This window comes from Oryzias latipes, chromosome 19 (assembly GCF_053564925.1).
Source record: "Oryzias latipes strain Hd-rR chromosome 19, Olatipes_Hd-rR_3.1".
NCBI classification, from domain to species: Eukaryota; Metazoa; Chordata; class Actinopteri; order Beloniformes; family Adrianichthyidae; genus Oryzias; species Oryzias latipes.
Genome location: NC_136255.1, coordinates 28,146,570 through 28,218,658, shown reverse-complemented (window position 1 = coordinate 28,218,658; position 72,089 = coordinate 28,146,570). Strand labels below are relative to the sequence as shown.

General features: G+C 49.3%; 1 protein-coding gene and 2 long non-coding RNA genes across 15 annotated transcripts in view; 1 reads left to right on the top strand and 2 right to left on the bottom strand.

The window, feature by feature from the left end:
- Positions 1–1,055, bottom strand: part of LOC144988002 (uncharacterized) — a 1,206-nt gene extending 151 nt beyond the window's left edge. The window contains exons 1-2 of the long non-coding RNA XR_013651698.1: positions 953–1,055; positions 1–508 (exon numbers count right to left, since the gene is read on the bottom strand). The exon at positions 1–508 is cut by the window's left edge and continues 151 nt beyond it. This is a non-coding gene — a long non-coding RNA (uncharacterized LOC144988002). The remainder of the gene's footprint in view (positions 509–952) is intronic.
- Positions 1,056–14,668: 13,613 nt separating this feature from the next.
- Positions 14,669–61,307, top strand: LOC144988063 (uncharacterized). Of its 13 annotated transcripts, XR_013651823.1 has the most exons (8): positions 14,669–16,823; positions 17,444–17,508; positions 17,617–17,648; positions 17,724–18,192; positions 18,364–18,559; positions 18,684–18,844; positions 60,521–60,691; positions 60,884–61,307. It is a non-coding gene; the product is annotated as an uncharacterized LOC144988063 (long non-coding RNA). The 13 variants fall into 13 exon arrangements; XR_013651821.1 differs by having other exon boundaries at positions 17,617–18,192; XR_013651822.1 differs by having other exon boundaries at positions 14,669–17,508.
- LOC144988062 (transmembrane protein 100) lies at positions 21,078–28,408 on the bottom strand. Its single transcript, XM_078938156.1, has 2 exons — positions 23,194–28,408; positions 21,078–23,106 (listed from the first exon to the last, which is right to left on the bottom strand). Exon 2 carries the CDS (start codon positions 23,021–23,023, stop codon positions 22,574–22,576), a length of 450 nt encoding a protein of 149 aa, XP_078794282.1. The 5' UTR covers positions 23,024–23,106; positions 23,194–28,408; the 3' UTR covers positions 21,078–22,573.
- Positions 61,308–72,089: the final 10,782 nt, after the last annotated feature.

The following is a 72,089-nucleotide window of genomic DNA, read 5'->3' as shown; positions in this document are numbered from 1 at the left end:
TAGTGTCACTCCTTACTGAATGGATTAGGAAGCAGAAGTGTACTTAGTAACTAATAGTTACTCCTGTCAAACCTGGGTAAGTATGGAGGAGCTTATCGTTTAACTGATGATGGTTTGATGAACATCTACAGGTAATGATGTGTGGTGGGGGCTTCTCAGGGGTGGGGGGCATCCCCTGAGTTCATTCTGCTCTGATCTGCTTCATCCTTTCAGGTTCTTCAGTTTGCTTGATCCTCTTCCGCTCATTCCCGCCCTTTTCTATGAGCGTTAGTTCAATCCCCCGTTGGGGTCGTGTCAGAGCTGTTTGGAGACCCCCCCTCCCATCGCCGTGGACTCTGGGAGAAGGTCAGAGTTCCTGGGAAATGATGAGTGAAGGTGGCGTGCTGATTGGTTGAAGCGGTGCGTTGAGCAGATCAAAGGGAGAAACGAGGCTCATTAAGCAGGAGGCTGCAGATTAATGGGGCAGTTTTCACGGCTCAGTGAGCGCATCCGTGCACGGCGCCCACGTCTGCATACATGAACATAAACATGCATGTTACCGGTTATCATGCATCCATAGCTCATCTGTATATTCTGTCTTTTTACTTAAGCAAAACAACTTGTTTTGCATTTTTTCATCATCATCATCATCATCATCATCATCATCATCATCACTTCCACATTCAAAGTGTTACAAGGAGCTTAGTTGAAGCATAAGACAGTCCGCCACCAGATGGCGCTGTTCTGTGTGGTTTCAAAGCCCTGAATGGTTCATTTTTCCGGCACAATTACATGAACCCCAAGGGAAGCTTCATGGGGCTTCAATTACCATCCCTAAATGAAAGAAACAAACAAAGCCCTCAAATAAAGACTACCAAGGTCCAAGCCCAAACTGAAATAACAAAACTAAAACAAAAAAAAAAAAAAAGACTGCTGAGGACCACGAGGGGGTAAAAAAGAGAAACAAACCAACCAACTCAAAACCACTGCTCCTGAGCCTCCTGCTCTGCTCTCTCTGCATGTCTCTCTGGTTGAAGCCTCCTCTGACCTAAACACCTGGCAGGTGCTGATCAAGATCATTGGCTTCACCTGCCAGGTGAGCAGAATGTCAGGGGATGCAGCAGCAGCAGCAGCAGCAAAGACATAACAGCGGCGGTGTTCTGCAGCGGAGCTGCCATCATTGAGTGTTCGTGGGTGAATGCTTTGGGCGCCGTGGGTCTTCTGAGGCCGTAGAGCGGTACAGACGTGTTCACATTTCCATTTAACTCAAGTGATGAAAGCGCCTGCAGATCAACCAGAAGCTGTCAGAGATCAGGAACGGACCTGCAGACGGACAGCAGGTACCGCTGCCAGCATCAGCGAGGCCTTCTGGGGGCAGGTCTGCAGCTATGTGGGGACACCTGCATACCTGCCCTTCATCCTGGGTGGGGTCAGGGGGGTCGCTGGGGCTTCTACCAGCAGTATTTGAGCAGAAGCAGGTACAGCTGAACAATCAAGCTCCATTTTCTTCATTTAAGCCCAACCTTGTTCCAACATCCAGTCCTCTGGAAGGGACTGAAGGTGTCATCCATGTACAGTGTGAAGAAAAGTGTCCTGGTGGTAAAGCGTCCAACCTGAAACCAGGAGAGTAGGGTTCAAATCCAAACTGTAGTCAGTCTCCATAACTGAACTGGTGAGCTGACAAAGACTTAAAGAAAACAGCAATGCGTGAGTGTGAGGTAGAGCCCTGCGCGGGACTATTTTCTTCATCCCGCTCCCGCCCGCTGAATTTTTGACCAATCCTGCCCGCTCCCGCAACGTATGCGTTACACTCCCGCCCGCTCCCGCAATATGTATGTCCACTCCCGCCCGCACCCGCAAAACTCATAGAATTTAGTCCCGCACAGTAATAGAGATGCATTGATTTTGTATCGTCTCCCGTCCCGCAGGAAAAAAACACGTATTTGTATTGATATTATTACTAAAGAGATTCATGTCCCTCCTCCAGCCTCCTCTTTTCATGCATTCCTCTTTTGTGTAATGTGCAACTTAATTATTAAATATATTTTCACAAATCCTGTTCGGTTAAAAGTGTGCGTGTGTGCGCGCGCAGACAGACGGCCTGAAGCGCGCTCTTAGTAAGAGGCGGGGCGGGGCGCACCCCCAACATCAGGTTAGATGACAGAGGCCATTGGGTGTCTCTACCTGGTGCCTTCACGGAGCTTCAGTACCTAAGAATCCAACAGCCGCACAGCCTAACGTAGTCCGCTAATATATATTCATGAGATATTCATGGCAGCACTGATCCCGCGGGGTTTATTTTTTGCCGCCCGCTCCCGCCCGCAGCACAATTCAAACCGCCCAATCCCGCGAGATTTGGGTTGGGTCCCGCGGGACCCGGCGGGACCCGATCCCAATGCAGCCCTCTAGTGTGAGGCTCATTCTGCCTCGGTTTTAGTTTCTTTACTTTTGTTTTTCTGGTTGTCTTCTGTTTCTTCATGTTTTGAGTTCACTTCCTGTTTTATTTTGTATGGTTTCCTGTGTTGTGTCGTGTTTTGGAGTTTTACTTTTGGTCCCCATCTGCCCTCATTGTTTCCACCTGTGTCTCGTCAGTCCTGTCTGTGCTGCTCCAGAGTTTGATTCCCCCTCAAGTCTGAGGTTTTCTAGCCTGCTCAGCAGTGGTTTAGATGTGTAGTTTTTGTTTAGTTTTCCTGGAACCGTCTGCCTCCTCCTCCTCTCTGCGCCTGGGTGCTTCCCTCATTCCCTCGTGACACCTTCATCCCAAACAACAGAGCGGCTGTTTTCCCTGATGCCCAGCGACCATCAGGGAGGTGACCCCCCCAGCGTTTCCAGCGCTGCAGATGAGGAGACTTTTTTCCAGCACTCGCTGTTCGTGCTGCAGATTCCTCTGGATGTCCTGACAGGATGATGGAGAAAAGCTCATTTAGCTCAATCATCATTCATCACAGGAAGGAAACACACTTAGCTGTGAATGAGAGCAAGCATGAAGAAGCACCTGGCAGAGACTCCAACTGCAGATCTCCATCTCATTTAGCCGTGATTGTCATCATGTCAGCGGGGGGGAGGTCCCGCCGGCGGCGTCAGGAGCCGGAACAGTGGCAGAGTTTTATTAAAAATGCAGAGTTCACACATCCTGGAGAAGTGTCAAGAGTGCAGCATGTTTTTGAATTCTGCTGCGGGTCACATGTGAAGAGGGACCCCCAGGCCAGGGGCACAGGACAGCCCCCGGCCCACCCCACCATCGACGTGACCCCCCTCCTCTATGTGTGTGTGCTAGTGTCCATACATTAAAAGGGGTGTGGTCAAAATTGGTGGAATGGGGCCAAACGGATGCCCCCGCCTGGCAACAGCGATCAGCAACACCGATCAGTGCGATCCAAGAGAGGAAGAGATCCGGGACTGAAGAGCTTTGAAACATGAGAACAGCTGATGAGACCTTCACTAATGAAGGTGGGGGGGTGGATTAGCTGGAAGGAGGCAGACCCAAACGTGGCGTGTTGGTTCGCTGGAATCACCTGGACGAGCCCCCCGTCATCGGGGAAAACTTCAAAGAGGGACCAGGGAGGTTTCTATTCTGTTGTGTTGTGTTCTGTTCTGTTGTGTTGTGTTGTGTTGTGTTGTGTTGTTGTGTTGTGTTCTCTTCTCTTCTCTTCTCTTCTCTTCTCTTCTCTTCTCTTCTCTTCTCTTCTCTTCTCTTCTCTTCTCTTCTCTTCTCTTCTCTTCTCTTCTCTTCTCTTCTCTTCTCTTCTCTTCTCCTGAATATTAACTGAAAGATGTTTTCAGCATGGAAGACAAACGAAGAGGGAGAAATGGATGAGGTGTTCTCTCTGTGAACGGACAGAACTCCAGGTAGTAAATATCACCTTGTAGAAAATCATGAAGTTAGAATCCTATTCTTTGTTGTTACTTAGATCTATCTATTTTCATAATTCCTGCATGGTATGGCTGTCTGGGATTCACACTAAACGTACATTAAAAAACATCGGCCAACAATGAAGCACGGTTGACTTAAGTGCCGTTGAGCTGCATGTCGTTGTTTATCCCCCCCCCAACATGGCGTCAGTCTTGGCGTACCCTGGACAGAGGTGGCAGGCTGGCGTAGCGTCTCTAGCCTCTATACCTCACTGGTAGGGCAGATTTTGCACATTTTGAACACCCCTCATTGTTGCACATTGCTGTCATTCTTCTCCGCTTCATGAACCGCCGTAACAACTGAATTTCCCCCATGTGGGATCAATAAAGAAGATCTCTGTCTCATCTGCTGCTGCTGGAGCGTTTCAAACGTGGGCCTGTTTCCACGGATGCATCCCTGATTCACAGAACCCGGCCTGGAGGGGGGTGCAGCCTCTCCTCTGCCGTGACCTTTCTCTTCCTCATCTGCTGTGATGGTGACAGCTCGCCAACGGGGGGTCAGCGGGGTCAAAGCCCCGCCATCTGGCGTCTGTGCTGCAAGTCGCACCTTCTCCCACACTGCGACCGAACACGAACACCTCCCGCTCCACAGACGGCACGCCACCAGCATGAGCATCAGAGGACTTCTCTGTCTGACAGGAAGGAGTCCCCCCCCCCCCGCTGGAACATCAGACTGCTGTAACGTCACAATGCTTCAGTCAGGACAGACGCCCACAGGCGGCGTTTCTTAGTCAGAGCGCCCTCAGGGATCACGAGAACGGTACATGTGACCCCCCAGGTCTGTGCTCACAGGTTTCCTCTCGCTTCTTCAGATGTGCAGCATGTTGGTGGGATGCCTTCTAAATGATGACCATGTCGCTTTTAGCTAAAATCTAGGACAAAGTTTCTGCAGAGCGGCATGAGTTCATCAGAAATTCCCCTCTGAGTTGTGGGCGGGGCTGTTTCCCATCATCCTTTTGTTACACTCTCTCCCGCTAGCTTACAGCCCTCACAAGCTAACGTTAGCGGTGCAACATAAACAGCAGCAACATCAGATCCATCCATCGGTCCAGTTCTGATCCAGATTCCAGCTCAGACCAGGAAAACAAAGACCTTCATGGATCCGTTGGTCTGCAGGTGGATGATCAGAAAAGGGGCGGAGCCAGGAGACTCCAATGGCATTTTTTCATCTACTCCTGATCCACAACAATTTGAATATAGAAATGCCGTTTTAATCATTATTTCTTTATAAATGCCCTCCATAATCAGAAAAATGCTGCAAGAAAACGTTAAAAACATCAAAACACCGTTTTCATCAGAGTGGGTTTTTATTCCACACAAATTTAGAATCACCACTGAAGCTGGAGAAAATCCACACATGAAGTAAAACATGCAAACTCCATGCAGGAAGGACCCATGCAGGTTCCCCCCTGTAGGTCACCAGCACCAGTGGTGGTGGCTGTGAACCCGGGCCAGGACGGATCCGGTGGGAAGGTTCTGTTTGTGATCCTCACGGTTGCTTTGTCTTTGGATTTCCAGCAGATCCTCTTCCTCATTAAACCCTCCGTGTTTACGTGGAACGCCACTCAAAAGCAAAGGATTGTGGTGGGCGGGGCCAAATAGTTTCATGGAAATGTCAGAAATGTCACAATAATCAGAATCAAATATGTCAGTGGTTCTTCAGGTTGCTGGTTCTTGGGGTTCCTGGTTCTCGGGGTTGCTGGTTCTCGGGGTTCCTGGTTCTTGAGGTTGGTGGTTCTTGGGGTTGCTGTTTCTTGGGGTTGCTGGTTCTTGGGGTTGGTGGTTCTTGGGGTTGCTGGTTCTTCAGGTTGCTGGTTCTTGGGGTTCCTGGTTCTCGGGGTTGCTGGTTCTTGGGGTTCCTGGTTCTCAGGGTTGCTGGTTCTTGAGGTTGGTGGTTCTTGGGGTTGCTGGTTCTTGAGGTTGGTGGTTCTTGGGGTTGCTGGTTCTTCAGGTTGCTGGTTCTTGGGGTTGGTGGTTCTTGGGGTTGCTGGTTCTTCAGGTTGCTGGTTCTTGGGGTTCCTGGTTCTCAGGGTTGCTAGTTCTTGGGGTTGCTGGTTCTTGGGGTTGCTGGTTCTTCAGGTTACTGGCTCTTGGGGTTGCTGGTTATTCAGGTTGCTGTTTCTTGGGGTTGCTGTTTCTTGGGGTTGCTGGTTCTTGAGGTTGGTGGTTCTTGGGGTTGCTGGTTCTTCAGGTTGCTGGTTCTTGGGGTTGGTGGTTCTTGGGGTTGCTGGTTCTTCAGGTTGCTGGTTCTTGGGGTTCCTGGTTCTCAGGGTTGCTAGTTCTTGGGGTTGCTGGTTCTTGGGGTTGCTGGTTCTTCAGGTTACTGGCTCTTGGGGTTGCTGGTTATTCAGGTTGCTGTTTCTTGGGGTTGCTGTTTCTTGGGGTTGTTGGTTCTTGGGGTTGCTGGTTCTTGGGATTGCTGTTTTTTAGGTTGCTGGTTCTTGGGGTTGTTGGTTTTTGAGGTTGCTGGTTCTTGGGGTTGTTGGTTCTTGGGGTTGCTGATTCTTGGGGTTGCTGGTTCTTGGGGTTGCTGGTTCTTGAGGTTGCTGGTTCTTGGGGTTGCTGTTCCTTGGGGTTGTTGGTTCTTGGATTTGCTGGTTCTTGGGATTGCTGTTTTTTTAGTTTGCTGGTTCTTGGGGTTGTTGGTTTTTGAGGTTGCTGGTTCTTGGGGTTGCGGGTTATTCAGGTTGCTGGTTCTTGGGATTGCTTGTTCTTGAGGTTGCTGGTTTTTCAGGTTGCTGTTTTTTTAGGTTGCTGGTTCTTGGGGTTGCTGATTCTTGGGGTTGCTGGTTCTTGAGGTTGCTGGTTTTTCAGGTTGCTGGTTCTTGAGGTTGCTGGTTCTTGAGGTTGCTGGTTCTTGGGGTTGCTGGTTCTTCAGGTTACTGGTTCTTCACGTTGCTGTTTCTTGGGGTTGCTGGTTATTCAGGTTGCTGTTTCTTGGGGTTGCTGGTTCTTGGGGTTGCTGGTTCTTCAGGTTACTGGTTCTTCACATTGCTGTTTCTTGGGGTTGCTGGTTATTCAGGTTGCTCTTGGGTTGCTGGTTCTGTTGAAGCGGCCTGATCTGGAGTTGACGTGAACCGATCGACTCCTTTCCTCCACAGCATCGTACGTGGAAGACGATCGTTCCAACATTTGTGTGCGGATGTGCATTTGCTCAGACTCATCCTATGTCGTTGATCCACATCAGAATCCAGAGTTCTGTGTCTGGATTCTATAGTTGAGTGAGAGGCAGGAAAGGAAGCGACTGACCATCATTAGAAGTGATGAAGGTCTTTGGGGGCTTCTCTGGGAGGAGGAAGCTGCTCTCTGAGCTGAACGTTCTCAAAAGTTCTCCAGTGATCTTTGATTTCGTGAAATTCCTGCTCAGTCTCTGCACCTCCATCTGCGTCACCTCATCCTTGGGGAGAAATGAGTCTCTCAGCAGTTGGAGTGAACCAGCTTCTGCAGCGGGAGTCAGACCCAACACGGTTCTCCGTGGTCTCAAGGACATGCTTTGGCGGCACAGAGAGCAGCTTCTGCTCCGAGCACATCGTCTTTATGGTTGTAAAGACTTCCCCAGATGGAAGCTGTCATCCACAGCTGTCCCACCTGCTGCCCTTGTGCTTTCAGGGTGGGAGGGGGCATTCTAATACAGTGGGTCTGCTCTGTCTGCATGCAAAGCAGCTTGATGATGCTTGAAACTCAGGAAGTGAGGAGAGTTGGCAGAAGGCAGGCGTTCATCATCATCATCATCATCATCATCATCCAGAGATGGAGGGCATGAGACTCATTATCCGCTTCCTTCCGGGTGTTCAGGCGCAGATGGATGGAGTGAGAAGAAAATATGCGGTTTTGGTTCTTTAAGAGGCTGCAGAGTTGAAAAAAAGCATCTAGCTGGAAGTTACATTATGGTGAACATTTGACAGCAATGAGCTTCAAAACCACAAAGACGTTTATTGCTTCTCCACCTGGAACGATCGTATAATCAAAGGTGAAAGGGACAACATCCAACGGGCTAAACCACAGACAGACACTACGGTACATCCAACGGGCTAAACCACAGACAGACACTACGGTACATCCAAGGGGCCTGAACCACAGACAGACACTATGGTACATCCAACGGCCTGAACCACAGACAGACACTATGGTACATCCAACGGGCTAAACCACAGGCAGACACTACGGTACATCCAACGGGCTAAACCACAGACAGACACTACGGTACATCCAACGGGCTAAACCACAGACAGACACTACGGTACATCCAAGGGGCCTGAACCACAGACAGACACTATGGTACATCCAAGGGGCCTGAACCACAGACAGACACTATGGTACATCCAACGGCCTGAACCACAGACAGACACTATGGTACATCCAACGGGCTAAACCACAGGCAGACACTACGGTACATCCAACGGGCTAAACCACAGACAGACACTACGGTACATCCAACGGGCTAAACCACAGACAGACACTACGGTACATCCAAGGGGCCTGAACCACAGACAGACACTATGGTACATCCAACGGCCTGAACCACAGACAGACACTATGGTACATCCAACGGGCTGAACCACAGACAGACACTACGGTACATCCAACGGGCCTGAACCACAGACAGACACTATGGTACATCCAACGGCCTGAACCACAGAAAGACACTACGGTACATCCAAGGGCCTGAACCACAGACAGACACTACGGTACATCCAAGGGCCTGAACCACAGACAGACACTACGGTACATCCAACGGCCTGAACCACAGACAGACACTACGGTACATCCAACGGCCTGAACCACAGACAGACACTATGGTACATCCAACGGCCTTAACCACAGGCAGACACTATGGTACATCCAACGGCCTGAACCACAGACAGACACTACGGTACATCCAACGGCCTGAACCACAGACAGACACTACGGTACATCCAACGGCCTGAACCACAGACAGACACTGTGGTACATCCAACGGCCTGAACCACAGACAGACACTGTGGTACATCCAACGGCCTGAACCACAGACAGACACTGTGGTACATCCAACGGCCTGAACCACAGGCAGACACTACGGTACATCCAACGGGCTAAACCACAGACAGACACTACGGTACATTCAACGGGCTAAACCACAGACAGACACAATAGTACATCCAACGGCCTGAACCACAGGCAGACACTACGGTACATCCAAGGGCCTGAACCACAGACAGACACTACGGTACATCCAACAGCCTGAACCACAGGCAGACACTACGGTACATCCAACGGCCTGAACCACAGACAGACACTACGGTACATCCAACTAGAGCCCTGCGCGGGACTATTTTCTTCATCCCGCTCCCGCCCGCGCCCGCTGAATTTTTGACCAATCCCGCCCGCTCCCGCAACGTATGCGTTACACTCCCGCCCGCTCCCGCAATATGTATGTCCACTCCCGCCCGCACCCGCAAAACTCATAGAATTTATTCCCGCACAGTAATAGAGATGCATTGATTTTGTATCGTCTCCCGTCCCGCAGGAAAAAAACACGTATTTGTATTGATATTATTACTAAAGAGATTCATGTCCCTCCTCCAGCCTCCTCTTTTCATGCATTCCTCTTTTGTGTAATGTGCAACTTAATTATTAAATATATTTTCACAAATCCTGTTCGGTTAAAAGTGTGCGTGTGTGCGCGCGCAGACAGACGGCCTGAAGCGCGCTCTTAGTAAGAGGCGGGGCGGGGCGCACCCCCAACATCAGGTTAGATGACAGAGGCCATTGGGTGTCTCTACCTGGTGCCTTCACGGAGCTTCAGTACCTAAGAATCCAACAGCCGCACAGCCTAACGTAGTCCGCTAATATATATTCATGAGATATTCATGGCAGCACTGATCCCGCGGGGTTTATTTTTTGCCGCCCGCTCCCGCCCGCAGCACAATTCAAACCGCCCAATCCCGCGAGATTTGGGTTGGGTCCCGCGGGACCCGGCGGGACCCGATCCCAATGCAGCCCTCTACATCCAACGGCCTGAACCACAGACAGACACTATGGTACATCCAACGGCCTGAACCACAGACAGACACTATGGTACATCCAACGGCCTGAACCACAGGCAGACACTACGGTACATCCAACGGGCTGAACCACAGACAGACACTACGGTACATCCAACGGGCTAAACCACAGACAGACACTATGGTACATCCAACGGCCTGAACCACAGACAGACACTACGGTACATTCAACGGGCTAAACCACAGACAGACACAATAGTACATCCAACGGCCTGAACCACAGGCAGACACTACGGTAGATCCAAGGGCCTGAACCACAGACAGACACTATGGTACATCCAACGGCCTGAACCACAGACAGACACTACGGTACATCCAAGGGCCTGAACCACAGGCAGACACTACGGTACATCCAATGGGCTGAACCACAGACAGACACTACGGTACATCCAACGGCCTGAACCACAGACAGACACTACGGTACATCCAACGGCCTGAACCACAGACAGACACTACGGTACATCCAACGGCCTGAACCACAGGCAGACACTACGGTACATCCAACGGGCTGAACCACAGACAGACACTACGGTACATCCAACGGGCTAAACCACAGACAGACACTATAGTACATCCAACGGCCTGAACCACAGGCAGACACTATGGTACATCCAAGGGCCTGAACCACAGACAGACACTATGGTACATCCAACGGGCTGAACCACAGACAGACACTACGGTACATCCAAGGGCCTGAACCACAGGCAGACACTACGGTACATCCAATGGGCTGAACCACAGACAGACACTACGTTACATCCAATGGGCTAAACCACAGACAGACACTATAGTACAGGGGTCGGGAACCTATGGCTCGCGAGCCATATATGGCTCTTTTGATGGTCACATGTGGCTCGCAGACAAATCTTTAATTATACTTTTTTTTTTCATTAGACCAGTCCTTCTCGGGCGCGATGCGATGCCAGAGGCGCGCAGTAGTAGCGGTGCTTGGAGAGAAAACTATCAGTTTACTATCATCTATTATTTCACAGAGTTTGTACCAGCCGGAAACCTGTGAATTGCCGTGCCTAAAACGGCGCGCTCCCGTCTCTGAGGAAGAGCGCGCAGTTGCGGGGGCGGGATGTGTGAGGAAGAAGGGGGGGGGGCAGCAGGTGAATCGCGCAGGGATGGTAAAAACGTAAACCCGCTGCCCGTCACTCACTGCGGCGTGTGAGTGTGTGTTTGGCTCCACGTCTGCATGTGATCAGTCTGTCTCACATCTAAAGAACATTCAGACCTACGATCACGTTAAAGTCTCAACGCCTGCATGAAGCAGAAACTCACCACGTATCAACCAGACTAGACCATCAGCAAAACTACCACGAATCATTTATTAGCAACAGCATAACGATGTTATTAAAAATAATCCACAGTATTATTGTACTTTAAAAGTGTTAAAATTACATCAAATGCACACATTCATTTGTATTTTTAGTTTTAAAAATATTGTCGCGGACTGAGTTTAACTTGGTTGTTGGGCCTCGTTAAAAGTTCTGGAGTTCATGGAACGCATCGATCCAGCAGTGATCTGATTGGCCCTCAGTTCTGTCGCTCAGCCTGTTGTTAGGGAGTTTGGACCAATGGGGTTCAGCTATGGGCCGAATAAGGGAAATGGGAGGACTGGAGCGGGAGCAGGGGAATATAAAGTTGGGAGAAGCGCTCTCGTCTCGTCTCGGCGGGCGAGAGGAGTTGCTGAATTAATTGTACAGCGTTTGTTAGGGGTCTGCAGTAACCAGAATAAAGAACCTTAAAAGAGGTTAAGTCTCCGTGCCTCAGTGTGGGTAAGGGACGCTACATTATTGTGGCTCTTTTAAAATTACATTTAAAAATATGTGGCGTTTATGGCTCTCTTGGCCAAAAAGGTTCCAGACCCCTGCTATAGTACATCCAAGGGCCTGAACCACAGGCAGACACTACGGTACATCCAACGGCCTGAACCACAGGCAGAAACTACGGTACATCCAAGGGCCTGAACCACAGGCAGACACTACGGTACATCCAACGGCCTGAACCACAGGCAGAAACTACGGTACATCCAACAGGCTGAACCACAGGCAGACACTACGGTACATCCAACGGGCTGAACCACAGGCAGACACTACGGTACATCCAATGGGCTGAACCACAGACAGACACTATAGTACATCCAACGGCCTGAACCACAGGCAGACACTACGGTACATCCAACAGGCTGAACCACAGACAGACACTACGGTACATCCAACGGGCTGAACCACAGACAGACACTACGGTACATCCAAGGGCCTGAACCACAGGCAGACACTACGGTACATCCAATGGGCTGAACCACAGACAGACACTACGGTACATCCAACGGGCTAAACCACAGACAGACACTATAGTACATCCAACGGCCTGAACCACAGGCAGACACTACGGTACATCCAACGGCCTGAACCACAGACAGACACTACGGTACATCCAACGGCCTGAACCACAGACAGACACTACGGTACATCCAACAGGATGAACCACAGACAGAAACTACGGTACATCCAAGGGCCTGAACCACAGACAGACACTACGGTACATCCAACGGGCTAAACCACAGACAGACACTATGGTACATCCAACGGCCTGAACCACAGACAGACACTATGGTACATCCAACGGCCTGAACCACAGGCAGACACTACGGTACATCCAACGGGATGAACCACAGACAGACACTACGGTACATCCAACGGGCTAAACCACAGGCAGACACTACGGTACATCCAACGGGCTGAACCACAGACAGACACTACGGTACATCCAACGGGCTGAACCACAGACAAACACTACAGTACATCCAACGGCCTGAACCCAGAGGCTGCTGCTTCAACCCACCAGCAGGGGGCAGTCTGTCAGGCTTTTTCATCCACTACGCAGCCAAACCAGAGGCGAGTCTACAGAAAGAGTCTCCAGATTGAGCCAACACTTCTGGAATTGATCAATATTTTACAACAACAGCCCATTATCTGTGGAGTTGAATTTGAACACAAATTGTGTGGGATTTTCATAAGGTCAACACTAACGTTGATTATTTGAACAGAATAAAAAGTGTAATACTACATTCTGGGTGAATACCTAAAATAGAAGTTCTGGTCCCATTTTCTGTATCACTGTGCTGGCTTCTTTAAAACCAACTTTATTTTCATCATCTGGATAGAAACAAGCGGTTAGAGGTGAACTTTCTTTCTGAACTGATAGTTTCTGTAACCATCGTGACAACCAGCATGGATATCGCTTTCCTTTGCAGCTGCAGTTGGTCCAGGCCGGCTGAGCCGGTCAAGCACGTTGTCACGTTACCGTGTGGTGTAAAGCAGCTTTAAAATGAAAGGAACAAAACACACAGAGTGGATGACCTGTCAGCATCAGCCTGAGGCTCCGGGGCCACTCGTCCTCCATTGTGGCCCTTTCCACTGAAGTTTAGCGTTTTACAAACAATTGGAGAATGTTGCACGTTGATCTGATATTCCTGCTTATATTTAGACTAAAATAAGGCTTTTAAAAACGTAAGGTAACATAAAAATGACACAATTCCTCCTTTGAAGTGTCATTTCAAATGTGGAATTACAAGAAACCTTTATTCCTGTGGAAATTCATTGTTGAATTTGAATTGTATTTGGTCATCTGTGTGCATGTGTGTGCCTGTACGTGTGTGTGTGTTTGACAACAGAGAAGTGTAAAACGCCAATCAGTTGTGGTTTTTCGGTTCCCGTCTGTCCTCCCACCGCCTGAACCTTCCGGCTCGGTTTGAGGACGTTGGGTTCATGACCTCCTCTGTCTCTTTGTCTGAAGGATCACTGTGAATGCTGGGAAAGGATTTACACACAGACGTCAGCAGATGTGGACCCGGCTCCACTTTCAGAGTGTTGACCTTCTGGGTTCAACCTGGGATCAGGTCTAGATCCTGGAGTCCAACCAGCAGCAGAACAAGAGAAGCTTTTTTATGTTAAGGAGCTGCTGTACAGAAGAAGCAGATGTTTGCAGAGCCTCCAGATGTTGTCACCTTCATGAGACCAAGCCAGACCACATGAGAGGGCGCTGGCTGTGCAGAGGTCACTGATGTCATCACACCTGCAGGAGCAGCTGCTGCAGGTAGAGGGGGGCCAGACCTCCTATGGGGTTTCCATCTACTGCCTCCTAAGCCCTCGAGCATCACCAGGGAGCAGCTGTGGGGGAAATATTCATCGTAGATATTGTCAATCTGGAACGCCGTTAGCGTAACAAGCTAGCAAACCTGGCGTTCCCCTGTTGTTCAGACGTCTTTGACCTGAATATTGTGAAAAGTTAATGTTGGCTCAAGCTGAACGAAACCATGTGGGCGGGGTTAACCAAACACCGCTGTTGCCAAGGAAGTCCAAAAGTTTACCTCTGCCGATTCTTCTAAAACTTACATAGACTTGTCCGTTACCCCCAGACCACCCAAAAATAAAATGGTTGCTATGGAGACAGAACCAAGAGAGAAGCCGCCAGTTTGTAAATTGTGTTTTTTTCATGAATGTGTTATGTGCAGCTCTGACCAAGCGGAGCGGGCAGAAGGGGGGCATGAGGGGCGTGTAGCAGCCCCGGGAGCCGGTGAGGGCGGGGTCAAAGGGGGGTTGTAAGGGCGGGTCACATGACGCCACTAACAGCTTTGATGAACTCAGTCAGGCTGTTCTATGCTTTGACACTTTGTGGAGTTTGTCCAGACCACCGATGTTCTGTTTGTGGTTCGCAGTCAATTGCCTCCCAGGCCTTTCCATGGAACTGCAGAAGGAAGAATGTTTTAAAGAGGATTCATCCTGACCCAGAACACAGAAACAGAAATGTTTTTCTTTGTGCTTTAGAAACAACAGTCTGGGCACAGGAGACCTTTAACCCTCTAAAAGCTGACCTCAGGCGTCTGCAAGCATCACCTGCTAATGCCGGTGGGTTTCCTGTGGCTCCATAAGAGCAGCAAAGCTTTTAGTGAGCATTTGACTGACCCAGTTCTGCTTTTTCTTCTCCATTTATCCCAAAAATATTGGAAAAGCTTGAAAAGGATCCCCAGCATCCGGGACTCAGATGAAGCAGCAGGACTTCACCTCATTTTTCATCTTCTTTCTTCCCTTCACAGCCTAAAACTTTGGATTTCAGGTTTGATTGTTTTTGCTGCTGAACTTTTGTCTGTTTTTAGTAAATCTAACATCATCATCATAAAGTGGAACTCCTGTGGGTTAAAGTCAGACTGTGGTTCCATGAAATCCACAGAAAGAAAAGACAATTTTCAGTCAAAGATGTTGTGCTTTGTTCTAAACCAGGAGAACATTTTGGACCATCGTGTGACTCACCTCTGCAGAGATTTGCTCATTTGAATTCTCTTCTGCTCTTGGGTAGAACTGGTGATGGGAACCAGGAAAAGGCCCGTTCACACCGGGACGAATTTCGCCGGCGATTTTCGCCGACTTTTAACACCTCGTGACTAAACAAAAGGCACCAATGTGAGTGTGCACACCGACGCGAAAAAACGCCACGCGTCAAAGCGTCACTTTTTAAAAAACGCCTCGGGTTCGTTTTTTTGGTTTGATGCGCTGCGTCGAAATGTATTTGACCAATGAGAATGGTGCTTTTGCACACGTGTCTGGAGCTTCTGAAGTTCCAGTAAAACACAACTTGGGGGCGCTCAAACACAAAACTGCCTTGCTGAGCACACATACCAGCGAAGAAGATAGACGCTGAGTAGCGTCTACACTGCCGTGAAGAAATAATGACGGACATTCTTAAATATCCCTGAACCAAGCACCAGTTGGAGCTACTGGTGCTTGAAATATTCATGTTTTCTTTGTTTGATTCTGACAAGCGCGTAAATACTTGCTCTCTTCTTCTGAGTGAAAAGCGACTTTAAGAAGCGTAAAGTTGCGCAGCGCCACCTTGTGTACAGGAGTATTTCTGTTTTACATTAAGCGCCATCTAATGTCAGGGAATGAAATTGCATGTTCGCTCGGCTCATCGTCAGCGAAAATCGCCTGGGTGTGAACACAAAAAACGTGGCGAAAAACGCCTGGCGAATATTCGTCCCGGTGTGTACGGGCCTGAAGATGTCCTTTTCCGGTGACCGAACGCCTGATTACAGCCGGGCTGACGTCCAATCAGAGCACAAAAGCACATGACGGCGATCAGAGAACGGCCATGTTTACAGGAAAATGAAAGCTTTGGGTTTCAGCTGCTGTTTCCGTGGAGCTGAAGCAGCTGGAGGTTGAACTCCGTCACAAATGTGGACGCAGCCAACTTTACGGGAGGATGAAGTGGCTTCCACGTCCGGTCCATGGTGACGCGCGTCTTCATGGAAAACATCCCAGCGAGCTTTCTCTGTCAGTGAAAGAATTCAGGATCATGACCTCATCCAAGTTACTGAACCTCATCGTTACAGTTTTTTACACTAAAGTTACATTTCAAATAATTTACAGAATTCTTCTCCAGTGAGCAGAAATACCTCAGCAGATCTACACAACGTGCAGTGATTTGTCAACTACACATTTTTCACACCTCAGGTACACAAAAGGATTGTGAGGTCACTGATAAAAATGTTTTTTTTTTTTTGGCCTTGTAAATATTATTTCAGTTATTTATGTAAATCCTACAATAGCTTGTTTCCATGCAGAGCATTACTTGGTGATTTTTGTAATCATGAATCCTCTGTTTTGGATTTAATCCTTCAATCCGAATAATCTTGACCAGACCAGTTCATTGGTTTCCAAGTACATGTGAATGAGTGACGTCAGTGATCATAACCAGTTGTGTTCTCCGTGTTCAGGGGCACAACGTCAAAGCCCCGCCCCTCATTTGAGCGGTCTTTCGTCAGACAGTCAGGTGCGCATGCTCCATATTTCAAATGTTGGCGGACTTTGTTGACTCACAAAGGTAAGTTTGAAGCGAAACGGACTTTGTACGTTCATGTTGGCTCACCTTCTTAAGTTAGATCTCACTTAAAGCAGCTGCTAGCTAGCTAATGATGTATTTCCCTGCTAGCTAGCCAAGTTCACGGGCTAGCTAACTTTGCTAGCTAGCTACACAACGAGCTAGCTTAGCTAACTCTGCTATCATCCACGTCCTGTTTTCTGCCCGGAAATGCCCCATTATACTTGTCCTGTTTTACCAAAGCAAACTGGTAAAGTTCAAGCTGGAAGGCGTGAATCACGATACTTGTTTAAAAAAAAGTCTTGCTGCCCGCCGCCATGTCACGTGTCTCCCCCCCCCCCCCCCCCCTCACCGTTTTAGCATGTTTATTCTGACCCTAGACTTGGGTTGAACATACATGACCGCGGTCCAGTTTGACATGTTTCCGTTTTTGCTGCCATAAAAGTATTTGGACAAAAACGTGTCGGTCTGTCTGCGGCACTCAGGGTCACGTCGACGTGACACCGAGCTGACAGGTGAAACGTCACGTTTGCGCGCAGAAGGCGGGGCTTATGGCAGTAACCTTTACTTAACCAGCAGGTTTTATTAAATGTACACTTATTAAAACAAAGTATAACTGTCAGAACCTGAGGAGCATCAGACTTTGAAAGCGCTATTTTGGACAACTACAGGACACCTGGCCATACAGGTAATATTATCTTCACATCATTTTTAAAAATGTTCATAAAATAAAGATCTATCTTCATCGTTGAGTTAGTAGAAATTTGGTGATAAACATAGATGAGCTTTTTTTCAGAGCATGACACATGTCTGCCAATCTGACACAAGGTGAGACCAAACTAATAATGATGTTTAACTTTTCACTAAATGCCTGTGGTTTGGTTTGGTTTGGTTTGGTTTCAGGCCCACATGACCTGGATGGACGTGGAGAAGAGCTGATCATAGACTGGGGGATCTAATGATCATCATGACCGTATTTAAATGATTGTCCAGCCTTATAACATGGATTTAACCTGGGATATTTCATTGAAGGTCAAATATTCTCTACAATTGGGATTTTTTTCTAAGGAGAAACCAGATGCAAATTTTTAACTGTTTTCTTAAATATATTTTACTGTCTTTATTTTTAAATGATTTATAGTCATTGATGAATTATTGTTATTTTAGGAGCTTAATGTGATTTAAGTTACAGCTTTTTTACTGATTTATTCTGTTTTTAGCCCCAGTGTTTTCCTCCCATCAGGACCGTTCTCACTGCAATAGTTCTGCTCTACCAACACAGTTTCTGTCCCATTGTCAGCTCCTGCCTGGGGGGCCATGTGCCGCTGTGTGCCCAGGCCAGGGTTGTGGTGTCGACCCCCCCCGTCTCAGGGTCAGCCCCTGTGAACCATCATGTTGTGTAACACAAAAGTGTCATGAATGTAGTTTAAATTGATTTCTCTAAATTGAGTTTACCTCTTTCTTTTTATTCTAACATTTTTCCCCAACTTTTTCTTTTTGTTGGAATCTATTTATTCTAATTGCATCTTATTTATTTTCTCAGGATGTCAGCTGAGAAGCAGTGGAGGAGGACTGCAGATTTCTCTGGTCCATCCCAATGTGACCCAGGACAACCAGGACCCTGCATGTGTGCGTCACTATGAGGAGACGGAGGTTCTGGAGGACAGACGCTTGTCTTCTACTCATGGTGTCATCTACACGGATGCTGTCAGATGAAGCTACCTTCATGAAATTGAAATGTACGTTTGAAGTATTTTTAAATTCTACACTGCTTTACTTTTGAGGTTGATTAACATTTAAAAATACTTTGTTTGGAAAAATGTTCCTAAATTTAAAGTTAATGTCACTCCAAATGTTTTTCAGTGTCGTTACAAAACCCTGAAATACCAACGATCACATCCTCCAGGTGAGGAAGCACTCGGGTGGAGGAAGAGTGAGAATGAGAGCACATGGAGGAGGAGGAGGCTCCAAAATCCACATCTGGAGAGGTGGAGGAAGGAAGTTCACCTGCAGCCAGTGGAACGGTGAGGTTACAGGGAGCAGAGGTGAAGAAGGTGGAGGAAGGTTCAGGTGTGACCACAGCAAAGGTGTAGCAGACCGGTGAGAGCAGCCATGTTGGTTCAGGGACTGATGCAGAGGAGGAGGCAGCAGAGATGAAGATGATGAGGTTCTGTTTGGGACCAGGAACGAATCCGTCAGAGGATCAGATCATGGAGGTTCTGGAGATCCATGCAGATGGAGACGTTAGAGGGGAGGAGCAGGGATGGTGGTGATGATGCTGAGGGTGGAGACACCAGCAAAGAGGAGGTTGATGGGTGTAGAGGAGGAGGACATGAGGGTGGAGGATGCAGAGGAGGGTTGGATGGATGATCTGCTGTAGCGCCCCCTACAGGAAGCTGCTGAATCTTCACATGCAGCATAAACTCTGCTGTGAAACCCGGTTCCCAAGCAGAACCGGAGATCATGTTTAGATTTCTATTTTCTCCAGCACAGCTGATAACTGGGTGGTGATGCTGAACACCACCCCCTCTCCATTCTCTCCTCCCAACCCGCCTGCGCCTCCCTCTGCCTACCTACCTCAGTTTTGACATCAGTTTGTTCTATTTTTAGCTGCGTTCAGGGGGGGGGGGGGGGGGGGGGGGTTGACAGAGTCCCTCACACGTGGGTGGATGAGGAGGAAGAGGCGGGAAAACGTGCTGGAATATTCATGTGAAACAGCTGGAGTGTCACCGGAAAGCCGCGGTTCTGGAGGACCGGTATCAGGAAGAGAGCAGCAGAGACTCCTTCAGTCACTGACATGAGGTCCGTCCAGCCTTCATCAGAAAAAAACAGCCGTCTCCTCCTCCTCACAGACGATCAACCAAATGGGAAGTTTTCCTGCTTTGATTGGGGACTGAAGGATCTCCGAATGTCAGAAACCTTCTGTTGCTGTGAGGTGAGGATCCCAAACTGTCAGAAGACGAGAGAAGTTTGCAAAGGAGAAACCAGAAGTACCGACACATTCAGCAGAAATCCAGCCATCATGAAGACATTCGGAAAGGAAAAACGGACGCGTCAGATTCAACAAGGCAAATAAAAACAAGAAATGTCATTCAGAAAAACCAAAACAATGTTTTTTTAGTTAAAGGAAATCTTCAATCGTTAATGTAAATGAGGTTCATCAGGAGGTTGGGATGTGGAGGAACAGCCCCTTTTCTCCGCATCAGAACCAGCTGGTGTGACGTTAAATGGTTGAAGTGTTGATGTCAGCGACATCTTTGGTGTTGAAGTCCATTGAGCCGCGTGTGAGCGTGCTGACCGTGTGCACGCCGTGAGGATCATTTGGAGGACGCTAACACCGATGCTAGCAGCACAAAGGCTGAACGGAAGCCGGAAACATCTTTCCTGTGTTGATCCCTTTCTAGGGTTCAGAGCTGAGGTTCCCCACAGTCATGGTTGCGTACAACAGGTCTTTCCAGAACCACGATCCCTGTCCGGCTGTGAAGCCAAACAACGTGGAGCCGGACGGCTCAAAAAGCCTCAGAATGTTTAATGCTTAGCTCGTTTTTCTTTCCTACGCTCACAAAGAGAAACAAACCATTATCTGGATCATGAGGTGACTTCAAATCCTTTCATTTTCTCAGAAATGAATAGTGCGTCTAATAGACAAATTCTGGTTCTGACCCGGAACAGATTTCCTGTGGAACACGGCGCTCAAAGATCTATCCAAATGTTTTTTCTATGACTTTCATGAACTGCAAAGCTGCAGCGCTTGATGGATTGTTGCATTGTGGGTACTGTAGTCAGGAGCTTGGCGGATTGATGCGTACTTGAACAGATCAGTGAGGATATTGTTTAGTATTTTAGAGAGTAGACAGTAGTTTTAGTAACTGCAGCGTTGTTCTCTCTGCAGAGAAAACATGAACGGTTCACTGCAAAAAACGTCCCATTGACCCCACAACAAGTCGCCTGCTTCATAGCGCCTCTCGGCATTCTGGGTAGTGGAGTCAAATTCTGACTGTTCTCCTGAAAACTTCAGCCATGTCAGCAGAAAGTCTGTGTTTGAGGTTAAAAATGAGATCAATAGTAGGAAGAGGCAAACAGTATGAGTTCTGGTCTGGTTCTGGTACCATCTTCTGAACCTCCTCTGGAGTGTTCCTGTCACTTTACCTGTAAATCATTGTGTGAACAACAGTTCTCCTCTGAGCCAGAACCAGGACTGTGACCCGCCTGGTAAAAAAGGAGGGACGTGTTGGTGAATAAAGAAAAACCATCAGCTGAGTTTCCAAAAGTCAACCTTTGGATTTATTCCAGCGCCTCAGGCACAGTGAACAATACAAACGTACAGTTTTACAAAGAAAAAAGCCTCTATCGAATGTTTGGCATCACTGGACCTGCATGCACACGGACATCCACAGACTCCACCCCACCGGGTCAGCCGCCCTGCTGGACTCCATCATCACCGGCACCAGCACAGCGGACAGGAACCCAGCTCTACACAGCAATGATAATGCAATGAGAATCAAAGGCACTCGAGAAACTATTCACCGGCTCAGCCGCTGGTTTCATTCTGCAACCAGGACACCAGAGGTTCTGCTGGATGATTCTGACGTCTGGTTCTTCCTTTGGAATCAGAGAATCCATACCTGCGAAAGCGAGAAGTCCTGAACATACCGAGAAGAAACACGATTACACTCTGTACAGGGACTATAGAAGACGCTCCTAGAGCTGTGGCTACACTCCACCAGATACAGTATCTACAGAACGGTTCATGATGGGCCGTCCAGAACCGCATGGATGCAGTCAGGAAGCAGGTTCTCTGCAGCTCTGACTCAAACTGGATCAGTGGAGACGCATGAAACCGGTCCAGCACCGGCAATCCGAAGAGGGTCATCTCCTGCTGACACGAAGCTGCTGGGTCTTCATCAGAACCACCTGCTGGTTATCACAGTTCACATGCTACAGTTTGGTTCCACAACTAACAGAACTCTGTGGAACCACAAGACAAATGAGGATTTAAAAACAGAAAAGAGCAGAACAGTGAGAACATCGGAGAGGCCGGTTCTGCTGCCGGTTCTGCTGCCAGAACAAGCTGCAGAGCTCAGCAGAAGGATGAGAGCAAAGGAGCAGCTTTGTAACGTTTGGACGCCTCAAAGGAGGTGAGGAGGAGCTGCTGTCCCCGAGGGGTCCGGATCCCCCTGATGAAGGAAAACCTCTGCAGATGACATTTGGACAACAGAACTGTATCGGGTCCATTTCCTCCATCGTGACTCCCGGTTTGGGCTCCTTCTGTTGAGATTTGGGTCGTCTGGTTCCAGAGCAGCTTCAGTCAACAGACCTCCGTTGCTCCGGCTTGTTCGTTCCTTGAAGGTGGTGCAGTTTTGGTAACCATGAGGCATCGGCTCTGAGCCGTGTTCTGTGCTGCGAGGACTGCTGCAGATCATGGAGACGCCGTTTCTTCACAGATGTGAACAAACACGCAGGGAAGCTGGTTCTCCATCTCCATGCTCATCTCTTTCTGCTTCTGTCAGAGCATGAAAGGAGGAGGCGACCACTGAAAGAGGCCGTCTGGTCCGAGGCGTGGTTGGAGAACGTGGTTGGAGAACTTTGCTACGTTTTCTGTTTGCTTGATCCAAACCCGCTGGAGGGTTCGGTTCTTCTGGGTCATCTTTGCATGTGGCTGAAAGAGCAACACCCCTCCCCGCCCCACACACACAGTCGGCAGTGAAAACCAAACCCATCCTGGAGGAGCCATGTGACCCCCCCCCCCCCCCTCACAAAGTGCTCTGATCAGCTGTGAAGAACTCCCCCTCCTTCTTTTTCCTCCTCTTGAGCCGGTGGGCTCTCCAGCAGACCGTGGCCACCAGCAGCATCAGCCCCCCCGCGCCCAGCAGCCCCACGGACACCACTTTGGTCCGGAGCAGCGTGTTGAAGGTGAACGTCACGCCGGTGCCCGCCATGCCGATCACCAGGGAAATGACGCCGAACGGGAACACGCAGCGGTACCAGGACTTCTCCGTGCCCCCCGTGGCCTGGGCCAGTCTCTCCAGAGTCAGGTGGGACTCCAGGGGGTGGAGCTGCCCTCTTCCCAGGCTGCCCCCCCCCTCCCCGCAGCTGTTCAAACTCTGGTCCTGGGGGAAGGAGCTGGACTCACTGCTGTTGCCACAGTCCAGGTCTGGGTGAAAGACGGAGGAGGGGGGCTGACGGCCGGAGGAGCAGCCCATCCTGGAGCGCCGGGTACGGATGCACTGGGGGCTTTGGGGGGGGGTCCCTCTGTGCGCTCGCTAGAATTTCCTCCAGCAGGAGCCTGCAGCCAGAAGGACGGAGAGGAGGGAAGTGAAGGAGGAGAAAGGAGGAGGACATTCAGACAAAGACGGGAGAAGCAGACACTCACCCTCCATGTCTGCGTGCGGCGCAGGCTGGTCCTCGGAGCCGCCTGCACGACCGGTGTGTGCGGCGATGCTGTTCGGCGCCTTTATGGCTGTGGAGGAGAGGGGGAGGGGCTGGAGGGAGCCTCACATGAGAGGACGGTCTCTGATTGGTTCCCTGCTCAGATTGGCTCATGGAGGAGTGGTGGCTTGTTGCTCATCTCATCCATTCAAAGGTTGCTGACAGTGACAGGATGTCATGGTGTAGCGCCCCCTTCAGGGTCTGCCGCTGAAGCAGAACCCTGTGTCCTCCTACTGCACCATGAAAGGAGCAGGAGGTGCAAAGAAGGTCAGACCACAGTGGACTTGGGTCAGGTCAGAGTTCAGGATCCACTCGTCTGAAAGAGACTTCTGGACGAGCCGGGATCCCTGGAGACTGGATCCCTGGAGGTTTACTGGTTTCAATTTCAGCAGCTCCGTCTTTGTAGTTAAAGGTCAGGGTTTCCTCTGACAGTCGAGAAACTCTCGTCTTTAAATTCAGTCTGTCAAAAGCTTTAGAACTTCCTCCTTTTTCAAGTTCAAGCTGGTAAAGTCCATCAAACATCTTGAAATGTTTCCAAGGAGCAGGAAAGGCTGCCTCTGGAAGACTGGAAGAATGTTGAATGGACCCAGGAACCAACATCTGGAATCTGCTATTCATCTGTCAGGAGGGAGGAGCCACGTCAGCTGTCTGTCAAACATGAAGGGGGAGTGTCATGGTATGGTTGCTGGATCCTGGTGTTGCACAGAATAACACGCGTCTCCAGACCTGAAGCCCAGTGAGCTGGTTCTGATGGTCTGACAGTAGAGAGAAGCTCAGACATTTCTGGGACCGTTCAGCTGTTCCATCTGCATGCAGGAGATGACTTTGATGAAGTAAAGTTTTTTTTCTTCTAGAAACGAATTCCAGGATTTCCAGGATGATTTGTTCCAAAGCACAGATCTGGATATTTTCCAAAAGTATCTGGAAGTATTGGACTGTTCCTGCACTTCTGACTTGTTGGTGTCCCTGTATTTCAGCTTCTGTCTTCAGTTCTACCAGGCGGGTTCTACAGAACCAGGATCCAGGTGATGGTCTTTTTACCGCCTTTGTGCTGGACTGGGATGCAGCTCTTCACTGGTTCCAGTTTAACATGATTTTAGGACATTTTGTGAACAGAATCCTGGAGAAATGGTCCTGTCAACAACACGCAGGGATCAGTTAGAAGGATTTTTGGAACACAAATCCCAGAAGTGAAGCTGAAGGAGCTCAGCGCTCTGTGCGAGTTGCTCAGGAGAGGAAGCTGGCGGGGTCACACACGCAAACGTCCAGGAGGAGGGAAGTGGGCGGAAGCACGAGCCCAGCGGACTTTGGCATCAGCTGCTACCAGATGGGTCTGACTGTGAGGCTCCAGCCTGCCTGCTGAGGACACTCACGCCACTTCCTGTCCACCCAGCAGCCTTGGCAGGCGGGAAAATGGAGGCAGGTGCAAAAGCCTTCTCATGAGGCGATGACTCATGCGGTTGTTGGTAACTTCAGCAGCCATTTTAGCATCATCACACAGGAGAGTGGTTCTGCTACACAACACTGATCCCCGTGTTGTTTGTCCACATCGAAAAACCCTTTTTTGATCCGACAGTCCTGTGAGATAACTCCTCCCAGCAGCCTCATCGTCCAAAATGCTCTGTGTTCATCTCCCCTCCAGCAGGTGGCAGTATGCTCTCATTTCATTGGTTTACCATCCACCAGTACATGTAAGGAAAAGGAGCTGGTGGCTGTATAAAAGTAGAACTCTTCTAGAGATGAACACCTGTGTCATGTTGTCCTTCAGTCTGTCCCTAGAGCTGGGGGTATTCCAGGAAGCAGGTTATGCTAGCTCCCACGGTAAGTTTGAGGCTAAGGAAGTTGATAACCTCAGCTTTGGGTTCCAGAAATGGAGGTATGTTTCAGGGTATGTCTAGTTGCCATAGCAACTCATGCTCTGAACATAACCTGGTCCAGAGCAGGTTTAGTTGAAGGTTAGTTTGTTTTCAGAGAGGTGAAGCAGCATGGCGTGTCCATTTGAAGATGATTTAGTGGATGAAGAAGCTCAGATAATACTTTTAATTTTATTTTTTTATTCATTTTTTAAATTTTACTTTGATCTAACTTAACTATTTGCTTTAGTTAAGATAAATCGTTTTTTAGTTCAGTCAACTTAAAAATAACTCGTAGTTATCAGACATTTATTTTACTTTCATTCAAATTAATTCAATTAAGTAGGTGTAACTTTGGTGCTGCTGTTAGATCGGCACCGCAAGGGATTGTGGGATATCATTCCCTTTCCCTGTCTGGATGGATTTGGGTTTAAGTGTAGCTTTTTGACCAAATGTGTTTAGTTGTTTAGCTGTTTTACTGTGTTTTGCTTAGTTATTTATCCTGTTATGTTTAATTCTTTCTGCACCATGAGTGAGAGCACCACTATTGCACAGCAGTGTGATGTTAAAGTTGGAGAAATGGTAAATGATTTCATGTTGTGAATCCATTCAGTTTAATTCATTTTATTGTTATAAAAATGAGAATATATGCAGCCTCTAACTTAGACATATCAGAGTTCAAAAAGTACAATTAGTTAAGATGGAAAAACATTTAATTGAAATGGAGTAAAATGACATTTGTTTAGATAAATATGTAAATTTACCCAGAGTAAGTAAGTTCAGGCGGATTTCAGCCAGAGTTCAGGGTTAAAGTCAGGGGAGTTTAAAATAGGGCTGTGACGATAACCGCATCACCGCACTTTCTTTTTTAAAGTTCAGCATATGGTGCGTGATTGGGACTATAATAAACACATTAAACACGTTCATCTTTGCTGATAATTTACTTTCTCTGCTAGTCCTGTGTTCAGACTTCAAGGGTTTCTATGGGAAACCTTTTATCACTCTTCTCCTTCTCTCCTTGTGCACCCGCCTGCGCGCGCACGGCTGTCCCTGTCTCTTACAGAAAGCACGTGCGCACTCTACTTACACACACACACGTCGCTGTTTCAGAAACACACATCCTCATTCCACCAAAAAGAGGCTTTTGTCTTGCGAGGAAATACGACAAATTTACTGCGTTCTTATTAATTTCCATTACAAGCTGTGTGCGTTCTTGAATGCGCGACATGGCCGCCCGCTGGAGGATTTTGTGTCGGGGGGGGGTATTACTGCTCTTAGTCACTCTGCAACACCAAACATGAACGCGCGCTGTTAGATTTCCATGAATATCACTACATGTTTTGTTTGGGAACTATTTTGTGCAGCACAAAGTTACGTGTCTGTATGAACAAAGGCGGAGCCTCCTGCCCCGCGTTCTTCATGGGTGTCAGGCTTCATGGCTACCAGAAAGGTGACAAAGTGTCTGCAGTCTGTTTCTTACTGGGCAATATCTAATATTCTGAGAAGATGTCTCTACCAGAGAGCACAGGTGAAGGCTCACCTGTAGCTAGAGAGCAGAAGAATCAACACACACCCCCAACACACGTGTGTGCGCGTCTTCCTCCTAGTCCTACACAAGACGCACCACACTCACAGTCACAGCCAATCTATAACACCTACATGGTTAGTTCATTAGTTATATAGGTAGTAGTTAGTTGTTACTGTTATTTGTTAATAAAGAATAGTACGCTGTAATTATATTTATTTCCGATGAAGCTGCCGGGGGATTTTGGGTTTTATTTTTTTTTCTTTTCTGCAGAGGTTCTGAGCTGCGGTTCTGCAGTGACAAAAAGTTCCTAACAACCTACTTTGCAAATGGGATTTGTATTTTAAGACCTGCTGCGATGAAACTTGTTTTTGGTGTTCTTGTAGCATTTTTGTGATGACTTGTAAACAAAGTAAACATGAAATCTGTGGGTGAGGATTTCTTAAATCGTTGAGAATCAGGAGCAGATGGAAATGACGTTTGAAAAAGACTATTTGTGGCATAGAAAACACGCTGGGCGGGGCCACAAGCTCCATGCCCCGCCCCTTTCTGATGCAGACAAATGGATCCATGAACGTTCTGTTCTCCTGGCCTGAGCTAGAATCTGGATCAGAACCGGACGGATGGATATCGTTCATCATTTTTGTGGAACTGCTAAAGTGAGGGGCTGGAAGGTAGCTGGAGAGTGTAAACAGAGAGCTCTCAGCAACGGGGAAGGGAAGGGGCGGGCTTACTCCATGCCAGCAGTCCCGCCCACAACTCAGAGGTGAATTTCTAATAGTTTCTGCAGAGCAGCAGGAGTTTATGTCCTAGAAAAACACAAAACAGACATAGTCTTTTACCGTCTCACAAAGAACACCAAGATCTAAAGAAAAACCAAAAAAAGCATTCAGTTTGGATACGACATCCCAGACTCACCATGGGGGGTAAAAGAGACAGTTGTGGAGGAGGCTCACTCAGCCCCCACCTATCAGCCCCCACCTTTAAGCCACTTTCTGCGGGTTCTCCTCTCTCTACTCCTCCTCAGCTGCTGATAGACCATCAGCAGATCCTCTGGTGTGAATGGCGGTGGGCGGATCCATTTGTGCATCTTCAGCACAAAGCTCCTCTTTGTTACGGCAGCCCAGTAGAAGATCTTTCTATAGCTGCCGTCTGCTGCCCCGCCCACATCCTCACATCTCTGTTCCACTGTGCTACAACGTCCACGCGAGCAGTCATGGAGGCCTTTTCCGCGCCACACTAAAGGCAAATGTCAACACATGCTCAGCCTCTGAGGACGGCCTTACAGAGACACTGTCAAAGATGGAGAACCCAGGTTCCCGAGTGACGGCTCTTCCCCAACAGAACAAAGGTTCCCCAGTGACGGTTCCTCCCAACAGAACAAAGGTAACCGAGTGACGGTTCCTCCCCACAGAACAGAGGTTCCCGAGTGACGGTTCCTCCCAACAGAACAAAGGTTCCTGAGTGACGGTTCCTCCCAACAGAACCCAGGTTCCCGAGTGATGGTTCCTCCCCACAGAACAGAGGTTCCCGAGTGATGGTTCCTCCCCACAGAACCCAGGTTCCCAAGTGACAGTTCCTCCCAACAGAACCCAGGTTCCCAAGTGACGATTCCTCCCCAACAGAACAAAGGTTCCCAAGTGACGGTTCCTCCCAACAGAACCCAGGTTCCCAAGTGACGGTTCCTCCCCACAGAACAAAGGTTCCCCAGTGACGGCTCCTCCCAACAGAACCCAGGTTCCCAAGTGACGATTCCTCCCCAACAGAACAAAGGTTCCCGAGTGACGGTTCCCCCCAACAGAACAAAGGTTTCCGAGTGACGGTTCCTCCCCACAGAACAGAGGTTCCCGAGTGACGGTTCCTCCCAACAGAACCCAGGTTCCCAAGTGACGGTTCATCCCCACAGAACAGAGGTTCCCGAGTGACGTTTCCTCCCAACAGAACCCAGGTTCCCGAGTGACTGTTCCTCCCCACAGAACAAAGGTTCCTGAGTGACGGTTCCTCCCAACAGAACCCAGGTTCCCGAGTGACGGTTCCTCCCCACAGAACAAAGGTTCCTGAGTGACGGGTTTCTCCCAACAGAACCCAGGTTCCCAAGTGAGGATTCCTCCCCAACAGAACAAAGGTTCCCGAGTGACGGTTCCTCCCAACAGAACAAAAGTTCCCGGGTGCTGGTTCTTCCCCACAGAACAAAGGTTCCCGAGTGACGGTTCCTCCCCACAGAACAGAGGTTCCCGAGTGACGGTTCCTCCCCACAGAACAGAGGTTCCCGAGTGACGGTTCCTCCCCACAGAACAGAGGTTCCCGAGTGACGGTTCCTCCCCAACAGAACCTCGGTTCCCAAGTCACGGTTCCTCCCAACAGAACCTCGGTTCCCAAGTGACGGTTCCTCCCCAACAGAACCTCGGTTCCTGAGTGACGGTTCCTCCCAACAGAACCCAGGTTCCCGAGTGATGGTTCCTCCCCACAGAACAAAGGTTCCCGAGTGACGGTTCCTCCCAACAGAACAAAGGTTCCTGAGTGACGGTTCCTCCCCACAGAACAAAGGTTCCTGAGTGACGGTTCCTCCCAACAGAACAAAGGTTCCCGAGTGACGGTTCCTCCCCAACAGAACAAAGGTTCCCAAGTGACGGTTCCTCCCCAACAGAACCCAGGTTCCTAAGTGACGGTTCCTCCCCAACAGAACCCAGGTTCCCAAGTGACGGTTCCTCCCCAACAGAACCCAGGTTCCTGAATGACGGCTCCTCCCAACAGAACCCAGGTTCCCGAGTGACGGTTCCTCCCCACAGAACAAAGGTTCCCCAGTGACGGTTCCTCCCCACAGAACCCAAGTTCCCGAGTGACGGTTCCTCCCCACAGAACAAAGGTTCCCCAGTGACGGTTCCTCCCCACAGAACCCAGGTTCCCGAGTGACGGTTCCTCCCCACAGAACAAAGGTTCCCAAGTCACGGTTCCTCCCCAACAGAACTTCGGTTCCCAAGTGACGGCTCCTCCCAACAGAACCCAGGTCCCCGAGTGACGGCTCCTCCCAACAGAACAAAGGTCCCCGAGTGACGGCTCCTCCCAACAGAACCCAGGTCCCCGAGTGACGGTTCCTCCCCACAGAACGAAGGTTCCAGAGTGACGGTTCCTCCCAACAGAACCCAGGTTCCCGAGTGACGGTTCCTCCCCACAGAACAAAGGTTCCCGAGTGACGGTTCCTCCCCAACAGAACCCAGGTTCCCAAGTGACGGTTCCTCCCCAACAGAACCCAGGTTCCCAAGTGACGGTTCCTCCCCAACAGAACCCAGGTTCCTGAATGACGGCTCCTCCCAACAGAACCCAGGTTCCCGAGTGACGGTTCCTCCCCACAGAACAAAGGTTCCCCAGTGACGGTTCCTCCCCACAGAACCCAGGTTCCCGAGTGACGGTTCCTCCCCACAGAACAAAGGTTCCCCAGTGACGGTTCCTCCCCACAGAACCCAGGTTCCCGAGTGACGGTTCCTCCCCACAGAACAAAGGTTCCCAAGTCACGGTTCCTCCCCAATAGAACTTCGGTTCCCAAGTGACGGCTCCTCCCAACAGAACCCAGGTCCCCGAGTGACGGCTCCTCCCAACAGAACCCAGGTCCCCGAGTGACGGCTCCTCCCAACAGAACCCAGGTCCCCGAGTGACGGTTCCTCCCCACAGAACGAAGGTTCCAGAGTGACGGTTCCTCCCGACAGAACCCAGGTTCCCGAGTGACGGTTCCTCCCCACAGAACAAAGGTTCCCGAGTGACGGTTCCTCCCCAACAGAACAAAGGTTCTCAAGTGACTGTTCCTCCCCAACAGAACCCAGGTTCCCAAGTGACGGTTCCTCCCCAACAGAACAAAGGTTCCCAAGTGACGGTTCCTCCCAACAGAATCCAAGTTCCCAAGTAACGGTTCTTCCCCAACAGAATAAAGGTTCCCGAGTGACGGTTCCTCCCCACAGAACCCAGGTTCCCGAATGACGGTTCCTCCCCACAGAACCCAGGTTCCCGAGTGACGGTTCTTCCCCACAGAACAAAGGTTCCCGAGTGCTGGTTCTTCCCCACAGAACAAAGGTTCCCGAGTGACGGTTCCTCCCCACAGAACCCAGGTTCCCAAGTGACGGTTCCTAGAACAAAGGTTCCCAAGTGACGGTTCCTCCCAACAGAATCCAAGTTCCCAAGTAACGGTTCTTCCCCAACAGTATAAAGGTTCCCGAGTGACGGTTCCTCCCCACAGAACCCAGGTTCCCGAGTGACGATCTCTCCCCACAGAACAAAGGTTCCCGAGTGACGGTTCTTCCCCACAGAACAAAAGTTCCCGAGTGACGGTTCCTCCCCACAGAACAAAGGTTCCCGAGTGCTGGTTCTTCCCCACAGAACAAAGGTTCCCGAGTGACGGTTCCTCCCCACAGAACAAAGGTTCCCGAGTGACGGTTCCTCCCCACAGAACAAAGGTTCCCGAGTGACGGTTCCTCCCCACAGAACAAAGGTTCCCGAGTGACGGTTCCTCCCAACAGAATCCAAGTTCCCAAGTAACGGTTCTTCCCCAACAGAATAACGGTTCCCGAGTGACGGTTCCTCCCCACAGAACCCAGGTTCCCGAATGACGGTTCCTCCCCACAGAACCCAGGTTCCCGAGTGACGGTTCTTCCCCACAGAACAAAGGTTCCCGAGTGCTGGTTCTTCCCCACAGAACAAAGGTTCCCGAGTGACGGTTCCTCCCCACAGAACAAAGGTTCCCAAGTGACGGTTCCTCCCAACAGAACCCAGGTTCCCAAGTGACGGATCCTAGAACAAAGGTTCCCAAGTGACGGTTCCTCCCAACAGAATCCAAGTTCCCGAGTGACGATTCCTCCCCACAGAACAAATGTTCCCGAGTGATGGTTCTTCCCCAACAGTATAAAGGTTCCCGAGTGACGGTTCCTCCCCACAGAACCCAGGTTCCCGAGTGACGATTCCTCCCCACAGAACAAATGTTCCCGAGTGACGGTTCTTCCCCACAGAACAAAGGTTCCCGAGTGACGGTTCCTCCCCACAGAACAAAGGTTCCCGAGTGCTGGTTATTCCCCACAGAACAAAGGTTCCCGAGTGACGGTTCCTCCCCACAGAACAAAGGTTCCCGAGTGACGGTTCCTCCCCACAGAACAAAGGTTCCCGAGTGACGGTTCCTCCCCACAGAACAAAGGTTCCCGAGTGACGGTTCCTCCCCACAGAACAAAGGTTCCCGAGTGACGGTTCCTCCCCACAGAACAAAGGTTCCCGAGTGACGGTTCCTCCCCACAGAAAAAAGGTTCCCGAGTGACGGTTCCTCCCCACAGAAAAAAGGTTCCCGAGTGACGGTTTCTCCCCACAGAAAAAAGGTTCCCGAGTGACGGTTTCTCCCCACAGAAAAAAGGTTCCCGAGTGACGGTTCCTCCCCACAGAACAAAGGTTCCCGAGTGACGGTTCCTCCCCACAGAACAAAGGTTCCCGAGTGACGGTTCCTCCCAACAGACCCAGGTTCCCGAGCGACGGTTCTCCCCCACGGAACAAAGGTTCCCGAGTGACGGTTCCTGTCAACGGAACACAGATTCCCGAGTGACGGTTCCTCCCAACGGAACCCAGGTTCCCGTGTGACGGTTCCTCCCCAACAGAACAAAGGTTCCCGAGGGACAGTTCCTCCCCAACAGAACAAAGGTTCCCGAAGGACAGTTCTTCCCCAACAGAACAAAGGTTCCCGAGTGACGGTTCCTCCCCAACAGAAAAAAGGTTCCCGAGTGACGGTTCCTCCCCACAGAAAAAAGGTTCCCGAGTGACAGTTCCTTCCCACAGAACAAAGGTTCCCGAGTGACGGTTCCTTCCCACAGAACAAAGGTTCCCGAGTGACGGTTCCTCCCCAACAGAACCCAGGTTCCCAAGTAACGGTTCCTCCCCAACAGAACCCAGGTTCCCGGGTGACGGTTCCTCCCCCACAGAACAAAGGTTCCCGAGTGACGGTTCCTCCCCACAGAACAAAGGTTCCCGAGTGACGGTTCCTCCCCACAGAACAAAGGTTCCCGAGTGACGGTTCCTCCCCACAGAACAAAGGTTCCCGAGTGACGGTTCCTCCCCACAGAACAAAGGTTCCCGAGTGACGGTTCCTCCCCACAGAACAAAGGTTCCCGAGTGACGGTTCCTCCCAACAGACCCAGGTTCCTGAGTGACGGTTATCCCCCACGGAACAAAGGTTCCCGAGTGACGGTTCCTGCCAACGGAACACAGGTTCCCGAGTGACGGTTCCTCCCAACGGAACCCAGGTTCCCGTGTGACGGTTCCTCCCCAACAGAACAAAGGTTCCCGAGTGACGGTTCCTCCCACGGAACAAAGGTTCCCAAGTGACGGTTCCTCCCAACGGAACAAAGGTTCCTAGAATAGAACAGGAACTCTGCCAATCATCCCTTTGGAAGCTCCGTATAGGTTGTTGGAGCCATTTGTTTTTCTGTTGTTTCTGTCACACAGTTTGTTCTCAAAGGGCAGAACTGCAGCTCCAAAAGGCTCCAACAGAACCCGCTCTTATCATGGTTTCAGTCTGTGTCAAATAAAAACTTTCCAGCTGTTGATGTGTTTTCTGACGTTCCTGTAAAACTTAAACTAGGTTTCTGCTGCCTAGAACATCATCTCCATCCATCCTGTGTGGGTCTGACGGTGCTGATGGGCGGAGTTTGGGCTTCTATGGTTTTTTGACAGACGTCATGACTCCGCCCATGAATTTAATGAAGATGGTTTTGTTGGGTTTGTGCTTGTAGTGTTGCTGCAACAACGGATGGACTGTGTGTGTTTAAAGTGTGTGTGTGTGTGGGGGGGGTTCTTTCCCTTTATTTTATAAGTAGTAAATCGTTGAGTTTACAGAAGCTTTTAGAGGCCAAGTTCAGCTCCAGCAGTGAAGTTGAAGGTGAAGTCCTGTGAGTTTTTACAAACATCGTTCTGTGGGCGTGGCCTTTCTCTGGGGGCGTGGTCATAGCTGCACTCAGGAACCATTTTCATTGGTTTAACCTCTCAATCCATCCACTGAGCGTCTATTCGTCTTTGGTAAAGCCTAACATGGATTTGAACCTTCGGTGTTCCTAGGTGGGACACTCCACCACTGGTGTTAGCTACACAGCTCTCTGTTGATGTGTTTGGGGTTAGAGCGACACCAGCACAGCCGTGACAGACAGGACGGGGAAACTTTCTGACATGTTTGCTGTGCAGAAGTGAAACGTGTCAATGTGTTGACGACAGTCATGTGATTCTACAAACATCCGACACCCCTACTGGTTACCATGGAAACCAGTCTTGATAACTGTGCTGCTGTCTGAAGAAAAGCGCCCCTGAAGTAGAGTCCCAGACTTTTCCTACTGTTGAGGTAAACGGACCAGGAATTTAGTCCCCGGAATCGTCTGTCTGGTCCTGGATTGGTCAGAACCTGCAGTGTGGATCCAGCAGCCCATTCCTGTGTTTCATGTAAACGGGCCAGAACTTTCGTGTCTTCACTCTGTTCAAACCTCCTCCAGTGTGACTGAATCCTTTGTTCGTCCAGCATTTGCAGTGGAGATCAGCTTACCTTTTCTGAACCGCAGCACCTGTTGGATGAGGGTTCATGGTAACCAGGGGGCGGGGCAAACGAGCGCCATTAACCTTGGAGGACCTTGTTTTTACCACATGAGAGGAGAGCACACGTGGAACTACAGATGAACTATTGATACCTTTCTGGAGCCGTGTCACCGATAGGACCCATAAGAAATGAATTAATGATGCTTTTCATGCAGGGAGGGGCCAAAAGCCTGTCCAAAACATGTCTGAAGGCGTGCAGGTCCTTCCTAACAGAACCAGAACCCGGCTTTCTCTGCTTTGGCTTTGAAACGTCATTCTCCTCCTGGCTCAGGTTTTCTCCTCGTCTAACAGAAATGTGTTTATCCGTCGTTGTACTTCCTGTTTGAATCAAAGATGTGTCATCTGCAGAGCCGTGGCCAACTCCCTCTGAACCCCCCAATCCCGGTTTAGTGCAGATACAGACCCTCTGGGTTCCCCAGGAAGGAAGAAACCAAAGGAAGACATGCATGGGTGTGAGCATGCGCCGTCTGCATGCTCACACCCATGCATGTCCCAGATGTAGACCCAGAGTCCTCAGAGGACTTGGAGGAGGGTCCAGCCCTCAGGTGGGTCAAAGCTGAGGATCATCTTCCAGGTTCAGACCTCAGACTGATGACCCCCCCCGGAGCATCAAACAAACGTCAGAATGACACATAACTCTTGGTGTCAGACCTGCAAACGCTTCACGTTTTCAAGCACGCTGTCTTTTTCCTGGAGGTCCTGCGATCTCTTCATCATCCGGGCGGCTTCCATGGAGGTAAAACGTCCCACACAGACATGAGAACCCCTGGACTCAGATGGAAATCACACATCAGAGATGTGCCTTCACAGAACGTTCTGGCTGTGACTCATGCAGGAATCCTGTAAAAGTCCTCCAGACGGCCCGGCAGAAGCCGGAGGCGGGAAGCTGAGAGCATCTGCAGGTGAAGAAGCTGAAAACACGCTTCCATGTCAGAGATCAGGAGTCTTCTTCTGCTCCTCCCTCACTTCTTCTCAGGTCCATCGGAGCCGTTTGGCCTCCTTCCAGAAGCTTCCATGTCTGCAAAAAGCTTCTTTTTCACACTAACTCTTCATCAGGGATCCTCCTCTGGTAACGTGATTTGATGTGTAAGTCAGCTGTCCATGTCAAATCCTGTGGAGGAAGAGGAGGTCTGTCATGATGACCCATGTACCTGCAGAACGGTTCTCCTGTTCTGAAACACAGACGGTCCCGCATCCACACATGAAGACCTACTGTCACTTCAGGCTCCCGGTGAGCGGCAGGAGCTGGAAACAAGTCAGACATGGAGGTGGGAGGTGGGTGACATCTTCTGTTACTAAAAGACGTCAGTTCAGGCTTTTGAAGGCGGTAACACAGCGACCCCTGGTGGCTAAAGCGTTCACTGCAGGTCATGGCTCCTCTGTTTTCCACACTTCATGTTGAAATGCTGAACGTTTCCCTGTTGGTGATGCAGGTGGAGGGAAAACAGAGTTTTGGTTCTTAACACAAATGTGAGCTTTGAGAAAATAAATTATTTTAGACCAAAAACTGACCTGCCAACACTTGATCCAACATCAACCGCTGGAAACCTGAAAGAACCTGGAAGCTGTTTGTTTTCATACAGACGCTACATGAAGGTAATTTTGGAGCCAAAGTGCTTTGATGCATGTTTGCATCAGTCAGTGTCAATGGCTTCAATCTGCTGAGTGGAATTCTGTCATGACGTCTTTGTTCTACGTCGAGATGTTTTCTAAAGTTTTGGATCGTTCCGGGTTCTTTGAGGTTGGTTCACCTGTTTCTAAAACACTTGTGACTTTGTAGAAAGTGTTGCTCAGGATCCCCCTGGATGATCGTACGCAGTCTGAGATCATATCCTCTGTCTTTTTCTCAGATTTGTTTCATGGTCTTTTCTGGTTATTTAGCATGAATGATCCTGGTGATGGTCAGAGGGACCGTAGGCGTGAACTGGCAGCTACGCCTCTACCATCACCGAGTATGAATGAATGATGGACATATTGTAAGCGCTGGAAAAGCAGATAAATCCAATTATTATTATAATAATTTAGAGTAAATGTCTGCAGAAAAAACAAGAGAAAGATCAGGAAGAAGAAGAAACATTTTCACCATTTCAGGACCTTTTTACAAAACCTGGTTTAAGACTTAAAGGTCATTTAAGCAAAGCCGTCCTGTTTGGAAGCCTCCACGCCCTGAAACCGTCACCTTCTCCCAGGTAGATTCACCATGAAGACATCCGACCAACACCACCAGCAAACAAAAGACAAGCTACTGAACTTTACAATGAAGATCTGAAGAGGAAAAGGAACCTCAGCTCAGCTGGAAACACCTGCAGCAGGTAGAACCGACCAGGTTCCATCAACCTGGAACCATCCAAAACCTGAAAACACGGAACAAACTCAGTGATTAATGAGAACCTTTACTGACATCTAGAACAAAGACCATGTGAACGTCTCACCCTAAAGAATTCCACTCAGCTGACCTAAAGCAGAAAGATGGATGGATGAAGGATTGGATGATGTTTTTAGAAAGGTTTCTTGGTTTGTACTTGAGAGTAAATCCTTCATTCCTCATCTTCGTATCCCATGACGACGTTCACTGTTTGCGTACACAAAGGATCTTTGGATGTTCACGTTCTCCTAATCATCGTCAGGAACCGTTCCAGGTACCAGAGCAGCTGTAAACCTTTGGAACAGCAGTTTTCCTCTGACTGCAGGATCTTTTTTAACAGCGGGGGGCAGCAGCGCTCCACTCAGAGGGGGGGCTGCTCTTGCAGCTCTGCTGAGCTTCAACCCCTCATGTCCACACAGCTCCAGTCAAAGCTTCACTGACGGATACAGAATGTCTCCCAGCAGACGGTCATGAAGGAGTGACGGAACCGTTTTCATCTACATCGTCCTGACTGACGAGTCTGGAAGATCCACCAGGATCTACTCCAGTAAAAGTGAGACCATCAGCATCTGCAGTGTTGGCTTTGTCAGAAGCATCACAGCAGCAGAAGTGAAGAAAGCAGAGCTCAGTGGTCCTAGAAGGTCAGACTCTAGAACATCAGGACATGAACTGAAGAAAAAACGACGTCCATAAGGCTGATAACCAAAAGACCTCCAGGAAAAGACCCTTATTGGACATACTTCCAGGAAAAGACCCTTATTGGACAGACTTCCAGGAAAAGATCCTTATGGGACATACTTCCAGGAAAAGACCCTTATTGGACATACTTCCAGGAAAAAATCCTTATTGGACATACTTCCAGGAAAAGACCCTTATTGGACATACTTCCAGGAAAAGATCCTTATTGGACATACTTCCAGGAAAAGACCCTTATTGGACATACTTCCAGGAAAAGATCCTTATTGGACATACTTCCAGGAAAAGATCCTTATTGAAAATACTTCCAGGAAAAGATCCTTATTGGACATACTTCCAGGAAAAGACCATTATTGGACATACTTCCAGGAAAAGACCCTTATTGGACATACTTCCAGGAAAAGACCCTTATTGGACATACTTCCAGGAAAAGACCCTTATTGGACATACTTCCAGGAAAAAATCCTTATTGGACATACTTCCAGGAAAAGACCCTTATTGGACATACTTCCAGGAAAAGACCCTTATTGGACATACTTCCAGGAAAAGATCCTTATTGGACATACTTCCAGGAAAAGATCCTTATTGAAAATACTTCCAGGAAAAGATCCTTATTGGACATACTTCCAGGAAAAGACCCTTATTGGACATACTTCCAGGAAAAGACCCTTATTGGACATACTTCCAGGAAAAGACCCTTATTGGACATACTTCCAGGAAAAGACCCTTATTGAAAATACTTCCAGGAAAAGATCCTTATTGAAAATACTTCCAGGAAAAGACCCTTATGGGACATACTTCCAGGAAAAGACCCTTATGGGACATACTTCCAGGAAAAGACCCTTATGGGACATACTTCCAGGAAAAGATCCTTATGGAACACACTTCCAGGAAAAGATCCTTATGGGACACACTTCCAGGAAAAGATCCTTATGGGACACACTTCCAGGAAAAGATCCTTATAGGACACACTTCCAGGAAAAGATCCTTATGGGACATACTTCCAGGAAAAGATCCTTATGGGACATACTTCCAGAAAAGACCCTTATGGGACATACTTCCAGAAAAGACCCTTATGGGACATTCTTCCAGGAAAAGATCCTTATGGGACATACTTCCAGGAAAAGATCCTTATGGAACACACTTCCAGGAAAAGATCCTTATAGGACACACTTCCAGGAAAAGATCCTTATGGGACACACTTCCAGGAAAAGATCCTTATGGGACACACTTCCAGGAAAAGATCCTTATAGGACACACTTCCAGGAAAAGATCCTTATGGGACATACTTCCAGGAAAAGACCCTTATTGGACATACTTCCAGGAAAAGATCCTTATTGGACATACTTCCAGGAAAAGATCCTTATTGAAAATACTTCCAGGAAAAGATCCTTATTGGACATACTTCCAGGAAAAGACCATTATTGGACATACTTCCAGGAAAAGACCCTTATTGGACATACTTCCAGGAAAAGACCCTTATTGGACATACTTCCAGGAAAAGACCCTTATTGGACATACTTCCAGGAAAAAATCCTTATTGGACATACTTCCAGGAAAAGACCCTTATTGGACATACTTCCAGGAAAAGACCCTTATTGGACATACTTCCAGGAAAAGATCCTTATTGGACATACTTCCAGGAAAAGATCCTTATTGAAAATACTTCCAGGAAAAGATCCTTATTGGACATACTTCCAGGAAAAGACCCTTATTGGACATACTTCCAGGAAAAGACCCTTATTGGACATACTTCCAGGAAAAGACCCTTATTGAAAATACTTCCAGGAAAAGATCCTTATTGAAAATACTTCCAGGAAAAGACCCTTATGGGACATACTTCCAGGAAAAGACCCTTATGGGACATACTTCCAGGAAAAGACCCTTATGGGACATACTTCCAGGAAAAGATCCTTATGGAACACACTTCCAGGAAAAGATCCTTATGGGACACACTTCCAGGAAAAGATCCTTATGGGACACACTTCCAGGAAAAGATCCTTATAGGACACACTTCCAGGAAAAGATCCTTATGGGACATACTTCCAGGAAAAGATCCTTATGGGACATACTTCCAGAAAAGACCCTTATGGGACATACTTCCAGAAAAGACCCTTATGGGACATTCTTCCAGGAAAAGATCCTTATGGGACATACTTCCAGGAAAAGATCCTTATGGAACACACTTCCAGGAAAAGATCCTTATAGGACACACTTCCAGGAAAAGATCCTTATGGGACATACTTCCAGGAAAAGATCCTTATGGGACATACTTCCAGGAAAAGATCCTTATGGGACATACTTCCAGAAAAGACCCTTATGGGACATACTTCCAGGAAAAAACCCTTATGGGACATACTTCCAGAAAAGACCCTTATGGGACATACCTCCAGAAAAGACCCTTATGGGACATACTTCCAGAAAAGACCCTCATTGGACACACTTCCAGGAAAAGATCCTTATGGGACACACTTCCAGGAAAAAACCCTTATGGGACACACTTCCAGGAAAAGATCCTTATGGGACACACTTCCAGGAAAAGATCCTTATGGGACATACTTCCAGGAAAATATCCTTATGGGACATACTTCCAGGAAAAGATCCTTATGGGACATACTTCCAGAAAAGACCCTTATGGGACATACTTCCAGGAAAAAACCCTTATTGGACATACTTCCAGAAAAGACCCTTATGGGACATACTTCCAGAAAAGACCCTTATTGGACATACTTCTAGAAAAGACCTCACTTTCCTGCTGCAGACAGATTCAGAGATCAAACCTGTAGCTCAGCGGTCGGTAACCTTTTTAGCAGAGATCCATAAACTTCACACATTTTTAAATGTCATTTGGTGAGAGCCATACAGTACGTCTAAAAGTGAATGTGTGCATTTGATGTAATTTGAACACTTTTAAAGTTCAATAAGTCTGTGGATTCCTTTGAACAACATTGTTGTGCTGTTGCTGATAATTGATGAGTATTTCTAGCATTAATGTGACTCTGGTGCTGCTGATGGTCTAGTCTGGTTCATACGTGGTCAGTTTCCTGCAGGCGTAGAGACGTCCGTCCGTTAACGTGATGGTAGGTCTGAATGTTCTGTTGACGTGACAGACGGCTCACATGCACACGTCAGTACAGCAACACTCACACCCTGCAGTACGTGACGGGCAGCGTGTTCTCATCAGAGCGCCGCCTCACCTGGCTGCCTGCGCCCACGACCCCTCCCCTTTTCCTTCACACACACGGCTCCTTCTCAGAGATGGGGGGGGGGGGGGGCACAGCTGCAGGGACAAACTCTGTGATAGAACCGATCATAGGAAACCGATGGTGGAGCAGCCCCCCCCCCACACCCCCTTTGGCATGGCGGCTGAGGAGGACTGGTCTAATGACACTGAGAGCCAGAAGTGTTTCCTGATCTGGATTCATGTCTGCTCCTCTCTCTGGAGACGTTCACATCTTCCTTTATTTTCTCTCATTGTTATGTTACTCAGTGTTTTTGCCACCCCCCACCCCCCCTCAGAGGAACCTGATCTCAGGCGCTTCCGTCTGTCCTGGGGAGGCATCGTCCTCCTTCCATCCACCCGGAACGTTCCCTGGTCTCTGCTCACTCGCCACAGCTGGTCCTCATTGAGTCTGCCTTGGTCCCTCCCCCCTCTGTCCTCTGAACATCGGGGGGGGGGCAGGACTTTTCAGGAAGTTGAACGTTGTCTGGCAGGATTCAAACCTCCATCGCAGCGTTCACATGGCTGCAGCTCCACCAGCCGTCATCCCCGATCCTCGTCCCAGTCAGACAGGGATTTATGACTGCTGTGGTTGTCATGGTAACAGGCCACAGCAGAGCGTAGGATCAACAGAGCGCTTGATGTTTTGGCCGTGTGTTCAGACATGAGGTCCTCCTCAAATGAGATTCTTCCCATCAGCCTCAGTTCAGAAGTCAGGTCTGTGACATCAGAGACCCGACTGACGGACTCACCTCCAGAACCGAGACCGGATCTTCTGAAGTCCTGCAGAGCTTCGGCCCGTTCCTGCTGTTTCAAACAGCTCCGTGTCCTGACAGGAGGATTCTTTCACAGCTCCTCCATCCCATAATACTGAGCTTTCTGAATGAAAATGGTGCGTGTCCTGGTTGCCCGGGTGATGATGGGAATCCAGCAGCAGGCGGGTTGATGTTCATGGATCAGCTGACATGTGGCGTTCCATGACTGGAGAAACACGCCTTTGCTTCAATGAGGCATTTGACCACGTGCGCGTCCACGAGCGTGCACGATCAGCAACAAGACAGCAGACGTACCCGGACCAGCCTCAGACGGCGCCGCCTCATGGGGAAACTTCAGCAGCAGAGAGGCTGAGAGGGGGTCTTGGGTCCACAGAATCACTGGTGACCCGGCAGGTGAGTCTGGAGGAGGAGCCTGCAGGAACCCGGTGCTGCCGACCTCACAGAACCCAGCAAACACAGCGGGAAGAAACCAGAACCCAACCTGAAGTCGGATTATTTTCCTTCCAGCCTAAAATGCAGCGTTTTCTTTTCCCCCTGCCCCCCCCGTCCCCCCCTCTGACCGGAGCCATCATAAACATCACTTATGTTAACAGAGAAGCCCTGGAGCTCGCCTGCAGGCTTATGTTACCATGGCAACATGGCCAAACAGGCAGCTGAGGCAAAAACCGCTAATGCACAGCAGAGGCAGAGTTTGAGCTGCAGCAGCTCAGAGCTGACGGGTCCATCGTCTGTCCGTCCTGGGGGAGGATCCCTCCTTCATGTGGACCCCCCTGAGGGCTCTGCTTTTTACCCAGAAACCGTTTTTCCTCACCGAGCAGGAGGTTTAGTCTGTTTAGTTTAGCCATTAACCATTGAGTTCTATTTATTCCTGATCCTTAGATTGTATGTTTACTTTACAATTACCGGTATGAAGCCCATTGAGACGACTGTTGCTGTGAATCTGAGATACAGAAAGAAATGCATTGAATTGATGCTCAGAGCTTCCACTGACGGAAAAGCTGCTTCTGTTTTCCTTCATGTCCAGCCCTGTGTGTGTGTGTGCGTGTGCGTGTGTGTGTGTGTCCATGGGTGAAGGTGTGTGTGTGTGTGTCCATGGGTGAGGGTGTGTGTGTGTTTGTCCATGGGTGAGGGTGTGTGTGTCCATGGGTGAGGGTGTGTGTGTGTTTGTCCATGGGTGAGGGTGTGTGTGTGTTTGTCCATGGGTGAGGGTGTGTGTGTGTTTGTCCATGGGTGAGGGTGTGTGTGTCCATGGGTGAGGGTGTGTGTGTGTTTGTCCATGGGTGAGGGTGTGTGTGTCCATGGGTGAGGGTGTGTGTGTCCATGGGTGAGGGTGTGTGTGTGTTTGTCCATGGGTGAGGGTGTGTTTGTCCATGGGTGAGGGTGTGTGTGTCCATGGGTGAGGGTGTGTGTGTCCATGGGTGAGGGTGTGTGTGTCCATGGGTGAGGGTGTGTTTGTCCATGGGTGAGGGTGTGTTTGTCCATGGGTGAGGGTGTGTGTGTCCATGGGTGAGGGTGTGTGTGTGTTTGTCCATGGGTGAGGGTGTGTGTGTCCATGGGTGAGGGTGTGTGTGTGTTTGTCCATGGGTGAGGGTGTGTGTGTCCATGGGTGAGGGTGTGTGTGTGTTTGTCCATGGGTGAGGGTGTGTGTGTCCATGGGTGAGGGTGTGTGTGTGTGTGTCCATGGGTGAGGGTGTGTGTGTGTTTGTCCATGGGTGAGGGTGTGTGTGTCCATGGGTGTGTGTGTGTGTGTCCATGCGTGCAGATGCATGAAATGTGCATCTGTACAGACAAACAGCTCACAGGAGAATCAATCATTAAAACTGCAAATTCCACATGTGCTCAAATACACCAGTAAATAGTTATACTAAATAATTATTACTAAAATCACTATTTTCTTCTTTTTAGTGTCTTTAAAACGTGCGTGTGTGTGTGCATGGTCCTTTCTGGGGCTTTAGAGATTCTGTTGAAATGATCTGAGGCTTCCTCTTCCATGTCTTTATTTTGGCATCAGTCCTCAGGGAGGATTTCCACACATCTGAGGAACACGTGTAGAAAAGGACACGTCTGGAACCCCTCCATGGGGATTTCTGAGAATCATCTCTGAAGAAGAGAGTGAAGCTCCTCAGAAAAACCTCCTCATCCAGAGTCCAGACTAAACTCTGGCCTCTGTCCGTTTCTTCTGTATGTTGTGCCTCATTTGCTGAAGGTTTTGAACCAGCATCTGCGTGCTCCTGAGAGCAGGAGTCACAGATGAAGCCACAAACTCAGATTCCTCACATTCCAGCTGAATGTGGGATGTCAGCGACGTGGTGATGAATGATCCTGACATGTGCTTACAGAAGAACACAAAAAAGAAAAAAAAGCCAAAACAAACAGCAGCAAACCTCAGGCTGCTGGAGCTGAGCTGAGAGGAGGAGACCTGAAAATAAACACCACCAAATATTTAGATGATTTTGCTGTTTAGAGAAGACCAAAGCCTCTAATGATGTCCTGCAAATGAATTATAAACCCTCGGCTGCAAAAAGAGATCAATCTGGATCAGCTCTGAAACGGCCCCCACCCCGCTGTGCTTTTGGCTCACGCCGCGTCCTCTGCAGCCGCAAAGAAGGTTAAAGGTCGCTCTGGCAAAACAGGCGGAGCTAAAGCGGGGTTTATGTTGTGACTTTAACACAATGACTTAACCACAATCCACTTCTCGTTGATCTCCCCAGCTGCGTCTCCCGCCGGGGGGGGGGGGGGGGGGCTGGTGCCTCGCAGCTGAAGGCCGTGTCACACTGACGCTACCTACAATTCGCACACTGACCACGGATAAAAACTGGATATACATGGAGAAAGTGAGCACAGCTGAATTTATTTTTAACATGGTTTAAAACCCGGAAGAGGTAAATAAACTCCGCAGAGAAACACGTAGACGTGAATCTGACATTCAGAGCACTGAGCAGAGATCACGTCAGCACCATGGTCAGCTCCCGCCGCGGCCCTCACGAAGCTTTGTTTGAAGTAACCGCACCAGCTCTTTTTCAGCTACTAGGCTCCGGCCGTGGGGAGGGGGACTCCTGCTGAGACGGGGGCCACCCCTCTGGGGGCCACAGCTGGGGAGATCACCGAGACGCGCCCAGTGAGTGTCCAGAGTCACATCTGCGCCCGTCGTACTCGGTGGCCCCTCGCCGGACATCTGTGAGAGCCTGAACAGCGCCACACCGAAAGACCAAAACCTTCAACGGACATCTGCGCTCAGCGACGATTGACGAACGCAACAAACACGTATGACGACGTAGATCACGCATGCTTCAAGAAAGACGGAAATTTCATATGTGGCAAATGCCCAGGCTGTATGTAGCGTCTAAATGACATCAAGCTGTCACAGACACACACACACACACACACACACACAGAGTGATGGACACTAGAACCATCCCGGAGTCAAACCTGGAACGTTTCTGCTCCAGAGATGGAAACAAGCCGACCAAGTCTGAAAACATGCAATGTCCTGTTGGTATGAATGAAGCCTCACAATCTGTCTGCACCACGGCTTCACAGTCACGTGCACGTTTTGAGTGTGTGCAGCGGCTGTCACTGTTCACACGTCATGCAGGAATGTGCACGCTCCCTCATTAACTGCTGCTTGTTTCTCAGCACCTCAGTGATCTTTTCCTCGTTTTATTCTGGCACAAGCGTAAGAAAAACCAGCAAAGTGTGTGTGCACATGTGTGTGTGCACATGCCTGTGCGCACATGTGTGTGTGCACATGTGTGTGTGCACATGCCTGTGCGTGCATGGACCTGGTCCTCTGGTCCTTTAGAGGGAAGCCTTCTTTTGCCAGGAGAAGCCCAGACTGGCAGGCATGCTGGACGCCCACGTGCACGTGCACACTCTCACACTTCAGATTCCACACACAATCCTCTTTTCCATGCTTTTATGGTTCCTCGTATTAGAGTGGCGGTGAAGCCTGCAGAGCTCGTGCACATGCATGCAGGGGCGGCAGAAACCTGGGCTGCAGGCCTGGAAGTCCGGCTGCCGCTGAGCAACCAGGTGTGATCCTGTTCTAGCTCCACGGAATCGAACACATTCCAGAGAGCAGGGGCAGCCGCTGGTTAAAGAGGGAACTTTAGTGTTTCCCCATCGGGAGCTCAACTCTGGAAAATGCTCTGATGCCAGATTGGAAGAGCTCAGAGATTCTGGCAGCTTCTTTGTTTTTGCCTCAACGGCTCCGTTTCTTTCAACACAAAGATTCTGTTGAAGTGATCCATCTGCTGAGGTTCTGCTCTGCTGCTGGAATCAGATGGGTGGGGGTCATGATCCGAGTTCTAAGCCTGCAGATGTTCCTGCTGTGAAATCAACATTTAAGGATCAGTGAAACACTGCTGGGTGGAGACCCCCCCCCCCCCCTGTGCCTATGATGGAAGCCCCGCCCACCCCCTGGTCTGTTTCCACGCCATCAGTCAACAGCTGGACTCAGACTTGGTCTTTTATGGTTTTTACATCCTGAAGTCACAGTCATCAGATTTACCGGCATGGATGAGATGTGATGCCTTCAAACGGATCTTCAGGCAGCAGAGGAGCTGGGGGGGACGTCCTGCAGCTTTGGGAGGGGGGTCTTCAGAAAAAGATCTGCCTTTGACCCTCCAGAGGTCCAGGAGATCCGTCTTGGAGCTGTTTACTGTCCGTGCTGTGACCCTCAGGTCCTCAGTGGACTGAGGCCGTACTCCTCCACCTGACTGGATCTTCATTGTGGCTCCAGTTGAAGTTCTTCAGATGAAAACATCTGCTTTCTTTGAACCTCCAAACAGCCAGGTTGAAACTCTCAGTGAAGCAGTTTGGAGGAACATGCGACCAGAACCGGCTGCCTCAGAGTTTGAGTGGACCTTCAGTCCAGGATGAGCCAGAACCTCCAGCAGCAGCTCATCAGTCCAGACTCTGAGGCTCCTCAGCCTTCTTGAAGGCGGGAACCTCAGTTTGTCTTCACACTTTGGATGAATGAACTTCTGCCTTTCCTCAAACTCTGGACCAACGGGCCAATCAGCCGGAAGGAACCATGAGGTCCAACTGATCGCTGAACCAATCATATCAAAACGTCTGTCCTCTGACGAACCCGCTCATTCAGGAGCTGTGTGTGCGTGCAGGTGTGTGCATGTCCGTGCACATGTGTGCATGTGCATGCTGGTGTGTGCATGTCCGTGCACGTGCGTGCAGGTGTGTGCATGTGTGCATGTCCGTGCACGTGTGTGCAGGTGTGTGCATGTGTGCGCATGTCCATGCACGTGTGTGCATGTCCATGCACGTGTGTGCATGTCCGTGCATGTGTGCGCATGTCCGTGCAGGTGTGTGCACGTGTTTGCATGTCCATGCACGTGTTTGCATGTGTGTGCATGTCCGTGCAGGTGTGTGCATGTGCGTGCAGGTGTGTGCATGTGTTTGCATGTCCATGCACGTGTGTGCACGTGTTTGCATGTGTGTGCATGTCCGTGCATGTGGGTGCACGTATGTGGGTGCACGTGTGTGTTTGCATGTGGGTGCACGTGTGTGTGCATGTGCGTGCACGTTTGTGCATGTCCGTGCACATGTGTGCCCGTGTGTTTGCAGCAGCCCTGCTTCCAGGAACGCGGCGCTCAGGAGGAACATTGCAGCCGACCGCAGGGCCTCTTTCCTTTCTGCTTCCATCTGGTGTCGCATTGAGTATGAAACTTTTTAATTTGATTCAATTCCTGACGACAAAACTCAATTGGATCCAGATGCCAGCAGCCGGTGGGCCCGCCCCTCCTTGCCCCTCCCCGCGCTCCGGGTACGGATCCTCCTGAGGTCTTTGTGGGAGCTGGACTGGAAAGGATTCCAGTTTGGAGAAAGAGAAGCTGCAAGCAGAGCGGAGTCAACATCCTTCATAAGTCCAGAACTATGGTGATGTACTGGACTGAAACCGTGACGATCCAGATCTACCAGGACTGAGGTCTCCAAACAGCAGCTGAACCCTGTAGAACCTTCCTCCCCGATTCTCTTGTTCCATCCTTGTGCCAGTCACGTGGAAGCCACAGCCCCGTTTGTGTCCAGAGAGGTGGAAAAGTTCTGGTTCAGACCCGTCGGGGGGTTTTAACTCATGAAGATCTGTTAGAGTCTGAATCTAAAGTCCAGATTTCACCAGAACTCCTCAGAACCTTCATTCAGAGAAGAACCCTGTGTAGATCTTTGTTCTGAACCGGAGTTCTTCTGATTTTGGCCGACAGACCCCCCCCCCCCCCCACATGTAGGGTCTTCTGGTTCTTACAGGTTACAGGTTCTACATTGGTCCTTAAGGTTCTGAAGCCCCACTCCATCCCAGTCCCTCCAGAACATCGGTCCAGATGTTCCTCTGTGTTCTTGGTGCTCAGCAGTCTCTCCCTGAACTCTCCAGTGGATCCATGTTTGTCCAAAGTTTTGGACCGTTGGGTCATGAACTTTGACCTGAAAGAGGTCTGAACTTCTGCCCATCTTCCCCTGGCTGCTTTTTTTTTTTTTTTAACTTGTCCTGTCCAACAGCTGGGCAGTCAGATGAGAGCTGAGGGCCTCTTGGGTTGGACATATTTTACTTTAACAAGAGGGGTTATTAATCTTCAGACAAACCAAAGGTATGTCTGAATAAACCCCTTTTGTAATTGAGGCCAAACTTTATTAATTTCAATCATGTCTGAAAATCTTTGGTGTTGGACCGGACGGAAAAGGAAAGAGGGGAAGAAGAGAGAGGGACGTTAGAGAGAGGGGGGGTAGGGGGTGATAATAGGAGGGGAAGGGGGATAAGACCATGAAACAGCATAAAGCAACAAGTTTACTGGTTGTTAATCATTATGGTAAGGTTTAAATGTAAAAAAAAAACAAAAAAAAAGGGCGGAGCCTGTCCACACACACACTCAAATGTTATAAACACACCTGTTAGTTGCAAAAATGTCCACCTGTCGACATGTACACAAAACAGATAGTGTTCACACGCATACTTATGCCTTGAAACCAACTAGTGTGAAATATTTCAGTCATTCAGTCTGTTGAGCTAACACCTGTGCTCAGGTGAGTGTTTATGTTCTTCTAAAATGGATGGTGGAACGTGAAAAGAAGGAGGGAGAGTGCCCAGCCATCCCCACCCCAAGACCCCCACCGCACCAGCAGCGGCAGCCGGAATCCCCCCAACGCCACACGGGAACCGGCAGGGAACAACCGCCGCCCGGGCGACCAAGCCCGCCACCCAGGCCAGGGCCAGCAGGGCCGCCGCAAGGCCCCCAGAGCCAGAGAGCAGGGAGGCACGGAGGGAAAGAGGGCGCCGCCCCAGCCCAACCAGGAGAGCAGCCCCCCCGCCGCGGCAGGAGAACCCAACGCAGGGCCCCACCGGAGAAGGACGCCCACAGCCCCAGACGAGGACCCCACCACCACCCAGGAGTTCCGGGCATCCCCCCGCCCCAACCCCAGGTACGAGCCAGGACCCCCCAAGGGAGACCCACTCCGCACTCCAGGCAGCCATCCGCCCGGCCCACGGTTGGTCCAGGGAGGAGCGAGGCAGGGGCCCGCCGCTCCCGCCCAGGAGGGGGGAACCCCGGGGAAAAAGAGGGCCCACAAGGGGTGTTGTAAATATGGCCCGACCAGGCTCGGCCACAGTTGGAAATTTGGCGGGGCCCAGCACTCAGGAGCAAGGACCAGAACCCACCCCCCAGGGACACGAACACCCCCGGCTCAGATGTAATGTGAACCCCCCACCGCGCGGAGAGAGCACCGCCGGGCCCAGGAAGCCAGCACCCCGGGGACACAGCCGCCGTTGCAAAGGGGCCCGTACCCCCCACCAGGGAAGAGGCGGGGGACAGACGGACCCAGGTCCCACCTTCCTTGCAAAATGTGTGTGCGTGTATGTGTGTTTGAGAGAGTGCGTGTGTGCATGTGTGTGTGTTTATGTTGGGATGTATATATTGAGGGGGGAGGGGTGTGTGTACTAAGGGGGGTGCGGTTAAAATTGGCGGGTAGGGCACTAAGGGGACATCTCCTGATTACTCACAGTGACGTCCCCTCACCCTCCCCACCAAGGGGCCCTAAATGTCTAAGGTGCGGTTAAAATTGGCGGGTAGGGTGCTAGGAGGACATCTGCTGCTTGCTGGCAGTGATGTCCAAGCACCCCCCCTACCAAGGGCCCTACATGTCTAAGGTGCAAATAAAACCGAAAGAGGGGGGTACCACTCCATACGGCAACCACAGGAGGGGGGCCACTGCCTAGTAACCCCCCCCCAAGGCTCATCGCAGGCTAAGCCCCCCACCCCCTCACCCTATTATGAGGTTATATGAGGAAGGGGGTAAGTTGGGGACAGATGATAGACTGTCCCCCGGTGGTCAAACAGCCGTCCCCCGCCCCCCCCCCCCAGCAAGGGGGCCAGGCCCACCCAGCCCCGGGGCCCCACCCCCGGAGGCGCAGACACCCCAGGCCCAGCACCACCACCCCCACACAGAGAGAGGGGAGCCAGAAAGCGCTGGCCCCCCACGGAGCAAGCCCAGGCCCCCACCCCCAAATGCCGGCCCTAGAAGAGCTCTGGTCAGGCCTCGACAGGACCGAGGCAGCCAACCGGCCGGGGAAACCGCCGATGGCCTCAGCGGAGACCCCGACCCGTCAACCCCCCCTGCCCCGTACCAATAGTGCCCCCCCCCCTCCCCCAGAATGCCCCCCCACAGGACAGGGCCGACAAGACCCCCCACCCCACCACCCCCCAGACCCCGCAGCCGAAGCGGATGACACCCAGAGCGACCGGGGGCCCCAAGAGGGTTGTCCCGTCCCGCCCCAGAGCCAGGGAAGGGCCGATCCCAGCCCCAGGTGTAGACGGGAAGCCCATCCGGCGCCGCTGGGCCCCCCCCCCGAGCAGCGCCCCCCGCCAACCCCCCCCAGCACAGGCAAAGGGACCACCCCCCCAAGCCAAGCCAGACCACCACCCCACCCCCCCACCACGCACACCCAAGCCCAGAGGACCATGCAGCGCCCCAGGCCGCCCCACCCAGGCGCCGGACCCGACCCCCCGACCAACGGAGCCCCCACCACCCCCGGCCAGGCACCGGAGGCCCCGACCCCCACCCCGGCCCACGGCAGAAGGGCAAGGAGCAGCGACGACCATGCCCCCCCCACCCCCTAAGTCACGGAGTTAGCTATGGGAGACCAGAGAGACCGAATTCTTTCAAAGTTACTTGAGCTTTGGGCTGACATTTTTTCCAAGCTGATATGATCAAACAGCAGATTTCTGTGTTGACTTATATTTATATTTTTTTTGCTTTTCCAATTTATTAAAATAGTTTTTTTAGCAATGCAAAGAGTTATGAAAATGATAGAGCCTAATCCTCCTTCTACATCGATGGCACTCATGTCACCAAGCACACAAAGTGACGGTGAAGCTGTGATTGAAACCTTAAGCCAGACTGATAGATCGGCACATACCTGCCGCCAGAGAGCCTGGACAGGCGTGCAGAACCATAGTGCATGCATGTAATTGTCGGGTAGATTACTGTCACAGTGCTGACAAATGTCTGAGTTACTGAGACCCATCTTGAACATCCTCTGTCCAGTGTAGTAAATTCTGTGAAGAGTTTTGAAATGGATTAGCTGCAGATTTGGACTTTTTGTCATTTTAAAGGTGTTTAGACAAAGTTCTGACCAAAAACTTTCATCTGTGCTGATGCTCAAATCCGCATCCCATTTTCCCCTGGCTGCTTCTGATCTCCTGGACGAGTCGTCCTCATGTTCTTGGACTGGTCTGGGTCGTTGGTTCTGCTGTAGTGGGTTACCGAGCAGCTGCAGCTCTGAGCTTCTCAGGAACGTCTGTGTCTCAGGCTGTGAAGGTGGCGTCCCGTCGTGTCCCTTCTGGAGGGCTTTAGGCCCACGCGGAGGCCAGTTCTGAACCTGAAGGTCCCACAACAGTTTGGTTTGAGTGGAGGGAGAAGCGGAGGTCATTTTCTAAAAAGGGTTGTGATATCTGAACATTCAGAACCATTCATGACAAATATACAAATGGAAAACAATGACTTTCTTAGAACATCCAAGATCATTTTTGAATCAAACTTGCATGTAAACCAGCTGGAAAACATTCTTTTATTCACAAGGAAACCTGGTTTCCAGCTGATTCATAAGAGACTTTCAGATCTGAAACGTGGGTCTTCTAGAAGGTCCAGCAGGCAGAAGTCCAACCGTGGTGGAGTAAATAACCCAGTGGAAGCTTCTCTGCAGGGGCAGGAAGGCATTGTGTTTGTTGCTGTTTGCATGTTTCTCTGCCCCGCTGCAGCTCGTGTCCGTGTGCGGCTGCCTTTGCTGATAAACAGACGGCGGCTTTCAGGATCCAGTTCTGGCAGAACACGGTGCCGAGGGGTCCAAGAAATGTGGCTGCAGGAGCTGGGTTCTGAAAGAGGATCTCCTTGGTCCCACATGCTGCAGTGAAGAGCCTAACGTGCTGTGAAGCTCCACATGGCTCTGAGTTCTCCTCTGGTTCCTTTGAGTCCAGTTCAGTTTCCTGGACGCTTTTCCTGAAGGAAAGGTTCTGAGTGTGACGGTGGAAGCTAACGGCTAATGCTAAGTATCAAACCGGGCATTAACTTCAGAAACATCTGAGATTCAAATGGGAGTAAATGTTGTTTTCATGAGTTTATGACACAAATGTTCTGTCTTCTTAGAGATCCAGAAACCCATGGGTCAGTAGAACAGAGAAGACCCGGTTCTGTAGAACCGGTTCCTGCTGGATGTCAGACAGCAGACATCCTCTGGGTTTAGCTCAGCAGATACGGAACATCTTTGGTGTTGGTGTCCATAAACGTCCTCATGCAGATGTTCCAGTGTTTCTCTTAGTCCACAGATGTTCTCCTGGGTTCTGGTGGAGGTTCGGTCCAGCTGGAACCGTGGCTGAAGCGGACAGAACCGTAAGCAGCAAGGCTGTGTTTGTTTTGAAGGATTAGTTCTGGTTCTGAGGTTTCCCCAAATCTGAAAAGTATGAAAAGACGACTGAACGGCCAATCAGATCCTGACTCAGATCAAACAACCAACAATCTTCACGGGACAGAACCGGATCCAGAAGGAAATTATCCAGTAGATAAAAACCACAGAGTCAAATAGACCTTCATCAGTCTCCACAGGAGGAGGAGGAGGAGGAGGAGGAGGAGGACTCAGGCTCTCCTGCTCTCTGCTTCAGGTAGGTTTGGTTGGACTCATGGTGGAGGCTGAGACACGCTGACCTCTGCTGGCGTGGAGGACACGCCTCCCAACATGGAGATCAAACATGTTAGTGATTCATGGTTGGTCTGGGACTGAGACTAGAGATTACGGAGAAGATGGGATTAAGGCGAGACGGCCTTCTGGATCCTGGTTTCACTGTCTGCTCTGAGTATGAACGACCATGAAGCTGAACCTCAACTCAACCATAGATCTACAACATCCACCCATCCACCACCTTCACCACCTCCTCCACCCATCCATCTCCTCCACCCAACCTCCTCCTCCATCACATCCACCTCCTCCACCTCCCTGGATTTCCTCAGTCTGATGAAACCAAAGTCTTGCTGTTCTTCATGTGAGATTGGTCTCAGGTGGAGGAGGCTGGTGGAGGTTAGAACATCTGTGGATTTCTCCATCTGGGTTCCATCTGTTGAGAAGGTTCTGCTCAAACTGAACAGGAACCATGTGGCCTTCAGGACGTCCATCCTCCACTTCGGTCTGATTCTACTGGTCTCCACTTTCATAAAGAACAGAACACGTTCACGGTTGAAGAACCAAACGTTTTCGGGGACTTTTTGCTGATTTGGGGAGATTTTGTTCTGATGTGAAACTAATTGTTGACAAAAGCCTATTTTACATAAATGAATAACCATATTTCCTGTTGTTTACGACCAAAGCCACATGTTTTGTTTGTGCCCCCCCTCCAGGGTGCTGTTTTTAAAGATTTATTTTGCATAATCATTGATGGTATTTTGGTTTCCCAGAAGCCAAACCTGGAAAGTTAGCAGAAAAGTAAGAAAAAGAAAATGTTTGGAAAAAGTCTCCCAACCCTGAAATTCAGAGTTTCCTGTCTGCCACTGTGTCCGCCTGCAGGTGCTGCAGGTACTCCAACAGGTGAGTGCTGCACACCTGTTCACACCTTCATGTTAGCGTTTTCAAACACCTTTAAATGGAATCGGATTCTTATCCTCAATCTCACACTGCAGCCTCTTCCTGTCTGCATCGTCAGCTCATCAGAAATCTTCATGTTTTCCTCTTCTTGTAAACATCTGTGGCTCACAAACACGGTGGAAGCACGGTGTCGCCCCCTGCTGGTCGTATGGTACGGTCAGCTTCAGGACTTTGGGACGGGCTCCTTCCCGCCAACAGACTTTGGTTTTAAACCTCAGACGAGCATCAGGAAGTCGGACTTGGTCCTCCAACACCACCACAAACCGTTTGGGATTCTGGTTCTGAGCGTCACGCTGTTCACATATCGGCCATGAATCCTGTCTGGATACGTCATCAATGATCAATGAGCTACTGATCCATTGGTACTTCTGACTGAATAACTATAAAAGCACCGCTTCACAGCCATGTTCCTCCCACTAGCACCAAAACAAAATGTGACCCCCCCCTAAAAAGAAGGGGAGTAGGACCTTTACCAGAAGTTATGCAACACGTCTGTGTTTTTCTTCCCATGCTGGGTCATTTACTGTAATATGCTGGCGCTGCTTTTCTCATTTTTCTCCGCTTTGAACGCTGCAGCGGCGAGCAGGCGGGAGGGGCGGAGCCGTGCTTCTGCCGCCACGGCTTCGGTCGCTGCTGTTTACAGGTTTGTTTGGTAACCCAGAGGTGCCACGGCGCCGTTTGGGAGCGTCTCTGAAGGAACCCTCAAGCCTTCCATTACTGAGACCTGCAGCCAGGTGAGAATGATGCTGCTGGGTGCAGCTCCAGCAGGCTGTCACCCAAGCTGAGGAAGAGGAGGAAGGCCTTCATCCAGCTTCAGGCTGAGCGCCGAAGGAGGCGGAGCTTAGAAGGTCCAGTGAAACCCAGAGGAGATTAACGGAGGTGCAGCAGGAATCTGAGCCTGGCAGAGAGGCTGACTGTCACGGTGCATGAAGAGATGAAGAGCGAACAGCAGCAAGGAGCTGGAAGCCAGCAGTCCTCAGGAAACCAACGGCGGTCTGGAAAGACGCTTCAGGGTTGAAGCTGAGCCGCAGAGGGAGAGTTGAACAGATGGAGGGAAAGAGGACCTTCAAGCTGCCGTTTGCCCTCATCTGCACCGCTGTTCATCTGACCTTAAATCTACTCACAGATTTCTGGATGTTTAGTTTTTATTTAGTTCTGGATTCAGGCTGAGGTCATCCTGATGGGGGGGGGGGCTCCCACTCATGGGATTAATGAAGATCTAAGATCCACCTGCTTTCACTGAACACCACCACTGACCCCCCCGTAAGCTACCAACAGACCTAACAATGATCCTCAGCCTGATGGGGCAAAAGGAGGCAGTGAAGAAGAAACCGTTGCTGCTTTACCCAACAGTTTGACCCCCCCACCCCATGGTTTTCAGGATTCTTTTGCTGCAGAATTAATTAGAGTATAAAGGGGGTCTTCAGGCAAACGGGGCTTTGGTTTGGCCCCGGTGACCTTTGACCTCATGTCAGGATCTTCATGGAGATGTTTAGGTCCTTCTGGATGACGTTTGTGGTTTCAGAACATCTCTGGAGCTTCCTCCAGATGTGGAGAGGATGAGGATCCGGTCTGGTGACCTTCAGCCACACTGACCACATCACCAGCAGAGGGCCAGCCTCTCCACGGGGGAGGGATCCCCTCATCAGTCGGTGTGTCTGGGAATCAAACCCGACCGGCTCCCGTTGATGGTCTCCAGATGTGCCAGAACTGCTCTCTGTTGGATGGTTTCCCTGCAGGGTGTGGTGGGAGGAGGAGGATCTGGTTACTGAGATGTTCTTCTGCTCTGCAGGAAATGCTCCAAATGTTTCCGGTGGAGTCAAAGCTGTGACTGACGGAGCGGTCGGCCCCGTTAGCCGGCAGGACTGATGAGAGGAAGTCGGCCCGCTTTGGTCCACGAATGCCTCTGCAGGAAACATTTGGGAAGCATTAAGAAGACGATGTCTCTGTTGGGTTGAAAGCTCCTCCGGGTTTCAGCGTGTAAACATGGAGCTGCTCGATGGCGCTGTGGGCGTCGGCTTAGACGGCGTAGGTGTGAAGCGATAAGGGAAACGCAGCAGCAGATCACAGAGCGGGCCTCGGGCCGGCTGCCATGGGAACCTGGTAATCCATTCTGCTCCCTTTATTAACATCATTATGGAGGAAACCAAAGACGGAGGAGGGAGGGGGTGGAGAACAGCCCAGAGAAACGTGGGCGGAGAATGTGCAGAAATGGATTTTTGGCGTCTGAGGAAGAGTTGGCGAGGTGGTCAGGGATCAGCCTTCAGGCCAACAGAGCGGCGGCGGCGGCGTCTCTGATGTTCTACGGCCTCAGAGGAAACGCCGCGTCTGCCTCAACGTTCAAGCATGAAGGAGGAAAACGTTTCTGTTGGAGATGGAATGATGATGACGGGGACCATGAAGATAACTGCAGATGCTACAGATCAGAGGACCCTGCTGCTGCTGCACGCCGCCGCCGCTGCACGCCGCTGCTGTTGCTGCACGTCAGAGGGATGGGGGGGTCTCAAACAGAACATTTGTTTCTGTTTCCCCCATTTAGTTCAGCAGAACAGTTTGTGATGAAGATCAGTTTCTGTCATCACTGAGTTTCCTGAAGTTTCCTTTGATGCGCATCGATTCCTCAGAATGAAAATGTCTGACAGCTGCAGGAATGGAACTAAAAGCTCCATAAAACTGCTGTTCCTGAAGGCAACACGTTGGATGTTTGAGACACTAAATGTTGACATCTCATCGGGTCAGGAACAGGGAGGAGCCTGAAGGACGAAGTCATCAAAAAGGGGCGTTTCTCCTGAAACCAGGTCCTAAAGGAGACTCCGCCCTCTGCCTCACAGGAATATTTAGAACATGGAACCGATCAGGAACCGATCAAGACCGGAACCAAGTCAAGATCAATGAACTGCACTGATGCAGAACTGTTGTTAGAAGACGGCTGCTCCAAAATCCTATGTCATCCACCCATCATGCATGTGTGTCGTGTCTGTTTGTGTGTGTCATGTGTTTGTGTGTGTCTGTTTGTGAAATAAGTGGCTCCCAGATTTCCTCCCTCTGCTCCATTTATCACCTCAGGGTTCCACCGTCATCGGGGTCATCTGGGCCCCGGACCCTGGAAGCCCTCAGGCTGACCCCCCCCCCCTCCCATTGGGTTGGGCGGGGGGGTGTATGAGGCAGCATCATGCGCTCATCTGTTTCAGCTACCGGCGGCGGGAAATGATGACAGACGGGCCGTTTAGCCGGCGGTTTCCCTTCCTTCTCAAAGGTCGTTCTTCATGCGGAGAAGAGGACTCAAACTTTCCAAACACTACTTCTGCGTCAGGTTTGGACCTCTTTCTGAGCAGAGCTGCTGTGTCTGAGCGGGCGACCAGGCTCAGCAGGAGGTAACATGCTCCTTACCTGCTGTCTTCACCAAAGGGTTTCACCTGCATGTGACCACCCGGACCACCGCTCCCCATGTGGGGTCTGTGTGGAACCGCAGCAGAATCTCATCACGTCTCCTCCAGCTGGACCTGAAAGAACCACAAGAACCCGACCAGGAAACAGTCAGTCAAACCAGGAGGCAGACCATCACAGATTCCAGAAGATTTATTTGTCATTGTCAGTGGAACAAGGAAAATAGGTTTGGAGCATCAACAACAGCCAAATAAATACCCAATAAATAAATAAATAACCAAAGTGCAGCATCAGTACCAAAGGGAACACAGCAAAGACAAAACATGAAAAGAAAGATAAATAAGACATTCAGTGGACACCAGATCTTAAATTAGCAGAGTCCAGTTTTCCCAGTGTGCTCAGATGAGGAGATGGGGATGGGGGGGGGGCAGTTGCTGGGAGGGCCTGTGGATAAAGACGGTTGCTCAGTCTGGTAGTTCTGGCCTGGATGGACCTGTAGCTCCTTCCTGAGGGCAGCAGATGGTAGAGGTGGTGCTGGACTCTCTATGAAGCACGGTGGTGGAGGCGTAATGATTAGAGGTCTGTGGTGCAGCTGTTCTATCACCTATGTGGTTAGCAGACAAATGAAGTGGTGGGAAGCGGTCGGCAACAAACAGCGTTTCCTCCGCTGACACACAGGAACGCTCACTAACGGGAAAGCCTCTGTTTGCAGAAGGCAAACGTTCCTGGAGGAACGTCCAACGCCAGAGGCTGCTCACATCCTCATCCGACCGGTTCTACTGTTTCCAGGTCTACATCCTCCTCAGTTCATTTTTCCACGCTGAGCCTCATCGCATCACTTCCTGTTTTGTCTCTGCTCTTTACTGATTTGAAGGCGTCTGTCCTTCATGGTCCTGCAGTTCAGGACAAACGAGGACGAAGAGCAGAACCTTCCTGTCATCCTGAGCACATCTGACCTTCGCAGCTCTACTCTGAGGGTCCGTCCTCATGGAGCCGAAGATGACCCACCCACTCTTGGTTTTGGGGGAGAGCCTGGGGTGGGGTGGGGGGTTGTTGCTGTTAAACTTAATGAGGCTCATATCTTCTACCAGCAAATAATCAGATTCTCTTTCAGGCTTCCAGATCTGCTGCTCATTAGGAGACGATGACACACGTGTGTGAAGGTGTGAACGTTTGTGAGTCAACACTTCTCTGCAGTGATGCAACACCCCCCCCCATTAGGCAGCAGAACAGGGGCATTTGGAGACTCGAGTCCAGAGTGGAACCACAGGTCGGTTCTGCATGTGTGACGTCAGGAACCAGAGCAGAAATGTCAACATCTTCTGATCTGTTTTACCCAGAATGCATCTGCATCACTTTTGTTAAAGATCAACCAGTTGATCAGACGTTCTACAGACGTGTATCGGTCCGTTTTCCTTCAGCGTCATGTTTAAGGTAGACCACAGAGTCTGCAGCGTTGGAACCAGAGACCTTCTCAAGCGTCTCATGAAGGAAACTCTCCTCTCTGCCTGCTTCATTTCTGCTGGTGTCAAATCCTGGAAACACGCGTGTTCCTCACATTCAACCAGCACGTGTTCTCCTGGTAGTGAATGACGGGAAACCTAATGCGGTTGAGTCAGAGGCTGGCAGGATGACGACTGAACAGCCCGGCTGTTCCAGCGCCGCGCTCCGCTTTGGACCAGCGTCCCGCCGGCCCGGTGGCAGCGCACAGCCATGCGGTCAGAGAACCTGGTCACTGAATGCATCACGCCATCATCGCCTTTCAGGAGTCCAGTTGATGCTGTCTGACAGGCCTCTCCGCAGAAACCCCCACCTCCTGCCAGGGGTGGGGGTGCAGCACAATAAAAATCATTCTTCTATTTGTTTAGACGCTCCATCCAAGTCAGAGCCCCCCCCTTGGAAGGAAGCCAATCATGGCCCAGAGGGGGGAAAACTGAAGGAAAGCCTGGACAGCCGGCGTTTTCACCGGGGAGGGGGGGGGGGCATCTTCAGTCTGAACGCACGTCCTCCTGTCTCCTGGATCCAGCTCACCGGTCCAGGACCAACCCGGCTCCAGAGAGAAGAGCTGCTCTCTGCAGAGGAACCCAACCTTCAGCGCCGCTTTGTTCACGTTAGTAAAGCCTCTGCTGACAAAGGCTGCAGTCTGGACCTTAATGGTGGAGGTGAAGGCGCTGCCGGTCCATCCAGAACATCTCTGCAGCAGCACCAACATTCAGGGACATGCGACCTGACAGCAGTGGGTTTCTGTTCCTGCCGTTACCATAGCAACTTTCATCAACATCCTTTTGAATAGCAGGAAGTGCAGATGAATCCAACCACACTGATCTGTCTGATTCAGTGAATCAAATCAAATGTTCAAATTGTTTCAAAATGAGATAAATTGATGATAATCAACCTTTTGGATAAAGATGTCCTGGATCCATTTAAGGCCTGAGAATTGGATCCATTGGATCGTTCAAACGGAACCGAAATCGTCTAGGAATCGGATCAGTGACTTTGGCTAAAAGCTCCTTATAGTCTGTATGAGATACAGTGATAGTTAAATTAAATACATTTGACCATTTTATTACAATAAAAGGCATATTAATATTCAGGAAGAGTTTTCTGTGAGTCACACTCCTTGGTTCTGGTACCATGTGGTGGTACCGTGTCATGGGATGCATGTCGGGTGTGTGCTTGACCATCCTCTGAGTTTCCATGTTGAATGAATAAAGACTGAAACATATCAGGAGCGTCATTATTGTCTTCCTTTTCTGATCTTCATCTCAGCGTTTTTTCTTTGCTTTAAGTTCCTTCCATCTGTCACAAAAGCCAGCAAAGCCTTAGTTCTCTTTCAAACCCAGGACCGGGTCGGTTCCGGTGGTGAACTCTACTGTCAGTGTCAGGCCAGCCCAGTTCTGAGTTGTTCTGGTCCAGACGTCTGGCGTTTGGCCCGTGTTGTGCGTTGGGTCCAGCGGTTCCGGATCTTTGGCTGATCATCCTGAACTTGATGTTTATCGGCGTTTAGAGGAAGAATCTTTGTCTTGGTCCAAACAGTAATGTTTGCAGTCAGGCGTGGGGGGGGGGGCTATAATCTGAGCAATCATAAACCCCCACGGGCCTCATAGTGGCTCTGAGAAGATATCATAAATGTCTCGTTTGCAACTGTTTCCAGATGTGTCTGACTGGAGCAGAGAAGGTTTCAGAATCGCATTAACCCGTTTTACTGGATCATCCAGAAGAAGCTTTTTCTTTCAGTGATAATATTTCATTTTATGCTGTTTGGCATAAATATTGCTAAAAACGTTTAACATTTTGCATTAATTAACAATTTAGGCCAGAGATTCTGCAACACTCTTGAGTAGAATATAGAATATTAGTCCTCATGGGCCACCGTAGCTCATATATGTGAGCCATCTTTACCATCATTACTCTCTATGTGGCCGCGTGCAACAGCTGGACAGGAGCTTTTTTAGAGTGAACCTTTCAGAACAAGAACTTCTGTCTCTGAAGCTGCAGATCAGGTTTTCCTCTGTAACGTCTGTAATTATTGATCAGAGCTTTGACACTGCTGATGACTGATCAGATCTGCTGTTTCTGTTTGTTACTGGGACTGCATTTCATTTTGAAAAGCTGTAGTTTATGGTTCAAGACATTTTGGGGGAAAAATATCCATGTTATCTAATTTCTACAACGGTTTAGTTCTAAAATCCCTGTTTTTGTCTGAAACTTCAGATGCAGGAGACCAGGCTGGAAATAAAACCCTGTTAGGATGACAAAAGATGAAGAATGGAACAGCAAAGGACGACAGAACACAGCTGACAGCCAGACCTTTAAACTCACTGATATGTGTGAGAAAAACCAACCTGAGAACTGAACGGGACAAGAAAACAACAATCCTGACAGGTTTGAAACCACTTCACTAAAAAAAGACTAGAAATTCCTTTAAAAGCAAACCAGTTTGTGGGTTTGATGTCACGGATATCCCAGATTTCTTTTCATTTTTTCCTGGATCAGCCTCACCTTTGTTTAGACCGACTTCCTTTAGAACTCATGGTTAGAAAAGCCTAAATGAATGAATGTTCACCTTTTTCACAGAGACAGTGGAGTCATCAGCAAAACACAAACACCTCATGCAAACTGAGCAAAGTCAACATGTTTTCCAGAACTGGAACCAGACGGACACATTTACCCATGAAATGAACTTTGAAAAATGGAAACAACAAAACCATCAACTGTTTGATGAGCTGCGGACTCAGGTCAGCTGATGGTCGACCACAGCAGGAAGAGACCGTTTGAAACCTTTGATTTGCTGGACAGTCTCCGACCTCAAACTGGAAATGTTCTCAGTTCTGCAGGAAATGTGGCTAAAAAAAGGCCGTGTCACACAGACACCATGTACATGTTGAGCATTTACATGTATGCAATAATGACATCAAATAACATCATTGACGCACAAATCACTAAGGAATTGTGTATAAACAGCACAACAATCGCACCGTTCATGTTGTGCCTTGGTCTGCGTGTTCTCTGCGTGTTCTCTGCGTGTTCTTTGCGTGTTCTTTGCGTGTTCTTTGCGTGTTCTTTCGAACTCATTCTGTGGTTTTAATGTGGTTCATTCCTGATACAGCTGTGAAAAGACATGTAAATGGACCAATCCAGATCAGTTTGTGTCTTCTCATCTCATGGTGCCACTGTGCTTTAAAGGGAAAGCTGCTGCAGTCTTGGTAGATGCAACATGAAGAACACAAATATTTACTGTTTGAAAGAAGCCACACCTCCCAGCAGACGACAGGACCCCAACGCCACACAAAAGTGTTTCTGTTAGACTGAGATGAGTGTGAATCCACAGAAGGAACTTGACATTCCAGAGCTCTGCCTTTTCTACATTTACATCTCAGAAAAGCCAAAACTGTTCCCTTGACATTAGCTGAGGTCACTGAAATCATTTTCTCAGCTTTTTCTGACAAACTCATTTCTCTGAGGCCTTTTTGTATCATTGTGGGTTTCCCTTTATTAGCCACTTGGCCAACATTTGCAGTGGAAAGTGCTTGTTTGGTGCTGGTGCCGTTTTGTCCGAAGTGGGACTTCACACTCTGACAAGTCTTTGAGGTCCTATTTTAAACACCAGCCCTGAAGCTCAGGCTTATGACTTCCATACCCAACACGAGACGTGGTGGAGAGGCCGACCGTGATCTTTGATTGGTTCTGCTGCGCTGACACTCCTGCAGGGCCATGGCTGACTTCATTCACACTTCTATGCATGTTTGATCTTATGGACTGATTGAAAAAGTCCAGTGCGGTTGATGCTGGAGGATCTACATCCAGGTTGTGAACTCCTGTTTTTTATTTCATCTGGGATGAAACGGATCTGTCGCTGGACTGTTTTAGCTGGCAGACGTGTTTGACTCCGAACACGCTCCTCCTGTAACAGTTTAGTCAACAGACTTGTTTTCCTTCTGCTCTGTGGCAGCGAGCAGAAAACCAATGAACAGATTCAAGCCTTTCCTGTTTTCTAGACGCGTCTTCGTGGAGACTGAAGCCCCTCTGGAGGTTTCCTCCCACAGACAGGACGGGGGGGGTTGCTCCAGGTTACCTTGAAAGGTTTCCATCACACATGGATGTTGCTGAATTGTTGCTGTGAGGATACTGGGGGCAATAATGAGGGGTTTTGGAGGTTTGCAGCGGTTGTGCTGCAGTCTTCCAGCAAAAGGAGATTTCTAAATAATACAGTGAAGCTGAGACTCTGACGATGAGTCGACACAAATCTAAATGAAGGAACGTAGCAGAAACCTAGAGGGACAAAATTAAAGGTAAAGATTAAAACCAAGATATGAAGCCCGACTTCTACTGAAAAGATAATGAATGGAACGCTGAACGATTTCTGGTTCTGTTGAATGGACACGGTGACGTTTTCATCCATCCATGTTTCAATGCAGGCGTCATGTGAGCTCATGTAGAAAAGCTGGCATAAGTCCAGAGGACACGCAGAGAGGGAGTTTAAGTTTAAACTATTAGATACGCATCACGTCACCAAGCAGGTCGGTTTGAGTCCAACTACAGTCACAGGATCTCATCTTTGGCTTCATTTTGTCATGAATGTTTACTGATCAAAAACGGGAACACCTAAACAATCCAACGTCCCCCCAGGTCAGTCACACTCCCGTGTCATCAAACTGACTGACCACCAATGTCACCTGTGTTCATGCAAGTGGAGCAGACAGCAGGTGGAAATCAGGAAGACATCTGCCATGAAGAAGTGCTTCTGCTAGTGGTGACCACAGACATGGGCTTTTCTGACCCATGTTTTGGTGACTTTTGAATGCCGACACTGTTGTCACTGGTGTCTGTCAGCGCGGTGTCCAGAGCATGGAGGTCCTGCCAGGAGACAGGTAGGTCAGCAAACCTGCATCAGGACCACTCCCTCCTCCTTCTTTAGGAGAAACTTTAGGAGGAGGACTGCCAGAGCCCTGCAGCAATGTGCAAGTGGCTGCTCCAGCTGTGTGTGTATATACACACTAATGTACACAGGGGGGCAAATAAGCATTTATTCATTGTGTGTGTGGAATCAGAAGGTTTCTCTTGTCAATAGACCTGACCTACTTCGTTTGCTCTCCTCTCTGTTTGTCAGAAACTTTCTTTACTGCAACAGTTGAAGGAGGAAGAAAAATAATGCCTGAAACCAAAAAACAAATAGACAAAATGGACTCACACACAGCAACAAACATTATGATGTCATTTATTTAACAATACAGACACTTGCCAGCCATTTATTTCAGCTTTTTTTTTAAGTCCTCATGCACCAAAGCATGGCAGGAGTCGGTAGGAGGTGGAGTTAAACAAATAAATAGTAGGAGAAGGGCCACGACAAAATGGCCAACAGATGTTGGTCCTCCTCCAGCTCTGGGTTTGATGGCTTCATCTGTTAGCAGTGTTGCAAAAGGGGGAGGTCAAATCTGACATCCCATAATATCATCAGAAGAGACAGAAGACCAAAGACATGAGATAACCTGAGCACTACCTAAATGCTTCCTGATCCGGACCCTGGTGAGACGCAGCGGTTGGATTAGTGAAAGCAGTCTGCCAGCAGCATGTGTGGAAACCAAAGCCTCAGTCATAACGTCTGTCTTTATGTGGAGTTTGCATGTTCCCCCCGCACATGCGTGTGGGCGTAGCCCTGCAACAGACTGGCAGCCTGTTCAAGGTGAACCCCGCCTTTGACCAACAGTTGCTGGGATAGGCTCCAGCAACCCTGTGACCCTGAAAGAGATTCAGTGGGTTCTAAAGATGGATGATGGATGGATGATGGATGGATGATGGATAGATGATGGATGATGGATGGATGATGGATGATGGATGATGGATGGATGGATGGATGGATGATGGATGATGGATGGATGGATGATGGATGGATGATGGATGGATGGATGATGGATGATGGATAGATGATGGATGATGGATGGATGATGGATGGATGGATGATGGATGGATGATAGATGGATGAGGGATGGATGATGGATGGATGATGGATGATGGATGGATGATGGATGGATGATGGATGGATGGATGGATGGATGATGGATGGATGGATGGATGATGGATAGATGATGGATGATGGATGGATGATGGATGGATGATGGATGGATGGATGGATGATGGATAGATGATGGATGATGGATGGATGATGGATGGATGGATGGATGATGGATAGATGATGGATGGATGATGGATGGATGGATGGATGATGGATAGATGATGGATGATGGATGGATGATGGATGGATGATGGATGGATGGATGATGGATGATGGATGGATGATGGATGGATGATGGATGATGGATGGATGATGGATGGATGATGGATGGATGGATGGATGATGGATGGATGGATGGATGGATGGATGGATGATGGATAGATGATGGATGATGGATGGATGATGGATGGATGGATGGATGATGGATGATGGATGGATGATGGATGGATGATGGATGATGGATAGATGGATGATGGATGGATGATGGATGGATGATGGATGATGGATGGATGATGGATGGATGGATGGATGGATGATGGATGGATGGATGGATGGATGATGGATGATGGATAGATGATGGATGATGGATGGATGATGGATGGATGATGGATGGATGGATGGATGGATGATGGATGATGGATGATGGATGATGGATGGATGATGGATGGATGGATGGATAGATGATGGATGATGGATGGATGATGGATGATGGATGATGGATGGATGATGGATGGATGGATGGATAGATGATGGATGATGGATGGATGATGGATGGATGATGGATGGATGGATGGATGATGGATAGATGATGGATGATGGATGGATGATGGATGGATGATGGATAGATGGATGATGGATGGATGATGGATGATGGATGGATGATGGATGGATGGATGGATGGATGGATGGATGATGGATGATGGATGGATGATGGATGATGGATGGATGGATGATGGATGATGGATGGATGATGGATGGATGATGGATGATGGATGGATGATGGATGGATGGATGGATGATGGATGGATGGATGATGGATGGATGGATGATGGATGGATGATGGATAGATGATGGATGATGGATGGATGGATGATGGATGGATGGATAGATGGATGGATGATGGATGGATGGATGGATGATGGATGGATGGATGGATGATGGATAGATGGATGATGGATAGATGGATGATGGATGGATGATGGATGGATGATGGATGGATGATGGATGGATGGATGGATGGATGGATGGATGGATGGATGGATGGATGATGGATGGATGATGGATGATGGATGGATGATGGATGGATGGATGATGGATGATGGATGGATGGATGATGGATGGATGATGGATAGATGGATGATGGATGGATGATGGATGGATGATGGATGATGGATGGATGATGGATGGATGATGGATGGATGATGGATGGATGATGGATGGATGATGGATGGATGATGGATGATGGATGATGGATAGATGATGGATGGATGGATGATGGATGGATGATGGATGGATGATGGATAGATGATGGATGGATGGATGATGGATAGATGATGGATGGATGATGGATGGATGATGGATAGATGATGGATGATGGATGGATGATGGATGGATGATGGATGATGGATAGATGATGGATGGATGGATGATGGATGGATGATGGATGGATGATGGATGGATGATGGATGGATGATGGATGGATGATGGATGGATGATGGATGATGGATGGATAGATGGATGGATGGATGATGGATGATGGATGGATGGATGATGGATGGATGATGGATGATGGATGGATGGATGATGGATGGATGATGGATAGATGGATGATGGATGGATGATGGATGGATGATGGATGATGGATGGATGATGGATGGATGATGGATGGATGATGGATGATGGATGGATGATGGATGGATGATGGATGGATGATGGATGGATGATGGATGATGGATGATGGATAGATGATGGATGATGGATGGATGATGGATGGATGATGGATGATGGATGGATGATGGATGGATGATGGATGGATGATGGATGGATGATGGATAGATGATGGATGATGGATGGATGATGGATGGATGATGGATGATGGATAGATGATGGATGGATGGATGATGGATGGATGATGGATGATGGATGGATGATGGATGGATGATGGATGATGGATGGATGATGGATGGATGATGGATGGATGATGGATGGATGATGGATGGATGATGGATGATGGATGGATAGATGGATGATGGATGGATGATGGATGGATGATGGATGATGGATGGATGATGGATGATGGATGGATGATGGATGGATGATGGATGGATGATGGATGATGGATGGATGATGGATGGATGGATAGATGGATGGATGATGGATGGATGATGGATGGATGATGGATGGATGATGTATGATGGATGGATGATGGATGGATGATGGATGATGGATGGATGATGGATGGATGGATAGATAGATGGATGATGGATGGATGGATAGATGGATGGATGATGTATGATGGATGGATGATGGATGGATGATGGATGATGGATGGATGATGGATGGATGATGGATGATGGATGGATGATGGATGGATGATGGATGGATGATGGATGATGGATGGATGATGGATGGATGGATAGATGGATGGATGATGGATGGATGATGGATGGATGATGGATGGATGATGTATGATGGATGGATGATGGATGGATGATGGATGATGGATGGATGATGGATGGATGGATAGATAGATGGATGATGGATGGATGGATAGATGGATGGATGATGTATGATGGATGGATGATGGATGGATGATGGATGATGGATGGATGATGGATGGATGGATAGATAGATGGATGATGGATGGATGGATAGATGGATGGATGATGGATGGATGATGGATGGATGATGTATGATGGATGGATGATGGATGGATGATGGATGATGGATGGATGATGGATGGATGGATAGATAGATGGATGATGGATGGATGGATAGATGGATGGATGATGTATGATGGATGGATGATGGATGGATGATGGATGATGGATGGATGATGGATGGATGGATAGATAGATGGATGGATAGATGGATGGATGATGGATGGATGATGTATGATGGATGGATGATGGATGGATGATGGATGGATGATGTATGATGGATGGATGATGGATGGATGATGGATGATGGATGGATGATGGATGGATGGATGGATAGATAGATGGATGATGGATGGATGGATAGATGGATGGATGATGTATGATGGATGGATGATGGATGGATGGATGGATAGATGGATGGATGATGGATGGATTTCCACATTGACCGACCCAAACTACCCAGAACAGTGTTTCACTTTGCTGAATTGTCCACATCTGCAGTAAATCAATCTTTTCAGGATTTTTTGGCAGCTCCTCAACAAAACAAACCATCTTTGTAGATGCTAGCGGTAAACTCTTGCATCTACAAAGATGGATATGGGCTGTCTACCTGTCTGACCAAAAATAGTCCTGTACCGGGAACGCAGGTGACGGTCGTAGACCGCTCAGTGGGTCCATGTGACCCAAGCACCAGTCTATCACAGCGATCCTCTCTGCAGGCCGGACCTGCCTGTTGGATGACTGCTGGGAGACCACAGATGTGTTTTTGCTTGACGAGGACCTAAAGCCAACATCAGGATCAAACTGGAATCCTCTGAGCCGATCCAGAATCCCACACCTTCAGGGAAATAACCGGGGGATTTGGTGGACGGGTAACAGAGTAAACCTGGACAAAGAAGACAGAGTGGAGTCTGTTTTACAAACCAGGATGTGCTTTTTCTCAGTTCGACTAAGCCAGAGTGTGTCAATTACAGAAGAGATTTGTTCCACTTTGTGAGGAGTCAGAGTGACCTCATGTCACGGTGGTTTTGGGTAAAGCTGTCTGCTCTGGATGGGGCTTTGATCCGATCTCATTATCCTGCTCAGCCTCACCTCCTGTCTTTCATGGTCGTTGTTACAGCGGGAAGCGCCTTCATCCTTTAGACGGTGATAGTTGAACCTTTCTCCAGCCGTTTTTATCACTTCTTCTCAACTGGAACAACAATCCTTACTTCTCATCATAAACTGAAGTTCAGGTTTTGTACTTAAAGTGTTGCAGGAAGGTCCTTTTCTAGCGGATACTTTTGGAGTTTTTCACGTCTTCTTAGGAATGTTTTTGTTCAGAGTTGTTTTCTCGTGGTTGATGTTTGAATTGGCGAGAAGAAGGAGGAGGCCCAGATGATACCCAGCGTTGCTCAGCACAGAGGCAGAAACGGGGCAGTCAGAAGTGATAAAGTCGTTGGCCCTCGCTGAGAGGCCTCTGGTTATTACAGGGAGACGTTGGCGTAGATCAGGGCTGGTACTGAAGGACCCACGTGAACGCTGCTGCTGGCAGGCCGTTTCTCCACAGATGGAACCGGGAAACTCGATCCGCCGTAGTGCCGTGAAGCAGAACTTTAGCCAAGAGAGACGTAGGTAGTGAGGCAAACGATATTCATGTACAGGACAGGTGGAGTTTCTTCAGAAGGTCAGGAGACTGTTTCTCTCTACGGTTTTATTTTTAAATCGCTTTAGATGAACAGAATCTGAACTTTGTTGGGGGGGTGACTTTCTGTTTGTTTTGGTTTTGACCCGTTTCTCTGCCAGTGTTCTGCCCGAACCTCTTTTTGGAGACCAGAAACACCTGAAGGAGGTTCTGAAGCACCAGATGAAAGATCCATGAGCTCCACGGCGCTGCCTTTCTCGCCACATTTAGCCACTCTCCACACCCCCTCACCGACATCTTCTCCCACATGAGATCAGCGGCAAATCTGGTGAATTTTCTGGTGTTTGGAAACTCCGGTGAGAAAGCATGTGATGTTCTGCCGTTTTTGTTTGCACACAGAAGGTCTGGGAGATGCTGTTAGGCTCCGCCCCCTCAGAGTGGTCTGTATCGGTCAGTGTGACCGTCTGCTTCACCACATCTACACCACAAGACGGTCCAGATGAATAAGGCGCCGTGGCAGCAGATTCCACGCCGCTCTGCGGGGTTTTAAATGACAAATGTAAATGAAGTTCTTGTTGTTTAATGCTTCACAGCAAATATTTTGTTTTCTAAAAATGTTGCAGCACTTCTGTAATTGGTAATCTCTTCTAAATCAACGTCATTTACGTCTCAGACAACAGTAACATCCGTTTACAGTCAATTAAGATGTCAAATGAATTCAACCCCATAATGGTCCCAGTGTGCTCTGCTCAGCACCACACCTGGATAAGAGGAGCTGATGTCATCAGAATAGAATAGAATAGAATAGAATAGAATAGAATAGAATAGAATAGAATAGAATAGAATGGCTTTATTGTCATTGTGCATAGTACAATGAGATTTAAGCATCACCATCAGTGCAAGAACAGTAAGGAAGGGAAAAGTAGTAAAGATAACATTGTAATATAATAAAATCAAACAAGCAAACAAACAGTATATACAAGTGTGCAATATAAGCTGTAAACTGTATTGAAGAGTGCCGAGATAATAGTGCAAAATTGCGTATGAAAAAACTGTGCGTAGACATGTCAAAGTGCAGAGGTGGCAATGAGGTAGATAGATGACACTGTGGTCAGACTGTGGACAGAGTAAACAGGAATGTTTTGTTTTTCTTTTTTTTTTCTTATCTGTGCATTTGGGAATTGAGGATGGTTATTGCCTTTGGAAAGAAGCTGTTTTTTAGTCTGTTCGTTTTGCTTCTGATGCCTCTGTAGCGCCTCCCGGAGGGCATCAGGTTGAACAGGTCTGAGCCGGGGTGTGAACTGTCCTTAATGATGTTCTGAGCCCTAGTGAGACAACGCGCGGAGTAGATGTCCGTCAGGGGGGGGAGAGGGCACCCAATGATTTTCTGAGCCGTCTCTACGACTCTCTGCAGTCTCTTCTTATCCGCGGCCGTGCAGCTGCCGAACCAAACAGTTATGCAGTATGTGAGCAGATCTGGATGGATGACTGGTAGAAGGTCAGCAGCAGGTTGGTGCTGATGTTGTTCTTCCTGGGGAAGTGCAGACGCTGCTGAGCCTTCTTGATGATGGCGGTGGTGTTGGCTGTCCAGGAGAGGTCAGCAGAGATGATGATGCCGAGGAACTTGAAGGTGTGGACCCTCTCTACATGCTCATCAGAGTTCAGACCAACCATAATTAGTCTGAATGTTTGAACAGGACTTCTGCTGCTGTCACTACATGTGAGCTCACCCAGTCCCAGACCTGGATCCAGACTTCCCATCTAAAGAAAGGAAGGACGGGGAAGTCTTGGTTCTTTCCAGATGCTCATGTTCTGCCTGCACAGCAACTTCAACCAATCAGTGACGGGAGTGAACACCTGTCCCAAACCCAAACCACTGAATACCTCCATGTCATGCCACCATCCTTCCTGTCCACGGGTCAGATTTACCCGTGACTGTCTTTGTAGTGTCTCTTGTCTTCCAGCAGAGTTGTTCTGCTGCCACCACCAGCTTCTGTCAGACGCTGAGTCTCTCTGTCGCTGCTGCCTGAACGGCTCTTTTGGCTCCCAAACGGCTCTTCGGGACGTTTTGTTGCTTAAATCCATTTGTTATCAACAACAACAGCAATAATTATGCAATAATTAACAATAATTATAACAACAACAACTACATTTAAAATCTCTTTCATGTTTTTAATTGAGAAATGTCAGAGCCTAAACAGGGTTTCTGCAGTCCAGTAATTGTAATTAGATTACCACCAGTTAAACTGTAATCCATTACGTTCCTCACAGACTTGCAGCTGACAGACCCCCCCCCCCATGATCTCAGAGCCTGAAGGCTTCTGGTTTGTTGTTCATTTGCTTAAATTCCAAAGTTTTCCTTTTCAAATGACATCTTTGATTGAAATGTGTTTGCCTTTTTTTTATTTCTTGAAGGATTTTCCGTCCAGTTTTTCCTCTGGCAGAGCTGGGCTTGGTTCTGGATCTGGTTCCTGGTGCCAGCAGACCCTGATGATGCAGAAGAGGAGAGGATGTACGAAGGTTTTGTCTAAACAAAGGTTTGGATTTTCCTGTAAACTGCAGCTGGAGGTTTCAGGAGGTTCTGCAGCAGAACCGCGGTTGGACGGCGTCTCTTCTCTGCGTGTCGTTCCAGGTTTCTGATGCAACAAGCTGAGGTGAGGATCCGACGGGAGCAGGAGGAGCTGTGATGATGTCTGTGGATAATAATGATAGATTCATCTGCTTCTCCAGACGCTCAAAGCGTGTCCATCATTCATTCTTGGTGATGGTAGCTACTGTTGTAGCCACAGCTGCCCCGGGGCAGATGGACAGAGGCGGGGCTGTTCACACATACAGCCCCTCTGACTTCACACACCAGTGGAGACACACTGGAGGCAAGGAGGGTGGAGTGTCTTGCCCACGGACACAACGACATTTGGCTGGGGGGAGCGGGAATCGAACCCTTTGATCATTGGACGACCTGCTCAACCGCCTGAGGCACTGCTGCCCGGATCAGAGCTCAGAGGCACTGAAGGGACAAACAACCACAGAAAACCTCTTTGGGCTGATTAACACCAGCAGGTTGATTGAGGGGGGGGGGGGGGGCATTCATGCTGTCACTCATTCCTCCTGGAGGCTCGTTTCTAACGGATGAAGGAAAACTGCTGTAAGTCGCCGTAAACGGTGACATTTTTCCAGGAGGGAGAGTCTTTTCCAATGACCGGTTGCAGTTAAACGAAGCGCAGAGCTGCAGGTTTGGTGGCACCAATAAAGCCGCCGTCACGCTCC

What these genes read in the sequence shown, in the direction of transcription:
- LOC144988062 (XM_078938156.1), bottom strand. Translation starts at nt 23,023, where the DNA reads ATGGGCTGCTCCTCCGGCCGTCAGCCCCCCTCCTCCGTCTTTCACCCA.